The following is a 70,718-nucleotide window of genomic DNA, read 5'->3' as shown; positions in this document are numbered from 1 at the left end:
AGGCGTTCGCCAAGAGGTGTTGCCACAAGGCGCAGAGGAGGAAAGCGGCAGGTTGGTATATGTTTAGTATGTGAGCTATGTGGATTGTTTTTCATATATTTTGATACCACGTGCAGAAACCAAATGAATGATTGTATTATTGAAATGAGTCTTGTCACCCCCTTCCAATTTTAGGTGCTGGCAACACCTTCACCTGCCCGTGTGACCGTGTCCGCCTCCGGGCCCAGACCAGCGGTGCAGCAGGTTTGTCTTTGTATATATATATATTATGTGAGTTATCATTATGACAGATAGCAGGGAAATGGTTCTCCTGTTTTCTTTAGTAAAACCATGTTTTTGATTTTTTTTTTGTGTGTGTGTGTGTGTGTATGTGTGTGTCAGGTGGAGGCGACAGTCCAGGAGTCGGCCAGCGTGGTGCCAGGGGTGGTCGTCGGTCGGGAGGAGGTCGCTGCAGCGTTCCCCGCCGTCCTGGAGGTGCCACAGAAGAATTTTGATAACACATGCAGGATCCGAATGAATGAGTGCATTATTTAAATGAAGCTTTTGTCATCCCCCTTTTTTAGGTGCTGGCAAGACCTTCACCTGCCCGTGTGACCGTGTCCGCCTCCAGGCCCAGACCAGCGGTGCAGCAGGTTTGTCTTTGTTTAAATATAATATGTGAGTTATCATTATGTGAGGTAGCAGGGAAATGGTTCTCCGGTTTTCTTATTTAATAAAACCTTGTTATTGATTTTTGTGTCAGGTGGAGGCGACAGCCCAGGAGTCTGCCAGCGCGGTGCCGGGGGTGGTCGTCGGTCAGGAGGAGGTCACCACAGCGGGCCCTGCTGTCTTAGAGGAGCAACAGAAGATCGACAAAGCTAAGGCTGTTTTTGTTCCTTCTGTTTGTGTTCGTGATGTTCAGTTAGAGTCTAACGCTAATGCTGTGGCAACAGAGGCTAGCAGAGATAGCAGCAGGATTAGGCTAGCAAAAGTTGTGTGCGGATCGTTTCATCAGGGCGATGCGCGATTTGTGTATGGTGGAGTGCAGTGTATGGCTATAGCTTTGGTCAGCTTAGCCAAACACACGGTGAGCAGCACGTTCTTGTGGGACAGGGTGGATCTGGATCGCGCGTTGGTTGAAGGTGATGAGTTGTACACCAGTTTGCGTGACCTCAGCATCTTCAGCCATGTGTCTAATCTGCTGTCTGTGCCAGATTTGCCACAGCAGTTGGAATTAGACGGACAGGTATTTAGGTTCAGTTTTGGTGACACAGTGTTAGGCGAAATAGGCGTGACCGAAGGTGAATACATCGATTTCGGTGTGTTCACCAGCTTGTGGAATGGACTGGAGAGGATCTTCAGTCAATACACCACATGTCTTTTGACAATGTGTGGAAACACCACTGCCATCGTGCGTGAGGATGGACGGTTCGCTGTGGTCGACAGTCACTCACGCAGTCAGACTGGCATGTTACAGTCTAACGGTACAAGCGTGGTTCTGCATTTCACGTGTCTTGATGACCTGCACCACTACATCTGTCGTTTGGCTGACAGTCTCCGTTCGAGGGAGAAGCTCTTTGAGCTGTGTGGTGTTACGGTCAGCACAGGTCCAAGTCCAGCGCGGTCTGGTGTGTCTGTGGAGAGTCTCATCACTGAGATGAGTGCTGCTCCAGCACCAGAGTCTAGTGTGCTCACTGAGGCTGGGAGAAAAAGTGTGGTTTCTGCAGGCAGTTCTGCGTCCGAGTGTGGTCTCGGCGTAGCCGCAAGTCCGGCACTGTCTGGCATTTCTGTGTTGACTTTCTCCAGCGAGGTGAGCAGCGGTTCAGCGGCAGAACCAACAGTGACTGATGGCAGAAAGCGTGTCATTTCTTCCGACACTTGTATGTCGAAGAAATTCAAGAGCTTCGATGCTAGCGAGGTCAATTTTGACGTAGAGTTCATTAGTGAGGTGAGAAAGGAAGAGCTGGTCTTCCGTCCCCTCGGCGTAGATGTTTGCTGTGCTTTGTGTAGTAAGTTTAACGTTGACTGTGTGAAGGTTGGTAGTGCAGCATCCACAGAGGTGGGGTTGTTAGGTGTTCCATGTAGCAAAGAGAGGATTGTGGCTGATGGTAACTGCTTCTTCAGAGCCATCTCTCAGGCTGTGAGTGGTTCACAGAAGCACCATCGCAGGATCAGGCTAGCTGTGTGTAAAGAGTTAGAAAAGAATGCAGATAGGTATCAGAGTCTTTTGAGAAGTGAGTACTCCTCTGTGTTAGAGTACATTCAGCAGTCCAGGATGAGACGTGTCGGCAGTTGGGCCACAGAGGTGGAGATCCAGGCGACAGCGGATTGTTTAGGTGTTAGTGTGTATACTTTCTATGATGGACGCTGGTTTAAGTATAGCTGTAACAGTAAACTTTTGTCGGCACAGTGTATTTACATAGAGAATATCAGGGGACAGCATTTTGAGAATGTGATTTGTGTGTGTAAGCCTGGACTGCAGAGTTGTTACAGTTACTGTAAGGTTAGGGAAGTGTCAGGTTATAGCATAAGGTCAAGAAGGATGGATGTTGTGGTTGATAGTGATAACACAGCGGTTGGGTGTAGTAGTGTAGAAGGTTTTGTTGGTGTAGAGAATAGTGACAAGGTTGTGGAGGCTGCTAGTGAGGTAGTTTCAGGTAGGGAGTCTTTTAAGTCAAAGTATCTGAGGCGGAAAAAAGGGGCGCAGGAAAAGTTGGATATGTCACTTAGGGAGAAACGGCAGTTTAGGATTAGGAAGATATATAAAGAAAATGTGGTGTTCAGGGAGAAGGCAAAGTTGTGGAGTGTAGGGAATTATAGTAAGAATTTGCCCCACAGAGAGAGGGTTAAACAGATGAGTATTAGTAAATACAGAGAAAGCATTGAACATAGGGAGAGAGTGAAAGCCACAAGTTTGGTCAAATATAGGGACAGCATTGAGCATAGGGAGAGAGTTAAAGCCAGGAGTTTTGTCAAATATAGGGGTAGCATTGAGCACAGGGAGAGAGTTAAGGGCAGGGGTTTTGTCAAATATAGGGATAACATTGAGCACAGGGAGAGAGTTAGGGAGAGAGTTAAGGACAGGAGCTTTGTCAAATATAGGGACAGTATTGAACACAGGGAGAAACGTAGAGAAAGGATTAAGAGCAAATATCGTGGTAGTGTAGAGTACAAGCAGAGAGTGATTTCCAGTGTGAGGTTAGGAAGAAAGCAGAAGGTAGAGAAGTGTAAAGATTTTAGTTTTGTTATGGAGCAGTTTTTAGAAAAGGTCAGAGATGGACCAGATTTTGTGTGCTGTGTTTGTCACAGATTGTTTTTTAGATATCAAGTAGTGAGTTGTGCAAGGGAAGCTTATAGGCAAAGTTCAGCAACAGCTGCTATTGCAGATAAGTGTATAGGTAAGCATTATTTGCATATCTGTAATGAGGAGTGTGTTGTGCCATGTTCCTTGGTGTCATCGCGTGGTCAGCTGTGGATTTGTTTCACGTGTCATGGTAAGCTTAGTGCAGGTGAGATGCCGGCTGAATGCTGGGTTAATAACTTGGAGCTTGATCCCATTCCGTCTGAACTGGGATGTCTGAATAGTTTAGAGCAGCATTTGATAGCTTTGCATATTCCGTTTATGAAAATGTTGGCACTGCCTAAAGGTGGGCAGAATGGAGTACATGGACCGGTGACATGTGTTCCAGCCGACATTGTTCAGACAACGAATGTGTTGCCGCGTTCGAATATGGAAGGGTCTCTGCTTCAGGTTAAGCTGAAGCGGAAACTCACGTATAAAGGCTATTACGAGTACCAATTTGTGGATACGTTGCGTGTAAGACAGGCGCTAGAGTACTTAAAGAGGACAAATGTTCATTATAGGGATATAGAGTTTAATGAGGACTGGGTAAATGAGTTTGTTAGGCAGGAAGATAGGGAGAAGGAAGAGGCCGAGTCAGGCAGTGAGGGTGAGGCTGAGGTTAGGTCAGGTCAGGACAGAGGTCAGGGTGAAACTGGTGATGTACAGGAATCAGCAGACATAACACAGGATGAACTGTTACATGACAGACAACAGCACTGCATGTTTCAGGACACTTGTCTTATGCCTGTTGATATTGGTCAGGAAGCTTTAGATCAGTATTTTAAGGATATTTTGAACATTGCGCCTGCAGAAGGGAATAGTCCGGTAAGAATGCTTTCTGACCACACGAATGAGGCAAAGTGTTTCCCTGTGTTGTTCCCTGCGGGTGATAAGACCTTCCATGATGGACGGTCTCATCACTTGACGTTGTCGCGTTATCTTAATAACCGGATTATGCATGCCGACGGTCGTTTTGCGCGGAACGTCGAGTACATATTTTTTGCGCAGTACATGTCAGAGTTGGACAGGGTTGTGTCCAGTGTTTCCGTCGCTTTGCGTAAGGGCAAAGGAGGTCAGAGGCCTCAACGCATTACTGAGGACATGTTAACGGATGCGGACGCCTTGAAGCAGTTGTTGGCATGTGATGACGGGTTTAGGTTTCTTAAACCCATTAGAGGAACTCCGGCCTTCTGGCAGTCTGTTCAGAAGGATGTGATGGCTTGCGTGCGTCAGTTGGGTATTCCGACGTGGTTTTGTTCGTTTTCGTCTGCGGATATGCGCTGGCAGAATCTCCTGACCAGCATCCTGAAACAGGAAGGCAGATCGCAGACGGTAGAGGATTTGGAGTGGGCTGACAGGTGCGAGTTGCTGCGTCGTAATCCGGTCACCGCGGCGAGGATGTTTGACTACAGGTGGCATTGTTTTCTGAAAGAGGTTCTCATGTCTCCCTGTCAACCAATCGGCAAAATAATCGATTACTTTTATAGGGTAGAATATCAGCAAAGAGGCTCACCACATGTACACTGTTTGTTTTGGATCGAGGGTGCTCCCCAAATTGATAGAAACACAGATGAGGAGGTGGTAAAATTTATTGACCGTTACGTTACATGTGAGCTACCCTCAGATGATGACACACTATTGGACACGGTGTCATCTGTTCAAACGCATTCCAAACGACATTCAAAGTCGTGTAGAAAACACAAAACAATATGTCGTTTCAATTTCCCAAAACCTGTTTCTGCGCGGACATTCATTTGTAGAATGTTAGAATGCAAGTGTGATAAGAAAAAGACAGCGGAGACCGAACCTGGTTCAGAAAACAGGCCAGTCTGTAAGTGTTTTGAGGATAGGGATAAGATGCCAGAAAACGTTGCGCAGGCTATTCTAACAGCTGTTAAGAGAGCTGTAGAAAGTGATGTGCCTCCTGCTAGTGTAGAGGACTTGTTTTGTGCTTTAGGAATGAATCAGGAGATCTTTGAGCTGGCTTATAGGCGTTTAGAGAAGAGGCATAAGGTTGTGTATAGGAGAGGGGTGAACGAGGTTTGGGTTAATCAGTATAGTAAGCAGTTGTTGAAGTGCTGGAACGCTAACATGGACATTAGCTTTGTCACCGACGCCTACGCAGTAGTAATATACATACTATCGTATATTACGAAAGCAGAGAGAGAAATTGGCCTATTATTGACTAATGCCCAAAAAGAAGCCAAAACACAAGGGAATCTCTCTGCTAAAGAAGCCCTGCGGAAGCTGGGCAGTGTATATTTACACAACAGAGATGTTTGTGCGCAGGAGGCGGTGTATAGGCTAACGAACATGCACCTGAAAGAGTGTTCCAGGAAGGTCGTGTTTGTGCCGACAGGTAGCAGGATAGTTAGGATGAGTTTGCCCCTTAGTGTTTTGAGGCAGAAGGCAGCCTCCCGTGATCTTGGGGAGGATGAGATGTGGATGACAGGCATAGTGGATAGATATAAGAATAGGCCTAACAGCGATGTGTTTGCAAACATGTGTATGGCCACCTTTGCATCTGAGTATCGTGTTCTCACCAAAAATGAAAAGTCTAAGGACAGAATTCAATTGAACAATGATTTAGGATTTATTCTGAGGAGAACACGCACTCAGTTTGCAGTGGTGCGGTACATGCGTTTCAGTTTGGATAGACAGGAAGAGGCACATTTTCAGAGCCTGCTGCAGTTGTTTCTTCCTTATAGAACTGACTCAGACCTCAAACCTGAAGGCTTTGAGCTGTTTGAGCAGTTCTATAACGATGGCCAGGTGACGTTTAGCGACGGGTCTGTGCATTTGGTTCGCAATGTTGTCGGCGAGAATAGGGCCAGGTTTGAGGTCAATTGTCCTCATCTTGAGTTAGCTCAGGAGATAGCTGCGCAGAACAACGGGGTAGATGAAGATGTTTGGGGTGAGCTGTGTCCTGAACAGGAAGCGGAACGCCTTGAAGGTTTAGAGGAGAGGAGGCAGCAGCGGGAAGGTGAGATAGCTGAGGAACAGTTAGTTGAAGCGATGGAGAATGTTCCAGATTTGATTGTTGGTGGCAGACAGGTAGCACAGGTAGAGAGAAACAGGTCCATTTTGTCTAGAAGTGACGGTTTGGCGCTCATTAGGTCTCTGAATGAGACACAGCTGGCTGTTTTTTATAAGGTGAGACAGTGGTGTTTGCAGAAGGTGATGGGTAAAAACCCAGAGCCTCTGCGTGTATTTGTGACAGGTGGCGCAGGAACGGGGAAAAGTCATTTGATTAGGGCTATTGAGTATGAGGCAGGGAGGCTGCTGTCAACACTTTGTGAACAACCAGACGATATCTGTGTTTTGCTAACTGCTCCTACTGGCATAGCTGCATACAATTTAAATGCAGCAACAATTCATCACACATTGAGTATTGGCAAACAGGCTAGTTTACCTTACACCCCTCTGGGTGAAGATAAACTAAACTCTTTGCGAGCTAAATTGAGTCACCTCCAAATTTTAATTATTGATGAAATCAGTATGGTAGATCACAACGTGTTGGCTTATGTGCATGGTAGGTTGAGGCAGGTGAAGCAGACAGGCGACTTTTCCCCGTTCGGTAATGTTAGTGTGATAGCTGTCGGGGACTTCTATCAGTTGCCTCCTGTTAAAGGGAAGCCTCTGTATAGTAGTCCTGTTGGTGTGGACCTGTGGTGCAATTTCAGCATCGTGGAGCTGAAAAAGATAGTTAGGCAGAAGGATAGTGTTTTTGCTGAGCTGCTTAATAGGTTAAGAGTGCGTTCCAGGGCCACCCCAATGTTAGATAGCGATGTTGAAATGCTGAAGATGCGCGAGACCGGCGAGGTGAGCTCAGCCTTGCATATCTTTGCGACGAATAGGCAAGTAAGTGAGCACAACCTAAATTATCTGTTTGACTGTTGTCCTGATTATGTCACCATTGAAGCGCAAGACTTCGTGAATAACAGGACAACAGGGAATTTGGAACGGATGCCTGGGCATCACGGCGTTGCGGCGGACACGTCTTTACCAGAGACTCTGTGTTTAGCGAGGAACGCGCGAGTGATGTTATGTAAGAATGTGGATGTTGCGGACGGCCTGGTCAATGGAGCATGTGGCACGGTTACTCAGTTAGTTTTTGGAGAGGATTCCACGTTTCCTCTCACCGTGTATGTCAGATTTGATGATGAGAATATTGGTTCAGATAGGAGGAAAAAACGTGCACATGCAGCAGTAGAATGCCTGCAGTCTACTGCCATTGATCCCGAGACGGAAAGAGCCACTAAACGTGGCGGTGTGCGTCGTCAGTTTCCTCTGAGGTTAGCGTGGGCTTGCACTGTTCACAAAGTGCAAGGACTCACTGTAGATGAGGCGGTGGTGTCTTTGAAGAGGGTGTTTGCACCGGGGCAGGCATATGTAGCGCTGAGTCGTGTTAGGGCCTTGTCTGGACTGATCATCAGGGATTTTACAGAGAAGGTAATTTACTGCAAGGACGCCATAAAGGAGGCCTTGGATAGTATGCCTCCATTTTTGATTGAGCAGCCAAAGCCTTCATTAAATGCACACAGTTTCTCTGTGTATTTAATGAACGTTCAAAATTTAAGTCGCCACTTGGTAGATTTGGTGTCTTGCACGCAGCATTTACAGCTTAACTGTATTGCTGTGACAGAAACGTGGCTCACTGCACAGTCCTCATTAGACGGTGTCCAAATTGAAGGTTACACTTTCCACAGTCGTCCTCGAGGCTTGTGTTACAGCAGCAGTAACCCCAAATTGTTAGAGTTAAAGGACCTAGAACATGGTGGAGTTGGTTTGTATAGTGTAGACAATTTGGACTGTAACATTCTGCAGGTACCCGATTTGAATCTGGAGTGTTTGGTGTGCCTGTGCAACAAATTTAACATATTGTTGGCAGTAATATATCGTCCACCATGTTATCCAAATTCTTTATTCAAACAAAATCTGGGGAGGTTACTTGATTGGTTACATCCAATCAGTAACACAATTGTAATAATGGGGGATTTCAATGACAACATCTTAAAAACATCATCAATTTCCAAATTTATGGGTGAAAAAGGTTTTAGTCAGCATGTAACACAAGAGACTACAGAGAAGGGGACACTAATTGATCATGTTTATGTGAAAACAACACAGTATAATGTCGAATGTGCAGTGATGCCCACGTATTTTAGTGATCACGAAGGTGTTTTGTGTAGTTTTAGTGTTAACGATGATCAGGGGTTAGTCGTTGACTTCGAGGAGGTAGAGGGCCTCTTCGAGTCAGACGTAGATTTTGATGAGGATTAGGTTGTGTTTGGCAAAGGAGGCAAACAATGAATTCACACTACCGGTGTAAATTCTTTGTTTGATGAGTCAAACGGAGCTACATTGCAGTGTCCCGGTGCAAATGTTAGTGTTGTTTGTGTGTTGGTGTAGTGCAGGTTTATCTGTAGCTTTTTAAGAGGAAACTGACTTGTGGTGTGTTGTGTTGTTCATGGTGTGTACATTAGCTACCACTATGAATGTTGTCTTTGTGTAGAGCCTGTCCCACTTAAATTGTATAGATTGTGTTATTTATTTTTATAGATATTTATAGTATTTATATCATATTTATTGGGATTTTAGATTGTTATTTATTGTATTTATGAATAGTATTTATACTATGTATTTATTATTGCAATTTTAGATTATGAATTATGTGGAAGTGTCATGTATTTATTATATGGAATTGATTATGTTGAGATTTTAGATTAGGCAAATCATGTGTTCCAGGTGGAAGTTGTAGTTATGGAGAATCATGTGTAGGGACGTAATTCATGTAATCGTGTGTCACAGGTGTTAGTAATTATGAATGTGTTAGTCTCTGTTTGCCACGTGTTAGCTGTTTGACTATGTTCAAAAATTAAATGTATATCTGTTCAAAGTTGTATATAGTTCTGCATGTTTGAGTTCATGTCGCCTTCATGTGTACTGTCTGTATACAAGAGGTTCACTTTCAATATTTAAGTGCTCCTCTGGTGTGCATGAACTCAGAGCAAATCTGTTGTGGCACAACAAGGCACAGACTTCTCATTCTGTATGCCTGAGCTGCCAAAACAGGACAGTTAAATTAAAATAAATACATAAATAAATGTATGTATGTATGTATGTATGTGTATGTATAAATAAATAAATAAATAAATAAATAAATAAATAAATAAATAAATAGTAAATAAATAAAAACAACACAAAGAAACATTTGCCTTAGAATTTGTCTTTGTTTACTCTGAGGGGAACTTCCTGGTGGAAGATGCTCCTGTGGTGCAGCGTCCCCAGCCTCCGTACCCCCAAGTGATGGTGATGTGGCCTTGTACCAAGTGGGATCGTGAGACACAGACAGCACATGTGGTGTTTTTTATGATTACATTTATTTTCAGTAACTGACATATTCTCTGGACATAGATACATCTACATGTTGATGAAATTGTTTTGAAAAATAAATTATATATTGTTAAGCACAAAATGTTGTCTGTGATATGTTATAAATGAAGGTGGTTTCTATATGGTGTGGAAAAACAACCGTTGGTAGTAATTCGGTAGTAAGTAGTAATAGTAGTCCTGCTTTACTGTGTTACACAATATTTTATAACCACGTGAAGCGCTGTATGTATAAATTTTAATTGATAAACACAGTATATTAATGACATGGATGAAGACATGACTTGTAAACATGAGGAAATTATACAACATTGACTTTATTAAGAAGTAAGAGGTGACAAACAGAACTTCTAATCTATGACTGTAATATTCCCTCAGTGACATGTTACCCTTCCTGATGTTGATAGCTTTCTGTAATTACCTTCTGAATCTTTCAAAGGGACATCTGATTTATTCTTAAGGACTTGTATTGGAAATGTGTGAATGTGATCTAACCCTGCAGCTCACTCAGTTAGGTTTGAAGAAATGATAATGAAAATAACTTAAAGCTTTTAAGATCACCTTTGAAATGTTTTCATTTTGAAAATGTTGTACTTGACATTTGAGAGTTTGTACCATGATCCATGAAGCCTGGTCAATGGTATGACATCTTCAGCTTTTCAAAATAAAAGCCCCCAACTCTTTCACAATAAAAGCACAAAAAAACCTTAAAACTGGCCCCAACGGATGACTTGTCTGCACTTCGACACGCGCGCCATCTCCGACGTGCACAGGGGGGCGAGGGCCCGTCCAACGCTGCTTGCAGCTTTAATTTCTTATTATTATTATCTCGTGTCATTAGGCCTTAATTTGACCCCCTAAACATGCTCAAAAACTCACCAAATTCGGCACGCAGGCCAGGTCTGGTGAAAAATTGGATAAAATGGACAAACGGACCCCCTAAGTGCAAAAATGGGCTCGGTAGCGCCACCTAGGCACACAAAGGCAGCCGCTGTGGCCCACAGGAATGTGATAGAAACACCAAACCACTGCCGAAATGTAGGTCTCATCAAGCCCTACAATTCACGCGCTGACACCCCCCCTCTAAAACCAACAGGAAGTCTGCAATTTGCGTTGGAATGTTCACGTTCTTGCCCAAAGTTCCGCATTGAACAAAATCTATCTCCTCCTAGGCCGTAAATGTCAGCGGCTTGAAAACTTAATAGATGACAGAGGACACAGTGCTGAACAAAAGTTGCTAAAAACTCTGTCATTACTCGATTCGTTTGGATTTTATAAGCCCTCAAAGTCGGAGTGGCCAGAGCCAAAACCTCATTTTTTCCCATGGAGTTTGGTTGGCAGAGGCTGACACTTGGCACTAATTAGGCCCCTGCAGTCTAAAGTAAAAGTCTGACGGCTTTGAAAACTATGCAGATGGAAAGAGGACAAAAATTCCTACAAAAATATGTAGTTTTGATGTGGATTGGACCAAGTTTGTGGGAGCTGTGAAGAGTTTTCAAACATTTTTGACTCTGGTGTGCTCTGCTCTGCACTCTGCCTGGACATGTGACTCACTCTAGCTGCCTCAGGAATGCGCAATACACACTCATTGTAAGAGCTCAGAGGGAGCAGAAAACACTCTCAAACTAAAACTGCCATAACTCAAAAACGGTAAAAGATAGCAAAATCATGTAAATGGGAGATTTATAGATCCAAGTCTCGTGACTCGTTTAAACTTTGAATAAAGTCTGTCACTTAAACGGTGACCGAGCTGTGACACCTCAAAAAGGGATGGGTTTTCTGGATTTCTCCATTAGATTGAATGAGGATTTCTCTGTCTGCCTGCATTTTGGTGTGATCATGCCACAGCTGCCAGTACTCAAGTCAGTCACACACTAGGACATGCTAAGGGCGCCATCTGCTGGAGGGGCGCTACTAGTGGCCAGAGGGGCACCAGCAGCGAATGTACTACCAGTGGGTTTTTGTTGGCGTCGTGTGTGTGTCTGTGTGTGTGTTTGTGTGTGTGTGTGTGTGTGTGTGTGTGTGTGTGTGTGTGTGCACGTGTGTGTGTGTGTGTGTGTGTGCACGTGCGTATGTGTGTGTGTGTGTGTTTGTGTGAATGAGTGAGTGAGTGTGTGTGCCTGCATTTTGGTGTGATCATGCAGCAGCTGCCAGTAGTCCTGTCGGTCACACACTAGGACTTCCGCGGCCTTTCAAAATAAAAGCCCAAAACTCTTTCACAATAAAAGCACCGAAAAATACCCTTAAAACTGGAACACACGGACGAATTGTCTGCGCTTCGACACGCGCACCGTCCCCGACGTGCACGGGGGGGCGAGGGCCCGTCCAACGCTGCTTGCAGCTTTAATTCTTCTTTCTTTTGCTTGGCAGCTCCTTTCAGTTTTCCTCAGATAAAACAACATTTTGATGAAAATGTTTTGTTTGTTTGCAGTTTTTTAGTTTTCATCCAAGTCAGTTTCAAATCAAGAGCAGGGTGAAATGAAAGCAGAGACCATTTGTAAATACACACAAAAAGAAATAGGTTTTATTGGTTTATTAACATTACAGTATGGCTCAAATACTGTTACAGGATCACTTTTAAATGTCAGAGAGAGGATCGCAGGTAAGTCTCTCGGTTAATAAACCCTTAAAACCCATAAAATCCATTATTACCTTTAATTTTGCCTATGTCAGTTTTCTTTTTTGGAAGAATATTAAACTCTTTCTTAGTGGTTGTGAATGTTTATGCCATGACCTGGCTTTGCTTGTGAAACACAAAAAGCGTTTTAGTTTACACACATTAGGTAGTCAATATCCCATCATGCTCCATTCATTATGATCATTGTAACTTAAGCTTAAACCCATTCACATTTAAATGAAGGTATCTTGTTTTCATGGACATCTGATTCGTCTGATTTGACTTTGGTTACAATCATTTCTCAGATGAATAAAGGAGCGAACCCTGAGTTTGCATGTACTAGAGTCTCCCTTTTTATTGACTGATGGGGATTTTTTTCATCCTGAGATGATCAAGAACTGTCCTATTATCTTATAATACATTTGAGAAGGAAACTGATCAAATATGCAAAACTGGAAGTCCCTGTTGGAATATTAAAAAATAATTGCAGGAATGTTATAGTGAGTGCAATAACTACACAATAAACTCATGACTGAGAACCACAGACACAATGAAAGTCTCAGCAGAAATATTAGAGTGATTTGTCACTGAGGAGATTATTTTAAAAGACAATTATTGCTCAGTTTAAGAGCTGAATTTATTACACCAGTCCAGGACAGTCCAATCAATATCTGTGAGAACAAATAGCTCCTTCCCAAACTCAGAGGCGAAATTTGTCCTGTCGTCTGGCAAATGCAGAATTGCTCCATAAGCAGGGAATGAATTGTGAAAGATGGTCAAGATTAGTAGAGGGACTTAGAACTAACAAAATGATCATGGAAATTTAACTTTTTTAGGCAGAAAAACTTTAAGTCCTGCAGCACAACATATATCATTTTGCTATCTGTCATGACTATAAGTGACTTGACTTACTTGACTTAAGCTCTTTGCTCTTCTAGGGTGCATAGGCCATTGATGAACATCCTCGATCTCACTCGGTTGGTGGCGGTTCTCTCTAGATCCCCCCAGTTAAGCCCACTCCAGATCATTTCTGCCTGGACATCTCTCCTCCAGCTATTCCTAGGTCACCCTTTTTTTCTTGTTCCCTGTGGGTTCCATTTCAGGGCTTGTCGGGTGATGTTTGTGGCAGGTTTCCTAAGGGTGTGTCCTATCTAACTCCACTTTCGTCTCAGAATTTGCAGGTCTATGGGATCCTGGGCTGCTCTCCTCCACAGATCCACATTGCTTACTTTGTCTCTCCACCAGATGTTAAATATCCTTCTTAGGCAGGTGTTAATGAATGTCTGCAGCCTGTTTGTCATTTGTTCGGTTGTCCTCCATGCCTCTGATCCATACAGCAACACTTGCTTTACGTTGGTGTTGAATATGCGTAGTTTGGTGTTGGTGGAGATGTTTTTTGAGCTCCAGACCTTCCTGAGCATGTTTAAAACCACCCTTGCCTTATTGATCCGGCTTTTTATGTCGGCCTCTGCCCCTCCAGTGGTGTCCACCACATTGTCCAAGTCTGCGAACGTCTCCACCTCTTCGAGGGCATTGTTGTGCATGAGGATGGGGTTGCTGGATTTGGAGTGGATCTTCATGATCTGTGTCTTAGCTGTATCGGGTGTCAGTTCAAGTTTTGATGCAGCCTGTGAAAGTCTGTCTGTCTTTTCTTGTATCTGTTTTTGTGTGTGTGAAAGCAGAGTAGAGCATGACTATAAGTGGTATGAGTATTTTCTATAATATAAACATGAAGCACAAATCAAAGACATGTAGGAGTGACAGAGGAGTGTTTATTGAACAATTCCATAGATCTGCTCATCATTTTAACAACTCTCCCCATTGCCCGTGTCCACACACTAGGAATTTTTGGACATCTCGGACATTTTCAAATAATAAATAATATAAAAAATAGTCAACACACTTCAATTAAAGTAACATTGAGTATACAAAAATTCCTCTAACAGTTTGGCCAAGAACATAAATTACTGCCATTCAGTTTTGTGTCTGTTTTCTTTTCTTTTCTTTTCTTATATCTAACAAAATATAGTAGAATACTATCATATCATACTATGACTGGATATTCAGACCCACCCTTCACTACACAGAGGAATCTCCAGTGGTACTCCAGAGGTTCAGGGAACAGGTTTGAGGTGATAGTGTGTCAGATATTACAAAGACATAGTAGCAGGAACTGTCTCTTTGCCCTTGTTCTGGGTCGTGACAGGAAAGACAGGCTGAGAGGTGAGTGTGTGAGTGTGTGAAGTCGTGCAGTGTGAGCGTATACTACTGCTGTGCGGCCCTCGCTAGTCGACCACATCCTCACATTCACGTCGAAGGACACAACCAGGATTCAATCCCTCACTGTCCCTGCTCCTGACGTTCCTTCAGAGCCAGAATCGCTTTTCGATACAGATCTATCAGGAGACAGGGTCATCTTTTTAAAAAATGAGTCCAAAGTGCTATTGTATGTGAGACGGGGATGAAAGAAGTGGATGAGGCTCACCAAAGGTAGCAGACAGGTCAACAGGTTGGGTGTAAGCTGCAGGCACCTCCTCTGTATTGATCTTGTTCTTCCTTTTAACTTTCACCACTTTCTTCTTTTTGCCTTTATCCCCTTTAGCTAGACAGAAGACAAAGGAAACATTGAATTTCCATCCCTTAAACAAAAGTTAAAAGCTTATTCAGAACCCGTTGTAGATAAGCGTTGTACATTGTACAGTGACAATAAAGACATTCTATTCTATTCTATTCTATTCTATTCTATTCTAAGCTGTTAGTTGATACAGTTCATAACTACCTTTGGATGCCTTCTCTTCATTTTCAGGTGATTCTGGCACATCCAACGTCTCTTCTTTCACCTTTGCCTTGCGTTTCAGTTTGCCTCTTTTCGGGGTGATCAGCGCGCTGCTGGCTTTTTCTTTCTGTCCAGACTGCTCTTGCTCGCCGTCATTCCCTTCACCATCCTCCTCCTGGTCATTCTCTTCTTCTTGATCGTTATTCTTGATCTTAACCTGCTTCTTCTTCTTTCCTCTCAGCTTCTTTTTCAGCGTGTTCTCCTGTGAGGAAAACAACAGCCACATTTGAAGTGAGTTTGTACAGTCTAGTATAAATTCTTATTGCAGAGTTACAAAGAGCTTAACAGTCAAGACAAACAAAAGTCATGGAAACAGACACATCATGACATAAAATAATTTGTACACCGAGAGGTCTTGGAACAACATTACATGGTTGTTCAGTGACAGAGGTGGCTTATCACAGGACAAAAAACATTTTCTTAACCTTGTCCAAGATGTTTCGAATGGGTTGCAGTTTGCCTCCATTCTTGGTCTTTTTCTCCCTCTGCTGTGGTCGATGAACCTGGCGAAGCTCGGACTTGCTGGAATGTAATCTGAGGAGAGAAAATATTTTACATCACAGACCAGCATGCAGCCCACACTGGATCATACTTCATACCAAAACTGCTCTTGAACTACTTTCTGTGCTATATCCAAATCAAAGACAAATATGAGCTGTCTCTCTCTCTCTCTCTCACCGTTCCTCCTTGGTTTTCCTGCGTCCTTTCTCTGTTTTCCCAGGTTTTTCCCTCTCTTCTGGCGCCAGAGGTGTCTTGCTGTCGTGGGCCACGCGGGCACAGAGCTCAGGGTAATCCAGACACACAGCACGCAGCAACCAGCGGAGGCCCCGTAGAGTCTTCCTGTCTGACCAGCGTCGCAGGTCCATTAAGGCTGAGCAAGGCTCCTGAGAGGGAAGGAACCTCATCAATTCAAAATGGGCCTGTTTGTCTGATGTCTAAGCTATCTGCTTGCATTTCTATTATTCAGTACCTCTCACTCTGCCTGTTTGCTTGTCTAACTATCCACAGCCTGTCTCACTACCTGCTTGAGATGTCTGTCTAGCTAATAGCAGTGAATTTATGGGAAAATACTTACAATATGGCACAGAGAGCGGCTCTGGTTAACCAGCTTCTCCAAAGATAGAATCTCAATCAGCTCACTTCCCAGCAAAGCATTGATTTTGTCTTGTTTATTGGCCAACCTGAAGAAAAAATATTTTAAAAACGAAGAGAAAATTAATTAACATTGAATTTTAATTGTAATTTAAAATAATTGAATTAAAAACACTTCTCAAGATATATATGGACGATGATCAACAAAACAGGGAAAAAGTAGAAAAATGCAAGCATATTTGACTCAAACATTTTTAATTTAGGGTTACCCAGTGAGTAGTTACTTTGATATTGTGTCTCATCAGCCTCCAGAGAGCACTGTTTATTCTACATGACATTAAATCACAATTCTTACACTAGTATTGGCTTCCCTGCCACTCTTGATTGCTTCAGCAGGTCGGTCAGAAGCTCCTTGACCTCCTTCATCCTCTGCCTGTCGCTGGCGTCAACCACAAAAATTATCCCATGCGCTTCCCCATAGTGCTCCTTCCAGGTGGCCCGCCACTCCGGTGCCCCTCCGGTGTCCAGCAGGGTGACCAGGTAGTTCTCCACCCTCAGCTCGCTGCGGACACAGCCGTGCGTCGGTCCCGATTCCAGAGTATGGGCAACTGGAGCAGACGCAGTGAGACACAGATGCATTATTTGTTCTAAACAATAGGCACATTTGAAAATAAATTATATTTACGTGATCACTGTTGAATTACCTCTCATCATCCCCCTGATTGAGGATGTTTTCCCTGCTTTGTCAAGACCAACCATTAGGACTGTCACTTTCCTGCACAGAAGCACAAAATAAGATAAAATACAATATGAAAAATTTGAATTAAACCACTTTAAGCCACCTTTCATGTTTGCCCTACAGTAAATGGCATCAAAAGGCAACTGAAGAACTAAAAGAACTTCAAGAGCCAGAAATTATGTAATGTGACATCAATAAACTGTACACAACACACTCATATTTACTAACTGGACCAGTCTACTGTCACTTTATACCAGAGGAATAAGAGCTTTGTTTGTGCAAAGCGCTCACACACTGCCATTTATAGGAGATAGGTTCAATTCATCACTTCCTGTGGGCGGAGAAGTGTCCATACCCAATATCAGAATTTAATTTTGGGCAAATAGGCTGAATTTAGCGGGTCTCAATCCAGGAAGATGGGCCACTCCATTCTGTTGCCGCCCACTTTGTGATTTAAAATACTGTAATTTTTGCCTAATGAGGGTTTAATGCATGTTCATCACTGGTCCTACTATATCTGACTAATATGGCTATTTTCAGACGGTCATTGTTTAAACCATGTATTTGTTCTTGCCTGATTGGCTCCTGTATTTTGGAGACCCAGGTGCAGCAGTTGCTCATCAGGTTGAACATGTTTAGTTGAGGTGAACAAGGTGAGCACAATGGCCACCATTTTCTCTGGAACTGGTACCTGGCAACAGATGGTGAATCTTAGTATGGCACATGCACAGGCACACACACATAATACAAACACACACACTCTTCTGTGCGCAGACATGCATGCACACACAAAAAAGGGTCAATCTGTTAAGTCACTAGGGGTCATGGCCAGGTCCAAGACAAAGATGGTGTGTGTCTGTCTCCCAGGGGCTTAGGACACTTTTACAGATGGTCACTCCAGGCCGTGATTTCACTGCCAAATCTCTGCTTCTGCCTCTTTACACTCCAAAATTAGCTCCTTTACTGAATACCTAAGAATGAATGCTGGGGCCATAATCAATCAAAAATATATTTTCAAAAGTCTGAATTCAGAAACCAGGACCAATCAGGACCAGTACAATGGTGTCAGCTGCACCTCTAATATAAACATTTTAAATTTTCCCTTTGAAAGCACTATGTTGGGTGCATAAACTTGCTTAATAGATTAAACTTTAACAGGATTCATTATTTGCCTATTCCTGGGAACAGAAATTGAACAGCTTTGTTTTTTTTCCTGTTGCATTCTGCATTATTAATTTATTCCTGCAAGATCACTCTTGCGTTAGTCGTTGCTCCCTGCACCTTTTCCTGAGTATATAAATCTCAGTGACCAATCATGACATCATACAGTTGGCCTGGCATAATCTGATCATGCATGTGCACGGTACCAGCTTTCTGTCATGTGCAGGGGACAGTGAGTTGTCTGCTCAGGTCTAGTAATACACACTCAGCAGGTGTGCCTAAGGTGACAGCCGGGGCCATGCGCTAAAAAAAAACAAGCAGGTCTTCTAGCCTTTTGCCCACTGCATCTGCTCAGGTTCTTTAATCTGCTAAAGCCGATACTGAAGCAGTTAAGAACAGCCTGTTTTTATAGTGTTGTTCACAAGCTGACCTGATTTTGTTTTGACTGGAGAGGGCAGAGAGGCCATCACTTACACCTTGCATGTACCAGTATGAAGATTTCCCCTGTTAGAGAAAAGCATTTTGCACAGGCATCTAAAATTAAAGTGTTGAACATTAAGAGCAGTCGAATGTATTGGTTTCACATTCCACTCATGACACCAGCAGAAATTATTACTCTTACTACTGTGATTTTACAAACTTGCTCAGGAGACACTATGATACCCAACTATACCTTTTTGAATGTATAAGCAGGTTCAAATGGGAACATTTATTTAAATTCTGTATTTTCAATAAAATGTGTTTTTAGCAAGGCAAATTATGCATAAAAGTGATTTCTCTGTAAGCAAAAATCCGTCTACTCCTGATCCACATTATGATAACTGTTTACCAAGGTGTTTTTTGGCCATTATGATCCTACTATGAAAATTTGATATCAGCCCATGCCTAGTTCCCATTTATTGATGTTATACTTATAAGAAAGTGTGCATAAAATGACAAACAGGAATATAAAGATTGAAGGAGGCCCAGTAGATAAATGCAGAAGGTCGAGCATGCAACACAACTCTTTGGATGCAGCGGTAGCCATAGCCACGAGAAAAACCTGTTGATGTAAACAATGAACCTCTACAGAGAACAGAGAATATCTGATAATCTAGAAAAATTGCCTCATGGCCAAGTGACGATGTAAATTCAAACACACAATTAGCAAAGATGATATATACAACAATAAAATGCAGTGAGGTAATGAAAAAATGAGACAATGCATTTCAAGCCCAGTGGACAGCATGAATGTTATTCAGTCCCTCAAACTGGAGACTTTTACTTAGTTACATGTAACAAATGACAAACATTCACACTTTAATTCACCAAAGAAAACTTCAAAGAATACTTACAGAAGAATGTCTATGTCCATGCATTTGCTGGTGTGCAACTCTCTACTAACATCTTGTACCAAACAGCTACAAAACTAATCAGGCTCAAACTAAGCTCTTGGTCACCTCATGTGGGCGGTGCAATCTGGGAAACGTAGTAATAGCGTGTCAACCAATCCCACGGGCCTTTGGGGCAATTGCCATCCCCATTGGATGCCGTGCCCGTTTTTTTTTTTAACTGGAACAGATCAAGGTTCAAATAAAGAGCGAGCGGTAACTAAATGTGTCCCATGGTGTGATGTGTCACATGCGGTCATCTCCCATGCCTTTTTACGTCATGGCAACATCAGCTATGGCAACATCAGAGCACTTGCATGGATTTGAACTGCACATCTTCAGTCACACAGGAGAAAAATATCAATACTGCTCAGTTATTTTTAGTGATGGTCATGTCACAGTACAATGCACAGATTACAGGTTTAACTGAAACCAAATGACTATTTATAGCTATTGTCTGGCATACTGGACACTTATGGTACCCAGTGAAACACATTTTGATTGGATTAGATGGCGATAAGGGAAATATTTTGTAAATAACCATGTAAGCACTATCAGTTAGGCTAATGAAGCAAAAGAAAACAGGACATGCTTTTATTTCTGGTACAAAAAAAAGTGATTAGAGTGAAAACTTAGTTTTGCCATAACCACTAAAATTGTCTAGCACAATATACTGTGTAATAAATTAACAAGAAGGCCTACACCAGTGTTAAATTCAGCATTTTAAGTACTAAAATCTTATATAAATAATGGAGTCACTAGATAGACTTTAACTTTGCTTCATTTTCTCATATAGCCTTTAGTACCATAGGTTTTAATATTGACCACTAGATGGCCTCATAATCAGAGGATATATTCTCATGGCTAAGGGCTGCCACTGAAATATTACAGTATAATAGCTCAATGTTATGGTCCCAAGCAAATTCACATGACCAGGGCTGAATTTGGCACTACATTTAAATCACAGGTTACTCATAACTGAACAAATATATTTTTGAATGGCAACCTTTTTCACACACCAATCGACACTGCTAAGAATATCATATGATTATGTTTAAGTAAGAAAATCAAAACTGGACTTGAAGATAGTGTCACTGCAGCTGTAATGAAATAATTCCCTACCATACTGATAAAAGTGCAGTGACATCATTTGTTGGATATGGTGGGAAAAAAACACCCTGGACACCTGGCACCTCCCTTTGTGTGCTGATCTTATCTTATTAAGTCATTACACCGGTGACCAATCAGGCATGGTCCTCCTCTGCTGACTAGACTCATCTGAGACTGGCTAGAGCCCTGTGTCAGCTGTCTGACACACACATGAACACACTCTCACACACACGAGCACACATGGCAACAACAGCAGCAGCTCAATTTAGTAACCACACACCCTCATTTGCTCCAGTTCCCTACATTGCAAACATACCTCAGAGACACCTGACCACTGGGATAGAGTCAAACCCCTTTAAAATGTTGACATTACAGATATTTCAAAGCAAAGGTAGGGCAAACACAGTTTCTCAGTCTGATTTGAGGAGTGCGTGACCGAGACAGAAATGCACCCATATATTTGCTCTGTTTTGAAGAGCAGACTGCCCTTGCATTGATCTGACTGGATGGTGACGCTGTGCACTGGGCGCAGGCCAGGCGCTCTGTAAGGCTGACTTGTTGGATAATGACAGGACCTCAGTCTTCCACTTCCCCCATGGCTCCACAGAGTATACAGCCTCTGCAGTCTGAAGTCACTGACCCACACCACTGCTCCGCCAAACACATGCATTAGTAATGACAAGCCTTCAGTAGTTTGTGTAGACCCCCTGCACAATGAGAGCTCATTTCTCTGCCTTGGATGAGATCTGATTAGACAGGGAGGGACTGTGATGTTTGGGGTGAGCTCTGTGTCCTGTGATGAAACTGTGACACAGTTCAGAGAGAGGCGGCAGTTCAGTTTACAGACACACTTGGAAAAACAACGCTTTGTTATTTTTATGTTCTTGTAATCTCACTGAAGGGCAAAAGGCATGAGTGTTAAATTTAGCTTTGTGGACATTTGTAATCACTCTGCCACACAGGAAAATAAAGCTCTTTCACGGAAGGAAGTTCTGTAATGACAATTTCCAGGAAGGAAATTTACATGGGAAGCAGCTTGTTGTCATTTACTTTGAAACGGCAGGTCATATTGAAATTAGGCTCTGTTATGGTTAATTGTTGGCTTTTTCATGGTCTTGCACTGGAAATATCAAACAGGCAACACCAGATGGTCCTCTGCCCATGGACATTGATAATCCTTGTTTGCACAGTAGTTGAGCAAATACAAAACTGGTTTTGTTGTACTGGATCACAAATGTGGCACCTTTATTTTGTAATAAACATATAGCCTTTGCAAAGATTGATTTATGTAAAAATGAATCAGAATATTGTGTCAGTTTTTTATTTTATTTTATTTATTTATTTATTTATTTTTATAGCTGACTGACTTCGTATATGTGTCTCCTGCACCTGTTCATGTTGCTGCATCTCTCCCAGGCCACCAGGCAGGTCGCTGGCAGGCCACTATAGCATGGCCAAGTGTGCCCTACTGGTGGAAACTAAAAATGGAAACAGAGAGCAGCAGAGATCTCTCTGTGCTTGCCATCTACAGAGTTTCTATTTGCATAGGAAAAGCAGTATATAATGCCTACAGCTATTACTTGTTGCAAATACTGTCATTGCCAAGAGCTATAGGCTATTCTTACTGCAAGTAGTCAATAGAGAAAAAATCATCATGAACCAGTTAAACATGTAAGTAATGGCCCTTTTCCATTAGTATCTACTCGGCTCGACTCGGCTCGACTCTACTCGCCTCGACACGGTTTAGGTGGTTTTCCATTACAATTGAGTAGCACCGCGCCGTGGGTGGAGTCGCCGGCGCACCGTCCAGCTCCCTCTGGATTCTTTGGGCCGCCACAAAGCTCAGAAAAGTCTCCACGTCTTTATTTGACCGCGGCAGCGGTTTGCTTGCCATTTTCCGACTTTGACAACTTCACTGACGATCAATGCGCACGGCCGCTGTTGCCGTTTTTTTTTTTTTTTTTAAATGTCGGGTTTTGTTTTCGTGCGGGAGTCGCTCTCGTCACTCCCTGTCCAATCAGTTGCCTGCACGGCGTTTACGTCACATTTTCAGCTCGACTCAGCTCGACTCAGCTCGCTTGGAACCCCGGCTGAGTAGGTGCTAAAATGGGACCTGCTAGCAGGTACTACGACCTAATGGAAAAGCTCTTAAACCGAGTAGAGTCGAGCCGAGTCGAGCTGAGTAGGTACTAGTGGAAAAGGGGCATAAGTTTGTTGCAAGTTTAATGTAAGTTTACAGTGGGTGCCTGTTTACCACCATTCATCTTTTTACCCCCGATTTAATTAACATAGCTATTTTATATGGACAGAGAAGCCTATGGGATAGTTCAACCTAATTATATTTAATTGTTTACTAGTGTATTGAAATATTTACCCTCAAGGATCTGGTGGGTATTAAAGCAGGATCAGCACATAACTTTAAAAAGGTGTTTACCAGCAATAACCAATATGCATGATTGAATCCTAATCCTATTCTTATCTCTCAGCTGTCAGTAGGATATAAAATAAGTTTTTTCGCAGTGATCTGGCAAACTCCTGCCTCCTGGAATCCCCCCCAGGTATTCAAAGAGAGGTTAAGCGCCGTGTGTATGACATCATACCAGTAATAGTTAAGCTACCATAGGAAAACAGTTTCACTTCCTGTGAAGACTTTCAAAATAAAATAAAATACTAATAGCTACTAAGAGAAAACCTCATACAAAGTGCCAAACTGGTATCTCGAGCGCCTCTTCTCTAATTGTATATTTAACTCTCCTCTTTTGTTTTTATTTCCTTTTTTCATTTTGGCTCTGGTTTTATTCTGATTATTTATTGTGTTTATTTATTGCTCTTATTTTATTTTTATACTCTGATTTTTTTCACCATGCAAAATTGTACAATGCAAATTTAAGCACAATGTAACATTGTTTAGAAAAGTGCTACATTCTATATGGCATTACTAACGTTATCCTTGTCATGGACACTGTGCAAGACACCATATTCTAGGACTGGGATGATTTGCTTATCTCTCAGTTCAATACTCATGTCAAGTATCAAAAAATGGTCTCACTACAATGAAATGGCTACTCTGGGGGCTAACATCATCACACATGAATAAAATTGGATTCACTGAATTTGCAAGAGTCTCAGCTTTACAGCCAAACCCAATTTATGCAATGTCAAGACTTTTTAGGCCCCAGTCTGCACAAATTCATCATTTTAGAATAGGTCAAAATAACAAATTTGTACTGCATGCAAAAACAAAACAAAACAAAACAAAACAAAACAAAACAAAACAAAAAAAAAACAAACAAACAAAAAAACAATGCATGGTTTGTGGCCCAAATTGCATGGGATTAACATAAACTGGGCATGTCTGCAAAGGGGAAACCTGCGAGTACCCAGAAACCCCATTTTAATCCATCACACATGAATAAAATTGGATTCACTGAATTTGCAAGAGTCTCAGCTTTACAGCCAAACCCAATTTATGCAATGTCAAGACTTTTTAGGCCCCAGTCTGCACAAATTCATCATTTTAGAATAGGTCAAAATAACAAATTCGTACTACATGCAAAAACAAAACAAAAAAAACAAAACAAACAAACAAACAAAAAAAATGCATGGTTTGTGGCCCAAATTGCATAGGATTAACATAAACTGGGCATGTCTGCAAAGGGGAAACCTGCGAGTACCCAGAAACCCCATTTTAATCCAGATAACTTGAGATCAGAGGTCAATGCACTGCTTTAAAAATGACCATGCCAGTTTTTCCCTCACCAAAATTTTGCATAACTTTGGAGCACTATTTTAGTCTCCTTGCCGACAGCCTTGCAGTGGTTCCCAAACCAGTCCTCAACGCCCCCCCTGTCCTGCAGGTTTTTGTTCCAGCTCTACTCTTGCATACCTGACCCAGTTAAGGCCCATGCACCTTCATGCAAGCCCTGCTCAGGTAGATCTGTTTTAACCAATCAGCACGAAGCCTTTAAATGGATCAGGTTGCGTTGGGAACCACTATCTAGCAATGCATGATTGGTACCAACAGATGTATTTAGTTTCTACTTTGAGTTTGCTTACCGGGCTAACAGATCCACGGAGGATGCCGTGGCCACAACTCTCCACGCTGCACTGTCCCACCTGGAGCAGCAGGGGAGCTACGCACGGCTGCTCTTTGTGGACTATAGCTCGGCGTTTAACACCATCCTCCCCCACAGACTGATGACCAAGCTGCTGGACCTCGGGCTTCCACTCTCCACCTGCTCTTGGATCATCAGCTTCCTGACGGGCCGCACACAGAGGGTGAGAGTGGGCCCCCACACATCCTCGGCACTCAGCCTCAGCACTGGCTCCCCACAGGGCTGCGTGCTGAGCCCCCTTCTCTACACCCTCTACACCTACGACTGCACCCCCTCCCACGAGAGCAACGCCATCGTCAAGTTCGCCGATGACACTACAGTGGTGGGGCTCATCTCGGGGGGGGACGAGTCGGCCTACAGGGACGAGGTGGAGCAGCTGTCTGTGTGGTGCAGGGAGAACAACCTGCTCCTCAACACAACCAAAACCAAGGAGCTAATCATTGATTTCAGGAGGAACAGAACGGACATGTTACCACTAACCATTAACGGGGACTGTGTGGAGAGGGTGGCAGACTTCCGCTTCCTGGGAGTTCACATCGAGGAGGGCCTGACCTGGGGTGTGAACTCCACAGAGCTGCTGAAAAAGGCCCAGCAGAGACTCTACTTCCTGAGGGTGCTCAGGAAAAATAATATCACCCAGAGACTGTTGGTGTCCTTTTATCGCTGCTCCATTGAGAGCATACTAACTTATTGTATCTGTGTTTGGTACAGCAGCAGCACAGCGGCCCAGAAGAAGGCCCTCCAGAGGGTCATCAACTCAGCCCAAAAGATCATCGGCTGCACCCTTCCCACACTGGAGGAACTGCACAGTTCCCGCTGCCTCAAAAAGGCTCAGAATATTATTAAAGACATTTTCCATCCTGGTCACAACCTGTTTGAGCTGCTGCCATCAGGCAGGCGGTACAGAAGCATCAAAGCCAGGACAAACAGGCTGAAAAACAGCTTCTACCCCACTGCAGTAAATGCACTCAATGCTGCTAAGGGACAGTGCAATTAATTTGTGAATTTGTGCCTGTGCGTTTTTACTGTTTACTGTTTTTTAAATTCTATTTATTATGTGTTTTGTTTGTTTGTCCTTTTTTACAATTTTGTTTCTGTTTTAATGTTGAATGAATGTTTACCATTAGGGATCGCACTTTTAATTTCGTTGTACATTGTACAGTGACAATAAAGACAATAAAAAAAAAAAAAAAAAAAATATGATACCAACTTCTCTAAATTGATCAAGTGATTTAAAAAAAAAAATGGCCCAAAAAAACAGAATCTCGGTGCTAAAGTGAATCGATTTTTCCACCCCACCACACTCAGCCCACACAAATTTCGTACTTTTATTGTGGCGGCTAAATGATAGTTTCCGGTTTTGCGCGGTGTGTCTCCGTCCCCGGGAGCCTTGACGCAGCCGCTGTTTTGACTCTGCGCTCGGACCCCACAGCAGTCAGGGAGTCGCTGTGATACAAACCACCGACGGGACGAGCATGTCGGGACCCACCTGCCTCTCACAGCCTGTTTTGGGACCCCACCGCCGGGAGCCGCGCTCGGTGTCTCTGCTGTGACGAACAATGGATCCATTCAAACCTTTCCAGTGCGACTTTCGACCGTAATCATCCGGATAGATATCATGACTGCACGGCGTTGCAGCGCTCAACTTTGCCGATTCAACACAGCGACGGTGAGGCGTTAGTTTACAAACCCATACCACCGCGGCCACACGGGGTGGTAACGCCACGTATGACGATATCTGGGAGTAAAACATTTGGGGGATGACTTGGCTCTCTGTCACAGGAGCTATGTGCACCACGGAGGGTTTTCTGTGTGTGTAATTAGCGATGATTAACTCGATGCCAAGAGAGTAACGCTAGCTTGTCAACGGGAAACGGCGCAGCACGGAGAAATACTGAGTTTGTCTACAATAATGTGTGTGTGACGGCTTCCACGACATAAATCCGACGAGAGGGGCCGCGTTTGTTTAAGACAGAGGTTATACTCGCTTTCTTTAATTTCTGCACTTTTCGACCGAGTGGCCATGGAGGAGGAGAGGGAGATCTCCGACATGGAGCAATCCCAGCCGGACTCTGCCACGGTGGAAAACGGAGTCATGCTGGTGGTCAATCACAGTCACATCAGGCCCCCCTTCAGCGTCGTCCTGGCCACGGTGCTGTACTGTGCCGAGTTTGTCTGCGCCTTGGTGCTCTGCAGAAAGTACCACGACACCGGCGATACCATCTGGATGAGCTTCACCATTGTTTTCGTACTGGTGCCGGCTGTGCTGATCCAGTTGACGCTGACTTTCATTCATAGAGACTTGGGAAGAGACCGGCCTCTGGTCCTCTTCCTGCACCTGCTGCTCCTTGGCCCTCTTATTAGGTAGGTAGTGGTGGTGGGATAAGGGCGTAGCAGCCATTGGGGATTTTTGGGGGGGTGTGGCATGACGACTTCCCCCCGTCCTCCTCACTTCTGATACCTCCCCCCCTGTCAGTCTCACTTCATTCCACCTATTAACTCTCATGGTCAAAGAGAGAGCTAGAGATTAAAGAAATAGAGAAGATCCACTGACACAGATGACTTATATTTACTCCTTTTACTCTGTATTTAGTCTGTGATCCTGTTTTGTGTAATAATGGGGTCATGATAATAAGCAAGGCTCAGGTCAGGGAGCAGGCAGCGACAACAGTGGACTCAGCAAGGCTTGTACTGCTGACTAAGGCAGTATCTGTAGTAGGCCTGGACGACATTAACAGTCAGGTGATTTATCAATATCATGATGAGACTAGATAGAGTCTGGGATCTTGGGGTACTGTAATAAAATATGGCATAAGCATGATCTCCTGTTTTTTTTTTAAAGCAACTTATTAGACTTTTCCAGCTGATCAGTTGTTCCCTCAACCTGCTTGGTCATCATATCCACATTAATCATATATCCACTAATGAGTCTTTATGAGCGCACCAGTCATCATCCTCCCACTATTGTCACAATGTCAATACCAAGATATTTGGTAAAATATGGTGTGATAATGGATTTTGTCCATATTGCCCAGCCCAGGTCTATAGGTGATGCTGAATTTATCTCTGCCCCTGCAATTTCACAACTATTCTTATTGTTATTATTATTTTTTATTTTTATTATTATTATTATTATTATTTTTTTTTTTTTTTAAAGAAAATGCTTTGTTTGACAGGCACAGTGGAGAGAGGCAGGAAAGGCAGGGCACAGAGCAGAGATGACATGCAGCAAAGGGCCTTGGCCAGAAACTAACCCATCCCAAACTAACCCCTTCCCTCTGTGGGATGGGGTGCACACTGTACCAAGTGAAGCACCAAGTAGAGAGAGCCCTCCCAACACCCCCACCCACCCTCTTAATTTCGATTTTAAGTGATATTATTACTTTAGACATTCCTACGATTTCTTTGCACACCCTGCTCTGTCAGTGATGGCTAGCAGCATGGCAGGTGCTTTATTATTTCTGCAGTTATTTACCTTTGCCTTAATGGGTGGAGCCGTGGATTTGAAAAGTAGGTTTTATAGGTAGGCAGTGTGCTCTTAGCAGCCTTCTTACCTCCCGATAACAAAACGTTTGTAAAAGGTGAATAATTAAACAACCCACACAATAAAAGTCACATAGCCTAATTGTCTTACTCCTGAAACCACCCCCCCATACACACACATCGCACACACTTTTGAAATAATGGCTATGCCCCTGTGGACTAACTACCTGTGCAAAGCATCTTGCTAAAAGAGATAGTTCTCCCTTCAATCTGACTGTTGGTTTAAAATTATTAGGAGTCAACAGTTACTTTAAAGTAGTGGTGTCAGTCTGTGGCTTAACAGAGGCTAAATTCAGTTCATGATTCACTATTGGGCGATTCGATTTTAAGAATATTTTTTCGCATTGTTTTGAGCAAATCAGTTTGATTTGCATTTATAAGCCAAATTTCAGTGAACGATTCGATTCAGAACTTTGAACTCAATTTGTATATCCATTAAATCAACGAGCAGTACTTTAAGTCTATCCTTTCTCTTCTAAAAAGTGGGGGGAAAAAATCAGAAAATGGAGTTACTTAAATATTCAAAAAATACACTGCCAAAAACATTTGCAGTTTTAGTATTGTTACATCAACACAGTTTTTCGATAAATAGTTGTGACTAAATTGATTCAAAATATTTCATACTAAACAATGCTATCTTTGATGCAGCTGAAATGTCAGAATTTCTAAGCGATGTAATGAATGACGCAATACACCTGCTATTTTAGAGGCTTTCTGCATGTTATTCCAGGCAATGCAGTAGGAGCATATACTCTGCTCTTAGTTTTTTGTGGGTAGACATGTGAATTACATTTGAACAGCTGTGATCTCATCCTCTTACCACAGACCTGTTGTGACTTTTTTGCAGAGCAGGTTTTCTGGCCTAGAAACATCCTTCATCCTGTGACTCTTCCCACGCACTCACATGACTTGAGTGTTATGGTACCCAAATGCTTGTGTGGTGTAGACGTTTTGGATAGCTAATCAGGCCTGGAGCGAGGCACACTCGGTCTGGCTGACTCACAAGCACACAGGTCAAAGGGTATTGAAGTGTTAAGGCTTCAGACACTACAACCATCTGGTTGGAAAGATTACCAGAGGTGTTGTACTTTTTTGCTTATTCTTGCAGGTCACTTTTTTTGGAAACTGGAATAGGTAACTAGATCCTAAACATGAGCAGCAAGTAAGCATTTTTGTAAAGGATGGGTCAGTAAATTAACTAACTTTTATAGAAAGATTTTTACAGAATTAAACCGGAAGAAGGCACTACTTACTGTAATGCACTAAAAATGCTGTCAGCTCCTTCCTCTGTTGCCAGCGTCGGTTGATGATCTCAGCTAGGAGACCTGTTTTGCAAACGGTGACTCACAAAGGATTAAGCAGCAAGACGTAGGCGGAGGCTTGTCCTTAATTGTGGAATTGAAATCAACGGCGTCTTGATAGTCCCTCTGAACTTTGATTTGTCAACAGAGAGCCCTTGGGTGCTGTGCAGAATCTACTGTATCATATTACAGTTAATTGAAGGGTGTGGCCTTTTGCAGTGCAAGATATTCAGCATTGTGTTCAGTTCTGCATGGATTCCTTGCCATAGGAAAATTGGCTTGCTGTAGAGTGTTGCTAATAGGCATAGAAATAGCATTCCTTGTTATGGCACAGATTTTTGCATAGCTTGTAGGTCAAAAGTGACAGTCTGCAATTTTTTAAAATCCTGTCAGATATACAACCACTCTAGGGCTGCAGGAGAGCCCAAGCAGTCCTTTGTAATGGCATTCAACTAAAGAGAAAACATGTTATTTTCAAAACAGAGGTAGTCATTTTAATTTGTGTAGAGTCATTGTGTCATGTAGAAATGCAGAAACAACCCAGTGTCTTTTCAGCATACTGTAGTCATATGACCCTTAATCATATTTGCTTTACCTGTTAGTATAAATGCTTTGATGGCCAACAGCCCAAGTCAGCACATCATATCACAGTAACATTTAGTATTTAGTATTTACCTTCAGCCAAGACCACTCTGCCAGTGGAGGAGGGCTCTGCAGTTCCCACTGTAACTGGACCAAGGTCAGCATTTGTTTCTGCCACTGTTCTATAATTACACACTGGAGAGGCTTGATGTCTATGGGTGTCATCCCCTCCCCTGAGAAGAAGCCACATATGTCATAGGCTGCCCGCAGCTCTGAACAGTGTTTCATACTGTAGTGAGAGTGTCAACAGGGTGTAAATATGTCAGTCAGCAATGAGCAGCATGAGCACTCAGTTTGTATTGGAGTATCTGCATTAGTGATGTTTGCTATACTGATTTTTTTTTTCTTGGCATTGATTTTACTCTGTTGACAGAGCTGCTGGAATTGCACTCAGAGACATGTTGATATCAGCCTGAGCATCACAGACAGGTGATTATATCCTCAAGAAGGCCAGACAGAGCCTGTTTTTACTTAGGAAGCAGAAAGGACCTGGTGTTAGAGAAATCTCGGAGATCTGGAAATGGTTCATATTAATATGATTTTTAAAAAGCATCATCAGTACCAGTGTCTTTGGTGAACCTGAACACTGTCTGTGACTGTTAGTCCTGCTAAAAGCTAAGCAGCCAAAAGCAAAAGTGGCTGTATAACACGGCTGTAGAGAGAAATGCTGTGACACTGGTTTATGGTTCAGTGCTCCCCTCCCATGCTGTTTTGGGTTCTTCCCTCGGTCAATGATTTAGATGAGCCAAGACCCGGAATAGCTTTGACAAAAGGCAGTTGTCTGTCACAGTGAGCCTTAGCAACCCGTTTGTCTGAATATTAGTGTAAATGAGTTTTTGAATGTCATGTATGATATCATTATTCATCACACTGAGCTATAACATTTCTAATATGGTTGTAAATGTGCCAAAGCTGAGGCTAGAAAGCAAATTCTAACATTGGTTGTACAATGCATTTTATTCTGCTCTGTTTACTTCTGTGCTATTTCAGTTTTTATGCTACTCTGCTCTCTAGTGTGCTGCTGTAATCAAATCACCTCTGCTCCCTTGGTTGGGTGGGCGTTTTTCTGTCTAGCTGAAGAATGATGTCATTGTTGATCTTGTGCTGTGGCTGCACAGTCACATATTGCACGTCTTCTATCAGCTTGGGAAGTTGATGCTGGACGTGTGGACTCTCAATTTAAACTTACTGCATTAAGTTAACATTCTGCATGCTAGCTCTGCAAGATCCCTTTTGCATGTATTGGAGCCCATCTGAAAATGTTCTGTGCAGCATGCCATCCACATAGTTGATATGGAATCTGTTTTTAGAGAGTCAGGCTATCTGCTACAGGGTGGACCTTGTCATGACTTGTCTCCTTGAGAATATGATCCTACTGCAAAGTAGGGATAGACTAGCTACATAATTACTGTCAGCATGGCCTAGTCTCAGCATGCATGCAAAGCTGAAACCACAGTTACAAATGACAGTCGCTTTGTGCTTTGCAAACACTTGCTTTGCCTTGTCCTCATGGGGCAATACCCATGAAAGCAGGTAGCTGTTTACCAAAAACAGGATGATTGCTAAAGAGCTGTTGAAAGAATTTCCTGAATGCTCTGCTGTCCTTTTGTTTATACAATTTCAGTATTACTGATGTGTCACAGGGGCACCGGAGTTTCTTTCCGCTTTTTAAGGCTGTTCCTCTTGGTACATGTGGTTTGTGTTTCCACACACTATACCAGCATGCTAACACAGCAAGGGAGCAGATTGCATGGTTAGACTGTGGTTGTAGCCTGTGTTTCCTTTAATAAGTCCATAAGATGCTGCTGTGGAAACTAAGCGTATTGAATATGTGGGCTAATGCTCTCATCAGTCATGCTGTTTCCCCTGTCCTAAGTGAATTCAAGTCTGCCTCTGAGTCGCATACAGAAGCCTAAATGGTTGTTGGCTGGAGTACCCTACTCCCATACTGCAGTTTCACTCCATTGTGCTGCCAAGTTTCCTGGGAAAGGTTGTTAGTAAATCATGTTTTTGTGGCTCCTCTCTACTGCAGACCTTGTATAGTAAAAGTTAGAATGGATGGCTTACATCTGCGTCTCTACTTTGTAAATACCATGTACAGTACATACATGTGTTCAGAGATAAGGTTTCCAGATGACAAGGTTCATCATCTCTGTTTCGGTTCAAAGAGTTCACTGGAAGAAGGAAATACTGAATGCGATATGGTATCTTCATAGTAAGAGGAGAGTATGTGTAATTCGCCACCTAATAGCAGCTGAAACAACAGTGACTGTAAATGGACTAAGTTCAGCAGGGTCTGATAGCACATAGCTTAACCGTGGGGAAGTAAATACACGAGGGAGCCCTCTCTGTCCAAAGTTGGAGACGTTGGAGCAAAAGATAACATTCCACCATCGTGCTGTGAGATTTACTGTTGGAGTGAGAATCCTCAGAGTGCTGGGCTGTGTCTTGAACACAGCTGTTGAAGACACAACCCATGGATTATGGATTAAAGTCATTTCACAGATCTTTCAGGGAAATTCAATAAAAGCAATGTGTTGCTCACAAATGAAAACCTCACAACACCAGTTTTGGTCATTTTTCTGTTTCAGTTTAAACGCCTGTGTGGTCGTGAATGGTTGAGCAGGTTTGGTCACCTTAAGTGCCCTGAAATCCAACCTGAATACACTGAATAATTTGCAAAAATGCAAATCCAACCCTGTTTTGTTTTTTTCAGATCCTACAATTGTGCTTGCTTAGAGATTTAAAGGTGTCCAATATTAGCAACACTTACAAAGTACCTTCCTTTACACATGATGGTGAACATGTTTATAGTCTTTATGAATGGTGCTGGTGTGCATATGCCAGTGAACAATGAAAGCATTCACCTTGCAAACGCAAAGGGAACCACACCCTGAGACTTTCAGTTGCATTTATTCAGGGCTCAGGAGCAGACACTGTAGTGTCTGTCTTCTGACTGCCCTCTGGTGGAGCTACAACTCTGTGTTAGTGTTTGATTCATGGTTTTAAAGAAAGGTTCTCAGGTCTTCACATGGCAAAATTTTTAGGATTTGTTGTATTTTTAATGAACCTTAGCACCATGATAAGTAACTACATATATTTCAATTGGCTCCTGGGTTGAAAACTGGCTCTTGGGCTAAAAACTAAACTGGCAGTAAATATACACTCACAAGATGAATTGATATTTATGTTAAGTGTGTAGATTCTATTGTATTTTTTCCTTACCTTATCATACCAAATTCACATTTATGTAAATAGTGCATAAAAGTGATAGTGGCCCATAGTGTTGTGATTTAAACATAATATTGCACTGCCCTCTGTTGGTTTGAACATATTACACCACCCTCACTGTCTCTCTCTCTCTCTCTCTCTTTGTCTCTCTCTGTCTCTCTCTTTCTCAGGTGTTTTGAGGCACTGGTGGTCTATTTCAAAGCAGGTAGAAAGGAGGAGCCTTACGTTACCATTTCGAGGAAGATTAGCCTGAAGAAGGGGCAGGGGATACCTACGGAGTGGGAGATTGGCCACTCAGAGCGCAAGCTGGCTGCTCACAGGAACGCCTTTAAACGCACCGCAGTGATCCAGGCCTTTCTGGGCTCCACGCCTCAGCTCACGCTACAGCTGTATGCCACCATCCAGGAGAAATATGTGTTCAGCAATAGATGTAAGACACCGTGGAGGGAAGGGGATTCATGCCAGGATTGGACAGTTATGGGCTAAAAGATGATGAAAGTTTTGCTTTGAAGCTGCTGATCATTGTGTTGATATTGTCTTTAAATCTGATCATTTCCATGCCAATAATGACAAACTGGTGGAGGTGAGACCAAGTCATTATTAAGTCACAAGTCCTTAACAAGTGAGAATGCACTCTTTACCGGTCTTGATATAATAATTAATTTTACCTCTATCTGCTCCCTGCATATGTAGATTATTACACAGAGTCCATTAGTTCACCCAAACTACCAGTCTAGCTTAACTGTTAATCAATTTGTTAATAAAAAAAAAAAAAAAATAGATATTGGACAGACAAAGCACCTCTGCATTTATTTTATTACAAAGAGTGGCAGGCACTGGAATGACTATTTAATTCATAGATAGATAGACATACTTGATTGATCCTAGATTTGGAAATTCTCATTTTATTTGTCAGTACTTTATCTTTTTTTACTTGCTCCTCAACTGACTTCTCCCCTCTCTCTTTACACACACACATACACACACTCCTCTCACTAACCTGCACATTAGTGCCTCTGTCCCTCCCACCTTCCCTCTCAGTAGTTAATGAAGGTTATGTCGAAGGTAACGTTTTAGGCTACTGCTGACCATTGATCAATAACAGATACTGAACCTAACGTTAGACATAGTTGATCGTTGACTGACCTGATAAGATTTAAGCTTCAGCAGACTATAGCTGGAGTATAAACTGCCAATGTAAATTCAAGTAATACTTGCTATGAGAGGTCACAAGTAACCCCCTTAGCTTTCCTTACACCACTTGGGAGCTTGCAAGCACGGGTTAATTGCATATTTTTTAATCTGCAAGGTCTGGGAAGGTCTTTCTGTGTCAAAAGGCTAAAGTCCAAGTAAAGTCTCGAGTCACTGATGTTCAGGACGAAGTTGGGTAGCAAGTCTTTCTTGAGTTTGTCAAGTCACGACTGAAGTTATCAAAGTTGTGACTTGAGTCCAAGTCATGTGACTCTCAGCACTGCACACAGAATTTTATTATTTCCAGGGTGGAAATAGCTCTGAAATGGCATTTAGACCATGAGACTTTAAATCTTTTCATTGAAAACCAAACTCATGAAATTCTTTACAGGGTTAGTAGCTCTTTAAGACAGGGTGGTCCACTCCATGGGTTTATGTTACTGTCATCCTTAATAAAGACATATTACAAAGGTTATTGAGCAATTAAGTCAATAAATAAAATGTGCAAATTAAACCCAATTTCATTGTTGGTTTTACAGACTGTTTTTATGTAGCTGTGGTCAGGGAGGAGACCAGTGTATCTGCTGAACTGCAGCTGGTTAAGTGTAAAAGAGTGATACTTTTCTTGAAACTGGAAGAAAATGGTGCTTGAAAGTTTAGATTTTTTCCATATTTCTCTGCCGGGTTTGGCCTTTTGTTGGGTTTTAGAATACTATTTCCATTTTTACCGGACTAAAATGAAATAAAAATGGAACAATATTATAATTTTAATACACTGTTGTCTTGAAATATTATGGCATTATAATATTGTAAGGAGTTCTCTGTGCTCACTGTGAGGCGTTTTCAAATGCAGTGGCAATGTGTCTCCTACTATTGATATTCATGGAGGTTTTAAAAAGTGGCTTCCATCTGTGTTTGCAGTAATTCTGATGATCATCACCCTGATCTCCATCACATATGGCGCTCTGGTCTGCAGCGTTCTGGCCATCCAGATCAGATATGACGACTACAAGGTGCGGTTGCGCCCGGCAGCCTACTTCTGCATGATCGTGTGGAGAGGGCTGGAGATAGCCACCCGCGTCACTGCTCTTGTCCTCTTCAGCACGGCACTCACCTACTATGTGATCCCTGTCGGCCTGGGTAACCTGCTGTTCTTCTTCTTCCTCCCCTGGGGTGAGTTCTGGGCCAAGAAGGGCTCGCTGCCCGAGAACATTGAAAAAAACTTCTCCAAGCTGGGCACCACGGTGGTGCTGTGCATGTTCACCCTCCTCTACGCCTGCATCAACATCTTCTGCTGGTCGGCGGTGCAGCTGGACCTCACCCATCGAGAACTCATAGAAAAGAAGCAGCGCTGGGACCGCCTGGCTACCTATTACTGTGGCCGCTTTGTTGAAAATTTCCTCCTCATCACACTGTGGTACTTCTACAAATCAGACTTCTATGAATATGTGTGTGCCCCGCTGCTTGTGGTCCAGCTGCTGATCTGTTACAGCCTGGCCGTGCTCTTTATGCTGCTCTTCTACCAGTTCTGCCACCCCTGCAGACGCCTCTTCAGGTACAATGTCCACGACTGCCTGCACTGTGTCTGCTGCCGAAAGGGGAAGGAAAGAGACAGGAGGCGGCGGGGGGAGCTGCCGCCCTCCTACTCCACTGCCGCTACCATGGTGCTGGTGCCAGAGGAGCAGCTGGAACTGCAGGACACCCAAAATTCACAACAACCCCCTGACATCACCAGTCAGCTGGGTGAGCGGGAGACAGCCATTATTGATGATACTACGGATGCAGCCTGAGGTGGACTTTGTGGGAATTGTGTGACTTTTTTTTTTTTTTTTTTTACATAGTTGCCTCATGAACTGTAAAGTTCCCAAATGCACACTGGGAGAGATGGGAGGGACACAAAGGTGCTTCCACTGCACTACAAAGGACAGGGTTAGCACAGAAATTAAGAGTTATTTGGGCTATTGGAAGAACAAATGTGCACGCAGTGACCCTTTATGTGAATAAGCAAACCCTTGTGTTCGAGGAGAAGCCATTTTTTTCTCAAGCTTGTTACAAAAAAATTCACGGTGTCTTTACTGAGGATGTCACATACACTTATGGCACCAGGAGGTCCCAGTATACCAAAGAATGTAGCATGTTGAGATATGCAGTGATGCACAAAGGCTGCCTTGAGAGAGCAGCAGTGGGTCAGGTAGACTGAGCCAGGTGTGTGGGAAACGTGCCAAGTGTCTCCGACCCTAAAGACTGCCCGGGACATCCCCAGTTTACTTTCTCTCAGGATGTTCACGTGTTACCCTTTTTCACATTGCTCACAGCACTGCAAATATATCTGCACCAGGTAAACTGGAGGTGCAACATAAGGGCAAGAAACGGTCAGATGAAGCATTTCTCTTCTTCCTCATACCCAACCGCTCCCACTGCACCGTTCTGTGATGAATGCCTTTTTATTCACTGATAAGGTTGCCTTGGTTTTCCTGTTTTGCTGTTTGCAAAAAGTGCTCAAATGTCTGTAAAATGATTCTGCTGCATAAGATGACAGAAGAGTCTTAGGGAATGCCATTTGTGAACCAAGAATTTGTGCAAAATTTATCATTACATTTGACGATCCATTAACCAGACTGACACTGCTACTGACACACAGCTCCTAAAATACTGAGATGTATTTACTCTTTGCTCTCGTTTTTTTATGTGTTGCCTTGATTCTATGCATCAGTGCCTTGACTACTACTTTACTTGAAACTTAAATAAAATAATAATCTAACGTTACATATGCATTTTGTCCACTTTTATTTTTTAGTTTCTATTTTTCTTTTCTTTCTTTTTTCTTTTTTCTTTCTATTTTTTTTTTCTTTTTTTTTTTTCGAATATTAAGATATTATGAAGCCTTCTGGGTTTTCCTTCGTTCAGTTCCTGTTGTGGGTCATTAAGTCAGACGTACTTCCTCGTTCCATCCAACCTTTTCTTACCTTGGCATTTCGCAAGACCGGAATGTTGACATTCTGCCCTATAAAAGAGTCACTCTCCAAGACTTGCGGAGAAACACAACATCAGCATTACCGGATGTGAACTGGACTTCCTTGTGCCTCATTATCTGAGCACTTACCTAATGGGAGGAGTTTGAACAGGAGTCTATAAAAAGTGCAGGTAGGCTGAGGATGCTGTGAGCAGCTCGCTGTAGATCACACGTCCTCAATATGGGCAACTGGATTATCAACCAAGGACTTACAGCCTTCATCCTGGTGAGTTCACTGTTGATCTGTACATAGTAGAGACTTAACTGACCCAAAATAGTGCACACTTTACGCGCAATCCACAGTGTCCAAAATGTCATTTCCCTAACGATTACATCTTAAACTGGTGTGTTTGGACGAAGATAACACGCGCTGCTTTTGTGATGAAAACATGATCCTGTCTGGTCTCGCAGGTGGTATGGATGGGCATCAACATATTTCTTTTCGTCTGGTTCTACTTCTTCTACGATTTGGGGGATCAGTTTTTCTACACACGTCATCTTTTAGGGGTGAGTAAGTGACCCAGGTGAAGTTTACGCACTAACTTGGCGATGCAGCCAAAGAGTCATGTCAGTGAGTGCATAGTGGATCATCTTCACCAATCTAAAGATAGATCCAGAATATGAATGATGACCCCTGTGTGTTCTCAACAGATACCTGGGGTAAATCTCACCCTATGTGTTGTATATATTTTGTTTTCCAGTCTGCCTTGGCCTGGGCCAGGGCTCCTGCAGCCGTGCTCAACTTCAACTGCATGCTGATCCTCCTGCCAGTGTGCAGGAACCTGCTGTCTCTGCTGCGCGGCTCCTTCATGGTGAGATGCTCTGGAACGAGCTGAGCGCTCCAGTTCAGCGGGAGAGTCATTATCTGTTACATCACGGCTTCTGTCACGGAAACTTTAGGCTCTAATTGCTTTGAATCAGCGAGGGCTAAATGAGTTTGAACAAAGTCTTGTCTCTCTCTCTCCCTTTTCAGTGCTGTGGCCGAACTATGAGGAAACAGCTGGACAAAAATCTAAGTTTCCACAAGCTGGTGGCCTACATGATTGGCCTGATGACAGGTACATCCAACATCCCTTTCTCTCTGCATTCTTTTTCTTTCTCTCTCCATTCTTTTTCTTTCTTTCTTTCTTTCTTTCTTTCTTTCTTTATGTACCTCTGAAAGAATATGAACAAATCAGTCATATCCTCATGAAGATAATAAATATCTGGTAATATTCATGATAATAATAAAAAAAAAATTCACATGCAGTTCCATCAATGGGCTAAAAAGCTTGTGTTTCACAAAATATCATGGTTGGATTTTGGTTGGATTTTAGGAGTGAGTAAGGCAAAAGGAATCCTAAGTTAAATATTAACTTCGGGTGTTTCGGAAATTTCTAGGGAAAATTTAACTTCCTCGTGTGGTTATCTATCTATACAATAAAACAGGAAGGCGTGTAAATATTTTATATCCTTTTATATCTTGCAGAGATTAAGAACAAACAAAAATTATTAGATTTCCTTTTTTTTCTCATTGTTCAAGAAACCTTTGCACCATTGTAAATCCATAAGTAAGGAGATAGTTACTCAAATATTTGTGTTTTTTAAAACACAAAAGTAAAAAATTGACAAATGAGTATCCCTGCGCTAACAAGGCATATTTCTGGGTAGTAATAAACAACCAAACCTCCAAAATCATCACTTTAGACGTCTCCTGTCTTTGTTTTGCATGGCAGCTGTTCACATGATCGCCCATTTGCTCAACGTGGAGTGGTACAACAACAGCAGGCGAGGCGTGTATGACGGACTGAGCACGGCACTGTCCAACCTGGAGGACGCAGGAAACACCACCTACCTGAACCCGATCCGCAGCACGGACGTTGTAAGTTGGCCTCTGCATGAGTGCATGTTCACTGTGGGGCTGTTTGATCAGGGGCCAGATTTATGAAATGTAAAGACATAAGAGGACAGCTTAGAAAGTTCTCAAGATGGTTATTAAGTGGAATTCCTCAGTATTTTCTTATTAATAGCACTAATTTCTTACAAATTTCAAACACAAACACTGGTTGCTGTTATTTGGCTTTGTCATATTTTTAACAGATATGGCATGAGATTCAGGAACTATATCTCTAATTCTTGATTTTTTTAAAAAAATGTATGAAATTAGAGGTTTAGCTTTTCACTGTAGGAACTGGTGAAAGGCTGTCTTAAAGTTAAGAAAAATATCGAGCAAATCTGAGAGCTTTTATTTCAGGAACACCATTTTTACTGCATTTTTCTGAGGAAAAAACGGAGGAAGAAAGTTAAGAAATATATGTAAGAATTTATTTTTAAGAATATACGTTTTTCTTATTTCTTAAGACTAAAGGAAAAAACTGCACTTGAGATTTTTTTTAAGGTTTCATGAATCCCAAACAAAAAACAAGAGAGTCTTTATGCCCACATCTTCAGACACACCAAAGTTCGACACACAGCTCCTAATCTTCTGTCTTGTTTTTGTGAGGAAGATGAAGCTCAAGCTGTTCCTCTGTTCGGGCTCTTGTGTCTCAGGATGCGCAGCAGACTCCAACCTACTTTGTCTTCACCACCATCGCTGGTCTCACAGGGGTCATCATCACACTGGCCCTCATCCTCATCATCACCTCCTCCATGGAGGTGATCAGGCGCAGCTACTTTGAGGTCTTCTGGTACACGCACCATCTCTTCATCATCTTCTTTGCCGGCCTGGTGTTTCACGGAGCGGGGTAAGAAAAAAGGTTTAAGCCTTGTTTTATGTGAGTGCAACATGATTACTCTCACCAATATGTTTCACTCATGTGTCGTGTGGCCCGTTTACAGGCGCATTGTGCGGAGTCAGCAGACCACAGATCCTCCACATAATTTCACCTTCTGTAAAGACCGATTTGAAGAATGGGGACGTATTCCTGAGTGCCCCGTTCCTCAGTTTGCTGGAGGGTTTCCGCAGGTTAGTCCACTTGATTTTCAAGAATCTGCCATTAGCACTTTAAGTCATTCAGGCCTCTCAGTTCTTCTTTTTTGTATTTTTGTAGCTATTTTGTATTCTGCACAACATAAATATTCTAAAACTTGTTTACTACTGCTACCACTGCTGCTATTTTTTTTTTTTTCCAAGGGTGGCAAAGTCATTTTACATTTTGAGTGGTCATTTTGGCTTATTGGTTAGGATTAGGTTAGGATTATGGCTAACACTAGGGAAAGGAAAACTAGGGAAAAAATATCTCTATCACTGTTACTAAGAAAAGTTACTCTACAAAAGCTGTCATCCTGTAGACTGTGAAGTCATTCGACCAGTAATCATTGTTTTCCATCCTCATTTAGACCTGGATGTGGGTGATCGGTCCCATGATTCTGTATGTGTTTGAGCGCCTGCTGCGTTTCATTCGCTACACGCAGAAAGTCACGTACAGGAAGGTGAGTTTGGATAATGGCTCAACTGTTTGGCTCAACCTCTTGACACAATCTCACATCTCACTCCCACACCCTTCGCTTTCAGATCGTAATTCGACCGTCCAAGGTGCTGGAACTGCAGCTGGTGAAGAGCGGTTTCAAAATGGAGGTGGGCCAGTACGTCTTCCTCAACTGTCCCGCCATCTCCCAGCTGGAGTGGCACCCCTTCACCATGACCTCTGCCCCGGAGGAGGACTTCTTCAGTGTTCACATCCGCTCGGCAGGGGACTGGACACAGAAACTCATCAACATGGTGGAGGAGCTACCGGAGGGGGCGCAGGGACCCAAGTGAGTACTTCCTCTAATACATGTTTTACAGTATTGAACTGCTGTGCATTCATGTTGTGCTGGCCCGCATAGTTACTGTTCACACTGCAATATGCAGCCGCCAGGGTTGGATATGAATTGTTGACATGTTTTGCCCCATTAATCTGACTTTAAAGGACATTTTGTTTATGATTTATTGACTTAATGAACTACATAATACATTCATGTTGCATTCTTACGTGGTATGTTGCATATACACAACATCGCATCTTTCTCCCCTGCTGGAAACTTGTGGCAGGCTTTAAAGAAGAGGATGTTTGTGTCTCTTATTGCTCCATCTTTTCTTGCCCACATCACACTGGAAAGAATCTGTAGTTTTAGGCTCCTGTAAGTGGCCCACGAGGGGACAGTAGCTGTATTAGTGCAATGGCTTTAAAAGTCAACAAATAAAATTTAAGGGTGGAATGCACAGCTAGGTACTCCCAGCTGTCATGGGTGGTTTTTTTTGCCCCCCTCAGTCATGATTACACAGATATTTTATAAACCTTAAAGAGAATTCCCCCCGAGCCCTAATTTATTTGAGATCTGGGCAGGTGCTGATTGTGACTTTAACTCAGTGTAGATGTTAACCAAAAAAAAAAGGCAAAACAAGAATAAAAAAACAAGCTGACTCTGTGCATAATAAAATTATTCACTGCTCTCCCCAAGGATGGGTGTGGATGGTCCCTTTGGCACGGCCAGTGAGGATGTATTTGACTATGAAGTCAGCATGCTGGTTGGTGCTGGCATCGGAGTCACTCCCTTTGCCTCCATCCTCAAGTCCATCTGGTACAAATTCAAAGACTCCAACCCTAAGCTACGCACCAGAAAGGTAACAGCCGGTAACAGCCATTTTTTGACTCACTAGGCTCACTAACCAGTCTGCTTTTGTACACAAACACTCCTATCTATTTTTGTGCTGACAGCTGCTATGTGGCATTTGACTGAGACAAAACCTCTTATTGTGTTGTGAGAAAACACACAATGTGATTTCTTAATACATAATAAGCCATTAGCTGTATGGCCTGTTCTGGTATAACAAGACTATTGTTTAAAATGCTTTCTTTTTCTTCCTGGTTGCAGATCTATTTCTATTGGCTGTGCCGGGAAACCCACGCCTTTGAGTGGTTTGCGGATCTCCTGCAGGTGCTGGAGAGGGAGATGGAGGAGAGAGGCATGGGGGATTTCCTGACCTACAAGCTCTATCTGACTGGCTGGGATCAAAGCCATGTGTGTGAATGAACCAACACTCACCCACCTCAGTGCGTTCATTTACACTCCACCTAGTTTGAGTTCGGTTTCTCTGACTCAGCCATGTTTTTGCCTCTTCACAGACTGCTCATGTGATGGTTCATTTTGATGCGGACACAGATGTGGTGACTGGTCTCAAGCAGAAGACCCATTATGGCAGACCCAACTGGGACAAGGAGTTTGAACAAGTCCGCAAAGAGAACCCCACGTGAGTGTTTTGATTGTTTGCATTCATTCAGTTGGAGAAAAAATTTTGGTTGAGTATTTAAGAATATTATATAGAATGTTCTCAATGGAAATCTATAACAGTTCAGATTTTGTTCCTTGTCTCTCTCAGGTCTGTGGTGGGAACCTTCCTGTGTGGCCCTGCTGCCTTAGCAAAGGTCTTGGAGAAGAAATGTGCCAAATATTCAGACGTAGATCCTCGCAAGACCAAATTCTACTTCAACAAGGAGAACTTCTGAGCAGCAGAACAAGAGAAAATGCACGTCAGCCTCTGGAAGAACAAGTTGGCCCCTTTACGCTTTTTTCCACTGGAAAAATTTCTTTTAACGTGAGCAGGATGAAGACAATTGGTGATGGCAAAGGTTGAAAATATTATTTCAGGTTTTACAATCAAGTTTCCATCCTCAAGATGTCAAAACAAGATGTGTCAGTGTGATAAGGTGACAAGGAAACAAGACAAAGTGTAGCCAACCAGTCATGTAATACAGTGGCTGTTTGTCATCCTCTGAAGATCATGTCTGGATGAGAAATCACTGTCGCAATTCTGTTAAAACAGAAAATGGTGTCGTATCCACATCCCTTTTTATTCCCTTGTATATAATTCCTAACCCCATTTCAATAAAATTACCAAAACAACCAGTGTCACAGTTTTTTATTGACAAACAAAATATCCAGGCATAAAATGAAATTATTTAGCTTTTGGGGGGTAAAGAATGAACACCCACGACATGGCAGCTCTGGCCTTTATCTGTTTAGCTTTCACAAATGTCATCCTCACTTATTTTCCCATCCACAAGCATCAACTTCACCATTCCATATAAAATAAAAACAGACATTATGGTACAAAATGATCTACAAAATATTCTTAACTATTATGAGGAGGTGTCTTCGAACCTGTTCGGACTGATGGTGACAGGATGAGGGCTGAGGTCAGGTGGTTTCCCAGTCCTGAAAATCAAAATGGGATGTGTAAGAAAATCCAGGAAGACAGTGTCTGGTGTCAGAATAAACAAAATGTTTCCACATCAGTTGATACGTTCTCAGTCACGGTGGGAATTGGAGTAATGTTAACAAAACAAAACAAAACAAAAGCTCCACCTCTGCCTACCTTCAGCCTTTGTGTGTCCAGTGAGATCCTCAAGGCGCCCCTGCAGTTTTCTGAATCTGCTCTTTGAGGATGAGGATGCTCTGCCTCTGTTCTGGAGGCAGCATGGCAATCTGTTCTGGGGTGAGCTGCAGTACCTGCATGATCAGGGCAGCCTGCCAGGGAAAAAAAGACACATTAACCATGTTACACAAAAAGGTATGTAAACACTTCAAGAAATCTGTTGATGTTTTTTTTTTTCCCTAAAGGTAAAACTTATTCATAGTGGCTTGAAAATAGTGAGTGAACAGGCAGATTTCAGTGTCTTACTATACTGACAGGCAGAGCAGCTGTTTTGGAGGACATACGTACTGTAAGACCTTTTGGTTAGAGGATGACATCTCCTACTACTTACCAACACATCCTCACAGCCTGTTCTCTTTGTGGTAACCTACAATTAAGTCTGAATGAATTCTCACTGGAGGCCTCATTTTACAATCCTTTATGAATTCTTTCACAACTAATTTTAGCCACTCAACATCTCAAAGCGAAGAGGTTTTTCCAGTTTGTTACAACACAGTGGTAACAGACCTGCTAACCTTAAGAAAAACAAGCACACCCATGTGTGCATCCATGTGTTTGTGTGCACACGTGTTACTGTTGGAGACACAGTACATAACAGATTTGCTCTTTTCATTTTCATAAGTGATATAAAAATATGATAATAAAATATTGACAATTAAAAAAAAAAAAAACAGACTGCTGCGTTTGTGTATATTACAGTGGTAACTTGTACTTCTATGTCGAATTGCGAAGCCACTAAACAGCTGGTACGTGTTACGAAGGGTCACCCACCTTCTCCTGGTCCTGTGTGGAAACCTGGCTCTGCCCGGGGCTGAAGCCGCCTCCCGACTGTGGAACAGCAGAAATACCAGGGCCCTGGTGGACAGACAAACACAGTTTGTTTTCAGTGTTTGGTATGGGTGTATCAATTGTCTGATGACAAACAGATGTAGGGCTGGGCAACATATCTAGTTTGATATCATGATAACAATATAATATTGATATCATCTGGGATTTTTGATATTATAATTTCGTGATATGGCATAAGTGCTGTTTTGTCCTGGTTTTTAAGGCTGCATTACAATAAAGAGATGCAGTTATCTGAACTTATTAGACCGTTCTAGCTGTTCTATTAGTTTCCTCTACCTGCTTGGTCATCATGTCCTTATTACTAGGATAGATTGTTTGTAAAAAATGTCATTGTGTTAATAGCTTACGAGAGCACCAATCGTCATCCTGACAATACTGATAGAGGTATTTGGTCAAAAATATTATAATATGTGATTTTGTCCATCTAGCCCCATCCTAACCATGGCCATGTGGAAGTTGGGAGCACATTTTGAGTGAAAACAGATTCAAAAGTCAGTCAAACTCATGAGTACTGACTCCTCTAGGACGGTGTCTTCCAACCTACAGTATGAGCCTGGACGAAGATATTCTGAGTGGGGTGTCAAATCATGTAACATAACATGCAGCTTTTGAATAAAAATATTTTTAAGCATAAAATACAAAAATGAATTTCATGGGATTTTTATGTTTAAATGTAAATATTATTTTTATTTAAAAACAGAGTTATCATTGTATTTAAATGTCAAACTGCTATTTGTGGCAATCCAATTGGTCTGGAGGTTATTTCAGGCTCCTGCCACTATCTGCACTTCTTTTTTATTAACAACTTAACATCTTCATTGCTCCATCAATAAGTAGGTGTCCAAGTGTCAGTGTTGCAGTGAATTACTGGATGTGTTTAATTTCTCGCAGTACAGGAAAAAAGAGCCTCAAACTCCTGATTCTGATTTATGCATGTGCTCCACAGAACAAAAACAGGAGCAGCTTGCATTCGTATACGTAATTCCATAACACAGAGGAAGGTTGACAGATGCTAACAGGCAACCATTTTAACAAAAATGGAAAAAAAAAAAAGAGAATAGAACTGAAGATTTAAGATTTGTCTTGGTGTTTTTGCAATGGAAGTGAAACTGAGGGCGAGGCAGCCATTACCGGTCTTGCAGGTGGAGGAGCGTTGGGACCGATGTTGTGGGGAACCGGGCCTTGCATACCTCCCGCTATGGGAACCCTCTGCCCAGACACTGGCCCACGAGCATCCATAGCCCGGGGGTCACGGCCTGTAGACATTAACCAAAAGCAGAGTGAGTCAGTGTGCACAGCAGAGCAAAGCCAGAGCAGAGCCATCAATGTCCTTTTAAATGATTGCTACTGGGAAATCTGACCACTCAGGTTTACATAAACACAGAGAGGATTGTTGACTATATACTACTTAATTGTAATAGTATATATCACTGTCAAATGTAAAACCATTTCCATGCTTGTTGAGGTTAGCCTTGTTAGCCTCTCAAAACAATGTGGTAGCTATAATATGATCAGAAAGGAAAGAGCAAGACACACCATATACTGACGAGGTGGCCAGCCGACCAGTATGATACCTGGAAAGGAGGAAGTCAATACATCCTCCAGCTCCAATGTGTTTTATAAAAAAGGGCCAATGTCTCTGTCTCCTTCAGGGTCAGTAGGCTCCTGACGCTGAAGACGACAGTTCTCTGTTGAAACGTCAGTCCTTTTTAATAAAATGCATCATAACTAGAGTGTGTGTCAACTCCCTCCTTTCTGATTGTAGGAATAATATATAGGAATAAGAAACTAGGAAAGAATTAATGTGAGGAAAGGGGAAAGCATTTATATCTCAAAGCACAGAGTCACAGTGAGTGTATTCTTATGTTGTACACACTTTGTGCTCATTGTGACACACACATTCTGTATGTGTCATCTGGGAAAACAGCTCAGTGCAGTTTGGAAATCAAGACTAGTAGTAATCAAGTTCTTGAAACAAAATATCACCTTAAACCTAATGCTAGGACAAAGGGCCTTTGTTTTGTATTGTTGCCATGCGTAGGATGGAGGAGAAAAGACCAACTTTGTGCAATAGCACTCTGAACAAGCACGCTCATATTTAAAGTTTAGACCCTTAAATTTTGAAGCACTAGTGGCACAACTACCTCTGGTTTCCATTGGGGGTCCCCGAGGCTCCATCATTGGGGGCCCTCTAGGGTCTCCCATCATGTTTCTTGGCTCACCCATGGGTGGGCCTCTCATGTCATGAGGAGGTCCTCTCATATCCGGAGGGGGTCCAGTTCCCATTTGGCCCATATGTACAGGTGGGGCTGGGTGGGGTGGTGGAGCACCCATGTAGCCTCGGCTAGATTTACACAATTAGATATACACACATAAACAATTACATATGGTTCTAGACTTGTAGCAAGTACAATTAAACTGGCAACTGAAAAACAATATATCAACATATTTTCCCCATTTCACACAAGTAGCAATTGCCTGTGTTAATGACTGTGCCTTCAAAGTAAACACAACTGTTCCATTGTTAAGGTCCTATAATCCAGGTGCATGTCTTACCTAGGCTCTATGACTTCTCCAGTGACAGATAGGAGGGTTCCTCCTCGGGGATCATTGGGACCATCTCCCAGCAGGCCTCTGGGGGGGATACCACCTGGTCCTGAGAGGGAAAAGCAATATATTCAATCACAGAAACACAGTTTTTTCCCCACTTTGTGACCAGGAAAAACTTCAAGCATTAATCTATAATAAAAATGGGCTGTAACTTTTTTGGTCAAAGGTATCTGGGTAAGGCCACTGGTACATGGAAAAATTCACAAACCACACAAGACCATAAAAGGTGAGTATTTACTCAAGATAGATATCTCAGAATAACCACAAATGGGCAGGGTAGATTAATTTAAAAAAAAAAAAAAAAAAAAAAAGTAGAGTGAGCACAGCAGACTGCTACAGCCCAGTATCAAAGTATGGAGGCAGAGATTAGGAAGATGGCTGGAAGAACATGACAGGGAACACTACACACATCAGGGATGTGATTACAAATGCAAAACAGCAGGAAAGACTAGGAAAATTGAATTAAATCACATCCCAGACACACACAGAAAAACTGACTGGCAATATATATTTGCCTACTTTTGTCTTGTACATCTGGTGATATTTGGACATATCATCAAGGAAGATGGCATGCATTTCAGAGAAAATGTCAAGAGCAACAGGTGTGTCAGCATTTTCCAGTATAATTAGTGTCTATAGGACTACTTGCTTTCTATTAAAAGAAACATGAAAACCTCATATCACCTACCTCTATATTACCTACTTATATATACACAACCAAGCTGTTAGTGCACAACATTATGAAAATATTTTAACAGTGCTGTGGTAAATGAGGGCGTAGTCCCTGCCATGGCATGGTATGCATGCACTGAAGTAAAAATACCGCTCAATACTGTTAATTTATTTGACATGTGACATAGTATCTGCCTAATGTTTCACTACGTAACAGGCTGAATATGACAGTCTTAAATTGATTTTTTTGCTCACCAAGGTTAACTTGTGGATAAAAACTGCACATTATATAATAGTTAAAAGGACGTATAAAGTAAAGTCTCTCTCAGGCACAGTTTTCGGATTGATAATTACCTAGAATAACTGTGGCTCATTTAGCATATCTGTAGCATGCAATGGGTAGAGAATAATGTAAACTGAGGTAAGCATTTAGCCTTTGGAAAAAAATGCGGTCTTAAAACGACAACTTGATTTAGACTATAACCGAATTTTACCACAGCCTACTTTAGAAGTGACTGTAGCTTCTATAACCTTTAAGAAATGTGTGACATTAAATTTTACCACAGGTTATTTTAGGATTGAATGTAACGTCTTAACCTTTGGGAAATGTGCTACCTCTGAAAATACACATTCATCAAAATTCTATAAATGGAAATGCAAATGATAATACCCTGAAACCAAAAAAAAAAAAAAAAAAAAAAAAAAAGTGGGGAATGATCAGCAGCCCTGAGTGAAGGAGTTCTGGTATCTCTGTGTCTTATTCAAAAGTGAGGGTGAAAGGATTTGACCATGAGGTGCAGTTGGGAGGGGCGGGGCGACTCAGAGATGAGTTCCTCTGCAATGAGAGAAGGCAGACGAGGTGGTTCAGCCACCCGATAAAGATATCTCTACATGACTCCCTTTGGAGGCTAATGCACCATCGACTGGGATGAGACCCCAGGCCTCACCGATGATACATTAGACTGATTACATCTCCCAGGACCAGAAGCTACAGGGACTCTCCCTGGAGCGGCTGGAGGTGGGGGGGTGTACATCTGGACTAGTCTGCTTTGCCGGCTGTCATTATGAATATCAGTCAGACAAAATGTGCAAGAAAATGGATGACTGATGATGCAAAGGCTAGTGGATTTTTCTATATCTCTGCCAGCTAACGCAATGGCAAGATGCTTAATTTGAACACAGGAAAACAACATTCCTTTTTCACAGTTGACATTTGACCTGCAAATACAAAACATAACCAACTAACAAACAGATAGACAGACAGAATGGGGCAAAAACATAACCCCTGTCCAGCTCTAATGGCAGGGATAAAGCCTCCAATCAGTGAAATCAAAACAATTGTGCCCCTGCAATAATTGAAAAAGACAATTCCATGTGTAATAAATAAAACAATAAACTGGATGATGGAACAGGGTGATATCTGCACTGAAATAATCTATCAGGTGGGACAGGAGGGGTAAGATTGTTGCAACATAATCGTTTCTAGACATTGTGTAGATATCAAGAACTGATTATTCAATAAATCTTCAAAAAAAAAAATTTTTTTTTCTCATTTGGCATTACTGACACCTAAGTCTACCCTATTACAGTTGAGGCTTTAGAAATATTTTAGCATCTGACGCTATACTAGCTTCTAAAGGGAGACAAAGTAGAGCAAAGAGTGCAGCTGTTTTTATAGCACATCTCTATTGTACATGTATGCTGAAGTAATATTGTTTGTAGGTAGTTAATGAGGCAGTATAATAGGCACCTAGATCTTAGCAGTGACACAGCATGCCAGTAAAGATTGGGTGGAGTGCATTGTTATGTGTTCTGCAAATGCCATGGCCTTGAATTAACGAATCATGAGTGAGAGAATGTGTGCACTTTATCACCATTTACAAATAGTATTTTGGGGCTGATTTGCAGCACCTTATACAGTGACACTTTTTGGGAACATGATGGACCTCTCATAATGAAAACTGCAGTATTTCAAGCTCCAATCTCATGGACTTTTTAATCTCCTTTTTCTTTTATATTGAGGACTTCCATCATGCTTAATTTACTGTTGGTTTCTTTTGTGTTTCTCTCCATTTTGGCCAATTTTCAACTTCCTTTATTACTTTTCTAGGTCATTGCTGGACTGTGCAGCATGTTGTTGTCCTACAATCCTAGCTGCTGGCCCACATACAAAGAATCTACCAACCAAACTGACGGCACAACAGAGAGGGAAGACAGTGAGGTCAAAGGCGAGTGGAAAAAAAGAAGATTTAAGGTTTAACTTCGATCTACTATCAGAGGGAGCCTGATATTGCTCACAAACAAGATGGATGGGCTCTCTGCCTTGAACAGGACTTCATCGGAATATTGGCCACCCAGCCTAATCGGTTTCACAGAGAAACAGAAACAAGGAAAACAATGGACTCCTTGATCGTACTGAGGGTCTTTCAGCTGTAGCAAGCCGAGCCAGGATTTTTTTTAATGGTAAAGGCTAATGTCTGTCATCCAGATATTTAAGCGCTGTGGGAGTTCTCACACTCAAACTGTTGTCCTTTATATGTGTACAGCATTTGATTTCACTTAGAGCTGGGTGATATGAATAAAAAAAAAAAAAAAAAAAACAATGTCAAGGTATCTTTGACCCAATACCACAATACTGATACGGTGACAATACTGAAGGGGTGACTGTTCAGATTTTTGATAGTCATTAGTGATTCAATAGTACCAGTAGACAATCATTAATAAAATGGATAGGAAGACCAAGCAGATAGAGGCAAATAACACAACAGCTAGAACAGTCTATTAACCTCAGAGAATTGCATCCTTTTACTGTAATGCAACCTTTAAAAACCAAGAAAAGCACACACTTCTTTCATATCTTGATAATACAATATCCTAAATCTCAAGACAATACCTAGTGTCTTATCACAGTGTTTATATAATAGATATGTCACCCGGTTCTAATGTCATTCACTCAACTTTGATGTGATCACACACCTAACATTACAGCTCCTTCACTGCTGTCTCTGCAGACTTCAACCGTGTCTCCTTTTCACACACCCTGACCGACTTCAAACAATATTTGAAATGTAAATCGAGGGAGAATAAGACCTCGGACTTGTGTATGCCAGTGTTCAGGGCACACACACACACAGGCACCGTAAAAGTGAGCTCAGGGGCGAACTGCTCTTGAGGAGGCTCAGATCGTTTCATGTATACAACAGGCGACTCTACAGGCCCCATCATGCAGCGGTGGCCTGTGCACTCTTCCTTGTAGCGGTGTGATGGCGAGACAAACAAAGTGGGCTCGCTCTGTTGTAAGGCTGAGTGTCGACACCCTGGAGGCAGTGGGGAGGGTGACGATTAAACTCCATCTTAAATAACACTTCCTACCCCCTCTATGGGCTGAAGAGGCCAAAGAGTACTTTCAAGCCTCCACCTCAGTGCCCCGAGGCGCAAATAACAAAAGAACACTTAAAATGCTCTTTTGTGCTTAGAGCCATCAGACTGTAATGCTTTCCACCCTAATGACCCTAGCCTTAGCCAATTAGGAAGAGTGACTGTGTTGTCCATATGATCTTGTCTTAATTATTTTTATGCTCTGGACTAACCTATACGTCATTTGCTTGGACACTTTTGCATTTCTATATAAGTTTCTTTGCATTCTCTACATACCAGTCATATTCCACATGATAATATGGATGTTAGCGACATGTAGTGGTAGTAAAACACAGAAACAACAATAATCTTCAAATGTTTGGCACAATTAGATTTTTATGTGCGCATTTTATGTACCTCACCAGGGCTGCACATATCAAAAGCAGTAGGCTCCACATTTCTGTGATATACTATCTATTGTAAACTGAATACACCTGAGAAATATTACTTTTTCCAAACACATATCTTCAGCCTACACCCTTCCTGTACAACTGTGGCACCTAATGCAGACTTATAAATTAAATATGAGGATGACAATTCAGCACAACATCTATCTTTGCTTCAAATTCAGCTTTTTAAATTCCTATATTCGTATTCACTGTTACGTTTTACATGCGGACTTACAGACTTTATATTTGCGCTTGTTTTATAGTGCATATATTTTGTATTTTTGATGGTTTGTGTTGTACTTATTTCACTATACTGTACTATGAAACCCACACTCATCTGAACTATCTAATGTGTTTTGATGCATTCACATGCGGGTGAGAAGCTCAGCTATCCAGGACTGCAAACAACAACTGCAGTCATGCCCTATTTGGTTGCAAATGTCAAACCCAGATAACAAATTATAAACAGACATGAGTATCATGAAAGAGAAGAGGTGCATTTGGCTGTTTTTGGCTTTTAAAAATGTTCTCATATTTAGTCTGGCAAACTAGCATGCAACAAATGCCCAATGTTTTGGATGCACCATTATTTTTCTGTCGCATCCATCAAACACACAGAACAGAATGTGGATCTCTGCCGGACAACAGTCTACGGCTAAGTCAGGTACAAATGTTAGCCAGAGCAAATTTCAAAGAAGACTTATAATTTGATCATTTGAATTTTTAAAAATAGAAAAATTACATCTAATAAATAAGTATAACATGTTCATAGTAATGTATGTAATAATGTAGTAATGTAATGTATAGTAATGTATCCATGCAATGTAGAAAAGGGGCAAAAACATTGGTATGGTCCATTATTGCCATTTGCAAGGCTATTTTCTGTTTTCTGGGCAAAACCAGTAAATGGACCAAGAGTGCTATTCTTCTGTTATAGTATATTGCATTTTGAAAGAAACAGGCTCAAATATAGCATAAACTTCATATTCCTGCGGAAGATTGGTGGAAGACAAAATTTACCGTGATGGAAACTGTGGTAAAGTCATACCAGTAATATAGTATTGGCATCTGGCCCAACCTTGTATTTGCTCACATGCAGCCTACGTGAAAACAGATCCAGGAAACAGATAGTGCCACCTACCATGACATGGCACGTTTTCCTGTAATTATAGATACGTTTCACCAGAGATCATATTCTTTACACAAACAGGCTTGAGTAATAGCTCTGACGTCTGAAAATGTAATGGTAAGAGGGTCATATTTGATAATGGCTGACATGCAACTCAGCTGCAGCACACTATGGCTAAACCTTAAAAATGCAGTGGTTGGGCAATGACCAGTCATAACAGTCTCATGATCTGTCTAGAGAGCTGAGGGAGTATGGGTGATACCTTGAGGCCGCTCGATAGCAGCCTGCCCAGACGATCCTGTGGGAGAGTGCTGAAGGTTTCCTGAGCAAGCATTAAAGTGAAAAGAAATAGAGACACAGGACTCAGAGAGTAAAGCAGCACTTTAAGAGCATTTTAAGCATGCTCATGAGATTCTTCCCCTCTCACATAAACACAACAGGGTGAAATGTGGTGAATACATGAGGAATCTTTTAGAAACCTAACCTTGGTAGATGCACTGTGTAAAGACATTGATGTGCACAGAGACAGACACACTGAGGCACTTAAATGTCAAACATCCAAGCTGTATTTCCAAACCGTCTCTACCCCACCGAGCACGATGACACTCCATCCTGAGTGTGACTCAGGCAGCTCCGCTGTTTGCAAGGCTATGGTGACCCCTAGTGACCACAATGAGCCATGACATGCAACGTGCTGACAACATGAGCCAAGGCCATTTACAATTAAACAAAAAACTTGACAAGACAATAATCTCTTAAAAAGAGCGCATACAGCAAATTGGATACTACTCTTTAAAAAAACAAACAAACAAACAAACAAACAAAAAAACGTTTCTCATTTATCTTTAAAAAATGCATTTTTCCGGAATTTGCTTAAGAAACTGGGGAGGTCAGAGGCTATGCTTCCCAAATCCTGTGGCAAATACAGCAGATGCCACCCTGAAGGAAGTCCATAGGAGAATTTGCTGAGCGAAAACATTGGCTTTATACCAAGCATTTCAATAGTAGGTATACATCTTTATCTACCAGATATTATTAATACTAACTACATTATTAAATATTTTCCTGTATCCAGGTACACCTACAGTACAGGCCAAAAGTTTGGACACACCTTCTCATTCAATGCGTTTTGTTTATTTTCATGACTATTTACATTGTAGATTCTCACTGAAGGAATCAAAACTATGAATGAACACATGTGGAGTTATGTACTTAAAAAAAGGTGAAATAACTGAAAACATGTTTTATATTCTAGTTTCTTCAAAATAGCCACCCTTTGCTCTGATTACTGCTTTGCACACTCTTGGCATTCTCGAGCTTCAAGAGGTAGTCACCTGAAATGGTTTTCACTTCACAGGTGTGCCTTATCAGGGTTAATTAGTGGAATTTCTTGCTTTATCAATGGGGTTGGGACCATCAGTTGTGTTGTGCAGAAGTCAGGTTACCACACAGCCGACAGCCCTATTGGACAACTGTTAAAATTCATATTATGGCATCAACCAATCAGCTAACTAAAGAAAAACGAGTGGCCATCATTACTTTAAGAAATGAAGGTCAGTCAGTCCGGAAAATTGCAAAAACTTTAAATGTGTCCCCAAGTGGAGTCGCAAAAACCATCAAGCGCTACAACGAAACTGGCACACATGAGGACCGACCCAGGAAAGGAAGACCAAGAGTCACCTCTGCTTCTGAGGACAAGTTCATCCGAGTCACCAGCCTCAGAAATCGCAAGTTAACAGCAGCTCAGATCAGAGACCAGATAAATGCCACACAGAGTTCTAGCAGCAGACCCATCTCTAGAACAACTGTTAAGAGGAGACTGCGCCAATCAGGCCTTCATGGTCAAATAGCTGCTAGGAAACCACTGCTAAGGAGAGGCAACAAGCAGAAGAGATTTGTTTGGGCCAAGAAACACAAGGAATGGACATTAGACCAGTGGAAATCTGTGCTTTGGTCTGATGAGTCCAAATTTGAGATCTTTGGTTCCAACCGCCGTGTCTTTGTGAGACGCAGAAAAGGTGAACGGATGGATTCCACATGCCTGGTTCCCACTGTGAAGCATGGAGGAGGAGGTGTGATGGTGTGGGGGTGTTTTGCTGGTGACACTGTTGGGGATTTATTCAAAATTGAAGGCACACTGAACCAGCATGGCTACCACAGCATCCTGCAGCGACATGCCATCCCATCCGCTTTGCGTTTAGTTGGACGATCATTTATTTTTCAACAGGACAATGACCCTAAACACACCTCCAGGCTGTGTAAGGGCTATTTGACCAAGAAGGAGAGTGATGGAGTGCTGCGGCAGATGACCTGGCCTCCACAGTCATCGGACCTGAACCCAATCGAGATGGTTTGGGGTGAGCTGGACCGCAGAGTGAAGGCAAAGGGGCCAACAAGTGCTAAACACCTCTGGGAACTCCTTCAAGACTGTTGGAAAACCATTTCAGGTGACTACCTCTTGAAGCTCATCGAGAGAATGCCAAGAGTGTGCAAAGCAGTAATCAGAGCAAAGGGAGGCTATTTTGAAGAAACTAGAATATAAAACATGTTTTCAGTTATTTCACCTTTTTTTGTTAAGTACAGAACTCCACGTGTTCATTCATAGTTTTGATTCCTTCAGTTAGAATCTACAATGTAAATAGTCATGAAAATAAAGAAAACGCATTGAATGAGAAGGTGTGTCCAAACTTTTGGCCTGTACTGTATATGGCAGAAAGTTGACTTATTTTAATAAAATTACTACATTTAAGATTTAGCATGAGTCGCTAAATCTTAAATGATTTTTTTTTTGTATGACGCATTTGATAAACCGTTTTGCGACAAGAACTGTATAAATAGTTTATTATAATCTTCTTACAACAAATTAAAATCACCCACATTAAAATCTAGTTTTTGTCTTTGTTAACCAGCTAACTTGTTAGTGAGCTAACTTAATGAAGCTGATGTTAATGTTTACATACAACCACAAGCCATCCCTAATGGTAGCAATTAGCTACATAACATTATTGTTGTGCCAAACGGATGAGTTAACAACAAAACAGAGATGCTCACCTGGCTAGATACTTAAGGTTAACATATAAACACAGTACTGACCAATCAGGTAAGTGGTAAGTGACCAGTCTCTGGTAAGAAACAGCAGGGAGCATAGCAATATCTATTCATAGTATTCTGTCTCATCACCACACCACCATGTTGGTAGCGACATAACAGGTGACTGTAATAAATAAACAGGTGATTATAATCAAAGGACAGCCACAGTCAGTGAGCAGTGTATTGGCAGGAAAGGCGTGTTACATTATGGGAATACTATATATTTCATGTTTGAAAATGCTGTCAGCTAATCTGAGTCATTCCTGTCTGGGAGCAAAGGACTTCCATCATCACTGCCAAAGGCTGCAAAAGGCCTCCAAAAAAAAAAAAAACAACTTAGGGAATTATACCCTAAGAGGAGATCAAACGCGCAACTCTTTAGTTTCATAAATCACTCAAAGCTGTCTGTGCTATTTTTCATGTTTATGATCTTATGTATGTTTTTCCTGTGAGTTGAAATGCAGTTTCAAGATGTCTGATAACCCTGAATGTGTATAAAAGGAAATATCCACCCACAGATGCTTTAATCTGCCTGTATCGACAATTTTGGGTGTCAACTGCATTCAAGGAGCTATCGAGTGATGATGTATAGTAAGTTAATGTTTGTTTTACAACTTGCCCTCCACTGGCCCTGTCTCCTGAAAAGGTCAAAGGTTCAAGGCACTCTTAAGCCACATGCTTCATTTAAAGTTGCCTTTACTGAAGGGGAAAATTTAAAAACGACTGAGTAGCAGCAGCAGCAGCAGCAACATGTTTCTTATCTACTCTTCAGTTAGTAATTCTTGTTTTCCAAAATGACTCTTGGCTCCAGACAACAGGTGGAGCTTGTTGCTTCCAATTAAAAAGGTGGGCATGCAGACATAAATATAGAAAAATAATCTGTCTACCAACACGCTCCTATTCTTTATTTTCTGAATTGCTGACTCCAATATCTGTTGTCTGCCTGTCTGTCTGAGCGTGTGCCATACTTTGACATAACTGAAGACAGAAAGAATAAACACTTAAACAATAATGAGAAAACAAAACTATACACAATGAGATGTTGATCGTCTGCTCAACATGCAGATGAGGAATTTAAATTAAATGTAAAGGACCAGTTGTATCTCACACATTCCTGACTTAGCTGGTTTGGCTTGTGATGTGAGCATGCATGTGGTCTGGTGATTACCTGGAGGTCCAACAGGTCCCTGTCCAGGCATGGGTCCTGGTACACCTCCCATGGTGGGGGGCTGCATCATCTGCGGCGCTCCATTGACATGCATTCCAGGCTGATCAGAAATCAAAATTAATACACAGAAAAACCTCAAAGATTACTTGGAATGTGGATCCAAGATTAAGTTTTTACAAAATTAATAATACTTAGTTTTAAAATCCTAAAACAACAAAATACCTTACACTATTCCAAACATGCTGGATTAACAAGTATTTTTCACCCAGCAGCAACATGAGAGAGATTGTGCTGTGCTTACCACAGGCTGTGGCTGAGACACTGGGGCATTGGGCTGAGCAGGAGGTGGATTGCTCGCTGGTGCTCCAGCACCCTGACTGCTGGGAATCAGAGGCTGAACCGTAGTCTGACGATGGAGCATTTTCTGCAGAACAACAGACACAGTGGTATAAAGTAGCTGGTCTTCAGTGTTTTAGTTGGTTCATAAGCACGGGCTAGCATTCAACGTTTTTTTAAATGTAGGCCTAACCAAAGAAATAACAATGTCATGGGGCAAAATAAACAGTGTCTATACTATTGAAGCTAAATTAAGTCTGTACTGACTGCAATAAATGCATCAAGTAAGGCTCAAGTAAGGCTTGACTGAGCTCATCAGTTGCAGTTCAGCACTTCTCACCAGGGCAATCTCAGGGTCAACAATCCTCATGACCACTTGGGCCTGCAGCAGAGCATAGGCCAGCTGAGGGTTCTGCAGCAGCATGTTCCTTGCCTCCTGGGGACTGTTTTGCACACACAGCTGAAGAGAGAAATCAGAAATTAAATAAAAGGAATCCACACTATTGACATTCTTAACAAACAGCAAGTGAGGAGTCAAACATGAATAATTAAATAGATAAATACATGAATAAAAAAGGTCCTATTCTTTCTACAGAGAAATGGAAAGCCTGGTATATGAAGACATGTTTATACTCTGTGGGATTGTACCTCATGGCAGGTTGTAATATCAGTGCACAACAGGTGAGAAATACAAGGCGCACTGATAGTATCTGTAGTGCCGGGAATAACCTCGGTTCAGTATACGAAGCAGCCTTGAAACAGACACTTAAATGACACCAGCTTTGGCACAGTGCAAGAGTTTTCCAGTGGGAGGAAAATGTCTGCAGTGTGGTGATTCTTTGGCTCAATTAAGCATACCGCCAGCTGTGCTGAGGTTTCTGTGGCATGGTTGGGAATGAGCCTGTTCAGTGTAGCCTTTCGCATTGGCGAGAGGAGCTGAGCCTGCTGCATCAAGCCGTCAAATTGAAAGTAAGGTGATTCAAATTTGTCATGGTCCTTTTTGAGGCATAAAGAATTAAGTAACGGTGCTATAAATACATGCTGTAAACAGGACCGCTTGAGAATAATGATTCAGTTTTGATTTACCACAGATTCTCCCTGAAACACATTTTCTTGTTTTTCCTTTTGGTACTTTGTGTTGCTCAGTGGTTGCACTGTGCACTACATATTTGTTTGAAAGCTGTTTTTTCTTTTGTAATTATTTTTTATGCAATTCTGCTTCATCTAATAATAACAGCATACATAGACAGGAAAGGCAGGGGAGAGCAAGGGCACAACAAGCAGCAAAAGGTCCAGGCCGGATTTGAACCCAGTCTGCTGCAGTAAGGACCCGGCCCCGATATGTGGTGCATGCTCCACCAGGTGAGACTCCAGGGCACCACGTTAAAAAGTTTTGATGCAATGTTCTGTTTTATTTTAGCAAAGCAGACTGACCTCAACATGCTGAAATGCTGTTGTCTGTGAATGCAAGAGGCTATATTCTCTATGTTCTTTTAATAGTCTATTTCACACTTTCTGATTATTTTCCATTTTTACTTGGTTGGTATACATTGAGATACAATGGCTAATATATCATTTGATCAAATGAATAGATTCATTTAATGTTTGAACTTGTTCCTGAGGTCATTTTAAAATACTACTTGGCACAAAAGACTATTGACCATTAGATAGATAGATAGATAGATAGATAGATAGATATACTTTATTGATCCCAACCAGGGAAATTCTGGAATTACGTTACAGTTATATGAAAGTTGGAATACATGAAAATTGACTAAAAGTGTTGTGTTAAGGCTGATTTTTTTTTTTTTTACTGTAGCTGCATTTGCATTTGCACTCTTTCCCACTAGCAAGTGCAACTCCAAGCACTAGAGGAAGGGTGAGACTGTGAGTGAACAGCAGAGGCAAACCAACACACCTTCATCTGTTTCATGAGTTCAAACATCTGCTCTGGAGGCAAACTGGCCACTGCTCTGCTGATGGACTCCGGAGCCTCATCCGGCTGGACATTTTCTCCGTAAGGCGACTCAATAATGGGTGCGCCTGTTCCCAAGCCTGTACGAGACAAAGGAAATATTAATCTACAATTATCAACCAAATCTGACTTTACACTTTAATACAATAACTTCAAATTAACATGATGCTCAGAGCCCAAAAACACTTACTTTTGAGCTCCTCCTTGTTCTTCTCGCTGGCTGCGTTGTCGACACGGAGAGCCCTGCCACTGAACTCTCTCCCATTCAGGTTCCGCATGGCACTGAGGGCTGTCTCCTGGTCCTGGTATTCACAAAAGCCATATCCCTTTGGCTTTCCTGTTTCCCTGTCATACACTAACCTGGAAGCAAGCAGACAAACGGTAATCACGCTTTTTCTTGCAAGAAAATAACTGTGGTAGATGAACTATTTCATATTACAATGGCTTAACAGTAAGCATTTTTAGTAATGAGTTGAGCCAATCAAAACAAATTAGTAGTGTGCATAAACTTTTCATTGACTCTGGCACACTGATAAGCTCTAGCCTTGAATGTCTAGAACATCATAAGATTTATATCTCAAACATTATAACACAATAGAAATGAGGTTAGCACTGTTTCAGGATACCAGAGAGACATGCAAGCATATGGGAACACCAGATGTATTAGCCTTGTACTCACCTGAAGCTGACAACAAGCCCGACTTCAGAAAAAATGTCTTTCAGCTGTTCTTCTGTGGCCTCATACGGGATATTTCCCACTAAAATAGTAATGACATATGGGCATGGAATCAATAAAATCTAATTTCACATTTAAAACGATATCATTAAGCTCTGCTGGCCAGCTATTTTAAAGTTACCGTTGATGGTTACATTGCCTCGTTGCCTGCCTAGTGACACAATAACATTAGCCGGGCTAGCAATGTTAGCAAGCTTTCTTGTACGATTTTGTTTCAGCCGTTCGTTTATCGACATCACTGCACCTAGTGAGTAAATCTGTATCTCAGCAAGTAATATTAACTTTAACATACTCACCAAAGACTGAGCGTAATGAACGATCAACTGCTGGATCTCTACTCGCAGCGGCAGCAACCGCTGCTGCTAGGTTCGCCATTTTGGGGACAGATTAAAAGGTAACACGAGGAAGTAGCGTTAACGGTAGGTATTAATATCCGCTGTCGGAGGGCCGTATTCAAATACTTCCAATATAGATCACCTTTACTAATCCATTTGCAGTATTAAAAAATAAATCGAGAAAAATAAATAGGTGACTTTAATTAACAGTGAGCAAAATATTTATTAAACTGCAGACTGCCGGTGGTGGTAAACTCGTAAAAATAACGTCAAATGAATAGAGATCACAGATACAGTCGCAAGTATCGATACGAACGATAGATGGCGCTGTTGGCTGCGGTTAACGACTTGTACCGCCTTTGCATATGACAAGCTAAACACGTGAAAACTGTACTAAAAACACGAGGAAACAGTAAAGGTGCCCGATGAACTCTAGAAGGCCTTGTTTAATAGGGGATTTGGTGAGTAGCTGTTTAGTGACGAGCTTTTGTCGAATGAACATAATTTTAGCTAGCAGTAAAATAAAACAACTTTACCCTTTTCACCATTTAACTGGGTGCAATCTTTCGTTAGCCAAATGTTAGCTAGAGACAAGAGACAGGGCATGGATTGCCATTGGAAACCATGTGTGGAGATTATGAAGAAGATGCTATACTAACTTAACTATGCAGTGTTTATCTCATTATTATCATTGTATTGCAGCACTGATGTTTATTTGTCTGTATTTAACTCAGTAGGGCTGAGACGATATGCTTATCTCCCAGTTTGATGCCATCACGATACTTTGGTGCCGATTCGATATGCATCGCGATTCTTAGGTATTGCGATTCTACAAGTATTGAGATTTGATATTACGATTTATTGAGATTTTAGTTTTTTGAAAAATCCTTTACTTTGTGAACGTAAAGTGAAAAGTTTCATGAAGCTAGGATTTTCTTCACAATGGGTTGTTTTATACAGGGATCTCAAGTTCCAGAAGAATCTCACCACAGTGAAATGGCTACCATGGGGGCTAACATCATCACACATGAATCAAATGTGGCTCATTGAATCCACAAGAGTCTCAGCTTTCCATTCAAACCCACTTTATGTAACTCCAAAACTGTTTAGGCCCCAGTATGCAGAAATACACCATTTCAGAATGGGCCAAAATAACACATTTGTACTGTATGAATAAACTGCATGGCTTTTGCCCCAGACTGAATTGGATTAGCATAAGGTGGGCATGTCTGCAAAGGGGAGACCCCTGGGTACCCTTAAAACCAATTTTAGTCCAGATATCTTGAGGTCCCTTGCCACAATTTAGCTGAACTTTGGAACGATAGTCCCCTTGCCAACAACCAAGCATGACATGATTTCTTAGGTTGTTTAATTTCATGTGATGCCAATATATATATATATATATATATATATTAAATTGATTTGGTAATTAAAAAATGATTACAAATCATGAAAAGTGATACTTAAGTGATACTTAAGTGAATTGATTTATTCTCCAGCCCTATAACTCAGTAGTTGTATCCCCCTGCCAAGGATCTATATATGTTTTCGCCAGTTTGTCAGCAGTGTATCTCAAAACTTGTTACTGATTTCCATGAAATGTGTTGGGTGGACAGATAGTCCTTGGACCATGACACAGTTGATTTTGCTGGAGATCACTTGACAATAATCATTTTTAGTCAGAATTGTGAAATTGACAAGAGACAGACAATTGATTCCAAATCCTGGCTGTGTTTATAGTGTCAAGAAATTAATTTCACTCATATTTCTAAGGGGCCAGAACGATGTCTTTCAGTGTAACAGCTATTTGGTGAATTGTTGTGCCAGGTTGGTGTTCTCTGAGTGCCTTCTGTATCCAGCAGTGAATTTATTTAGTTCCTGGTCAGGCACTCAAAAACTGTGCTTGTTTGTTATGTTGATGTTCAGTATCTCATTCAAGTAACAACAATCTTTACCCTGACCAGTATAAATAGCTTTGTTGCACATTTTTAATACTATCCGTTGCAAAAATAGTCAAGATTATCATTTTAGGATTCATTTTGTTGCTAAGTTAAATACTAGAAGCATTGATGAGAATCAGCCATCACAGACAACAGAAAAAAGTGTAAAATTAAGGACTTAAAGCGATATAAACAACAGTAAAATTTGCCAGATTTCCACTGAAAGTTAAAAGATTTTTTTTCAACAAATTACTGGATTATATCTAAAGAAATAATATTTGGAAATGCAATCAGCACAAGCTGTAGTAGTAGGTCTGAGACTGGCTTTACATGGTGCAACTGAACTGCAACCTCAGGTCCGTATAGCCTATGTTGTGCTGGCGTTTCATCCAACGAAAACCGTGAATTGGGTTTGCATCATCATTTGGGATGTTTCTTATGGGTTAGGCGGCATAGCAACGGTGAAAGTTTAATTTGCTGGCCTCATCTAATTTCACGGAAGCTGCACCGTTGTGAAGCTAAAAGTGAAATGACCACCAGTTCTAGTGCTAGAGGGTAATTATTACTACAAAACATTACATATGCATGTTAATAATTACAGAGCAGTTTATTATGGTGTGTGTGAACCGCCTGGGTGTGAGAAGAGGAAAACGCATGGTTCCACTGGGGCTCGAACCCAGGACCTTCTGCGTGTAAAGCAGACGTGATAACCGCTACACTATGGAACCACTTGGTCCGCTATTTGTAACACTGCGGTTTATAAAGCTCTCTCAGTGTGGAAAAATTGTGACGATCCAAGCTTCTCGCGTTTCTGTATAACACCACCGCTATCACTCGATAGATTCGGCTCGACCGTGATGTTAAATTCATGTCTGTAGGATGTTACAAAATGCGACAAACTGATTGTTCGTCCAGGCACAGCAGTGGCTCCCTGTATTTACCACCCATCACCGCAGCCTGCAGGTTTCGTGTCGTCCTACGAGATATCTGTCAGTCAACTTCATTTTTTCCCCATTTAGCGCAATTTATGGGCCTGGTTATGAGAAATGATCCCTGTTAGTCTCAGTTTCAGCGTCCTCTGGGGACGGTGTGTTTCTGCCGCTGATCCAATGAACAGCCACTGACTCAGCCGGTCGTCCAGATATGAACTCTGGAGAAATGCTCGTGTGTCGAGTCGGATAGCTCGCCTCAAACACCTAACACCTTACTGGTAGAAATTGACTCAATACTGACATAGTTGTGCTGACTGACTAACATAGTATCTTCTGCCTCTGTGCCAGCATAAAGTAGGCTAGTTGTTAAAATTTATAATCGTATGATTATTTTAAATAATAAAAAACAGGAGTCCTTACCATCTGTTAAATTGGTAATAATGACATGTCATTTCCCATGTGCACAGACACCCAGACAGAGGTAGTGTTATGCACCTGACCAGCTTAGACTGCCTCACCTTTTTACTCAATGGGTCCGGCTGCTCATGTTGGAGCCAAAAAGCCAGCTTTTAAGGCATTAAATCAATGCTGTCTTCGTGTCAACGAGGTCACATTGACAATTATACATTATAAATGAGAATGCTGTCAAGGGCTAGACATATTTTACACATAAAATGGACAAATGAAAGTAATGACCCCTGACCGTATTTTAAAATTTACCTTATAGCCTGCACACATACCATATAAACTGCTTAACACTACACACAATAAATACCATGATAAAGCAATGGCTGTGTGCACATCATGGTGTTTACCAACAAAATAATGAGTTTTGATTGTGTTTAACTTTTTTTTCCCCCAACTGATATACAGCATGCCTCACAGGCCTAAATGTGACACATCCCTGGCTTTGTGTAACATTTAGTCAAACAAGATAACATTTCTTAGAGTAATGAATTCCTTCACCATGTTTGTACATGTTTCATGTAACATTTGCAGGCCACAATATGACACATCAGCAACAGCTGTTAAGTCTCTTGCCATAACATAATTAAGACTTTTATGTGACCTACAGAATTTGCACCAGCCAGACACTGGACACCTTTTATTTAATGCAAGTTTACAAAATGGAGAGAACATGTTGTTGATTTGTTGTGCGAAATGGCCAAAATCAAACATCACAATATTTTTGAGTGAATACCTTGATATTGATACTGTGTCAATATTGTAGGGATAACCATTGGTGCTTTCATATTTACATAGATGACATTTTCTGATAATCATTAGTAATGTACATATGATAAGCAAGCGGGCAAAGGGAAATAATAGAACACCTAAAACAGTCAAATAACCTCAAAAATTACATCCTTTTACTGAAACGCAGCCTTTATAATCAGGAAGAGACAACACTTATGCCATAATCACGATATTTCAATATCTAAAACCCCAGAAAATATCCAGTCTCATGTCGCGATATCGATATAATATCAATATATTGCCTATCCTTATCTCTTCGCACAGGCTGGCTCTCCCAGCTTGTACTATCATGTCTTGGATGAAAAGGTGTAAACTCAGTCATCCCAGTAGAATAAAGCATGGCCCTCAGAGTGCTGCTGCACTGTGAATCTATCATTTCATCTGCAAGTATTCTGGTATGCTCTTCACATCAAATGCAAATGGATCTGTTAAGACTTCAAAACTGAATTTCTAAGCCTCAGAGTCACAGTTCTACTGCTAAATTCTGCTTTGAGAATGTTCAGGCTGCTTTCCCGCTCTCAGGAAAGCAGTAGTGTTGAGAGTGTGTGTCACTGACTTAACAGCCACAAAGTGAGCATCTATTCAGCTTCTTTCCAGAGTCTCTCCAAAGTCTCTCCAAATGTTCATACCTCCATATCTCAGTTTTTCTGATGCCGTGGGGTTTCAAATTAGTTATGCCAGGTCTACTCTCTGAAAACTAACATGGTCTTATGGCAAACAAGGCATCAAGTTGTTTTTCTTTCAAAAGAATTACTCCTTCTCCCATCTCTGGTGAAATTATCTGCCCTCAGAAATATCCTTCCTTATATAGCCATTTTCAGCTACCTATCGGGCTTCCTTGCTAGGCGCCGGTAAGTCAAGGGCAGTAAGGCTGCTTGAAAACATGGGGGTGAAGGCTGCATCTGTTTATCATGTGGTGCACAATGGTGCACCTTGAGAGGCAACTGGGACTTGTATTCCCACTGATCCTGGCACCAACATAGCAGACCAGAATAAATTGACAAGGCAGATCCAAATGAGAACTGGACCAAAATTCATGATGGCTCAGATTCCTCCCATGGGCATTGAATTTGACATATGTGCACATAAAGATAACTACACATAACTATAACTATGTTACATGTTAAAAAAAAGTTAATCTGTTAATGTAAAAGAACTTTTGTGTCAGCAGTGTTAAACTACAATGTGAATATGCTAATGAAAATCATGTTAAATTTGTTTTTATATACTGTGCTCAGCTCAATTTTTTTTTTTTTCTACAGTTTTAAGTGACATGAGAAGATGACTCTCTGTTGTTCAAGATAATGTCTTTGGTGATTGTGATATTTTCTAAACAAATACTTTAGTTTGGAAAAATAAATCAAAATATTGTTATTTATTGATCCAAGCAAAACTCTGATCTATCTGTTTTTCAGGAATTATAGTCTAAGTCAACTCATGTCCACTCTAATAAAATTTGGGATTTTTCCATTAAATCAGTGTCTATCTAGTGTGCCAAAGTAATGTGACTATTCAGTAATGAATATGGCAACAAATTTGTTGCTGCGGGTCCCGTTCCAATAAGAACGGACAAAAAGTATCATCAAAGCACATGCTCTGAATGGAGGCTAAAACTTCACATCACCATTTATCAAATGGTGACTTTGATGTGTTTGTTATATCATGATCAGTATCCCAATCCTTCTGTGTGACCAAAATGATTTGCAGACACAAAATAAATTCTTTAAATTTTATAATTATATCAGAAAAGAAAAAAAAATACAATCCACTGAATGCAAAATGAAGGTAGGCTGACAGCTTGGCCCAAAACTGATTATTCATCTGGTAAAGTCCACTGGCATTATAGCTTTGCCCAAAGGTGTGACAGGAAATTTGTGTCAGACTAGTCTCTCCACTGGACATAACTTGTACCTCCCTTTAAACAACATTTTTTGGCTTACTTTCCATGAAATGATGCTTGTGCTAGTCTAACAGGCAACACAGTTTAGTGTTAGCCGCTCTGCAGCCTGTGGTGGTTTTGATGGCCCTCTGGTGATGCCAGTAACACTGTCGACCCTGCAGAGAAACTGGCCTGACAGAGCCTCTGCAGCCAATTGCCATTGGCACAGATGAAGCATGCCACCCCTATCAGTGGCACTCATCTGCCAAGTCCTCCTTATTGGCCATCTTACTCTCATTGACCTCTTCTATCTGATCCTCCCAGAGAACAGCTCAAGCATGATCACCTGCCTTTATGTTTCAGACAGTAGCACAACACCTGGCCTACGTGTTGTCTTTGCAATGATAGGGCTTTGTCTCTCCAGGTCAACCTTCAGGTAACCTTGCACTGTCCTTTTGGGTTCAAAGGCATTTTGATGGAAGCAGTGCCCTCCCCCAGTGAACAAAGGGACTTGTCCTGAGTAACGCTTCAGTATCTGGTGTCTGCCAAAGCCTTCAGCATGTTGAGGTGCTTTTGATTGTGTCCCTCCTCTGAAACTTTTGGGCAGCAGCTGAGGAAGTGTTTCAACTTTTCTCTCTTGAACCACAGTGGGCATAATAGAGGCTCAACCTTACTCCCAGCAGAGGAGCTTGGAAAGACATTGTAGACTGAATCACAAACGTGATGCACTGAGGCATAGCCTGCCACAGCTCAGACCCCAGAGATCCTCTGGTCGGTCCACTCCCTGCTCCCATCTCATCCTGATACTTTCCTGCTGCATGCCCATCATCCTACTGGCACACAACTCCCCCCACCCTGCTCACACTTCCTCCTGGACCAAATGGTGTCAGCTCTTGAGTCGCCATCCATGGGACGTTGCCATGCTGGTAAATCCAGGCCTTCAACTTGCCTAGCAGCTCTGATTTGCTCCCTGCTAGAAGCCACGTCTGAAGCTCTTAACAAATTGCCAGGATGGCCTGTCTTTCAGTGTCCAGCCCAAACATCAGGTTTCCCGGTAGAGGCTGGTGCACACTCGATGATTTTCTGATCATCTGAGTCTGCCTTTAAAAATGTGGGACACCAGAGACATAATGACAGATTTAACAGATTTTGAATATTGTAATTGTAAGAATGCACACACCAGATGATTCAGTCAAGACACAGCACCACACACTGGGAGTTTATACGAACAATTTCAGAGTGGTGATTCCAGAGACTTGGGATCGCACACAAACTCACGTGACTTCATGTGACTTAATATAATAAAGTATAATATCTTCTGATACAGGCTCTACAAAAACATTTGTTCATTTCTCTCGACCACACATGATGTAGACCACAGTTAATAGTTACATACTAAACTTTTGCAGCTATTGTAATTTGCCTTAGCATTCACATTTTAAATCACCTGATTCATCCGAATCCAAGGCAGTTTCTGCTGAACTCTTTTCCTTGTCTGTGCTGTTGTGGTATGTCTTGCACGAGACAGCACTCGCACTGTTGCCATAATTCCATAATTCTGTCTGGTTGGTGACACTTCCTGGTTTATATTTATGGTCAGCTCAATCTCATTGGCTATTGGGGTTAACAGCTCAGGTTTCAATGACTGTTCCTTTCACAATACAGGACAGTAGTCATAAATATCAAACACATTTGATATTTAGGGTTCAGACCTAGGATTCGGATTAAATCAGGAACACCCCCACGATTTTCAGGAGGATCAAAACGGACCCAAAATCTGCTCAAGCATCCTCTAATCTGAGTGCATCTTAAGAAGTTTTTCTTCAACAGATGGAGTGGCTTTTAGGAAAGAAGCAAAAAAATTGAGGCAGTTTCCCCCCCTTTGTCACCATAAACTTGAATTTTCTGGCTTGATGCAGATCTGTTTCTGTCTTATTAGACTTGTGCTTGTGTTTGGTGTTTTAAAAACATTCAGTGCTGCAGGTTTGTGTCATGTTGCCAAGAGAACAAACAAGGGCTATTTAGATCTGTAAACTGTGCTGTGTTTTTATACCAAACCTCTGTGCATGTTAGCGATGAGCCAGAACAGTCAGAACAGTCGACTAATCGGTCAGCAGCCAACAAGGCTTATTGATTTTTCCCCCCACTGAGATTTGTTTAATAAGATGCTACAGCTTATGTGTTTTTGTGTTTGTGATGACACCAAAGCATCCTGATGCCAAAAAACATATATAAAGGCTGTTGAAATATGCCATAATAATGTTTCATCATTCATCTGAAATATCAGTTATCACAGAGATTGTAAAATTGACCAATGCAGCAGGTCTGTGTTCATCATGAACACAAAGGCAGAAACAGACCAGAAAGATCCTGTCTTTTCCATTTTAACCATTCTCATAGTTTAAGAGGAAACTGATTATACATTTATTGTTAAGATGCCAAGAAAGTTTCTTTTTTTAATTCTCAAACCTACCCAGAATGCAGCCTATAGGCTTTTGAGAGCAGCTATTCAACTAATCACTTGTACTATCCACCAACAGCTAACCTTGAAAAAATGGACTTTCTCACATCTTTACAGTCTATGATTCAGTAGTGGAATCACAATCTAATGGTCCACAACCTTGTTAAAGGCACTCTCCTCCTGTGTACGGGCCAGACGGTGTTGCTTAGTGACCTGAGTAGCAGAAATTGAGCTGTATCAGTGAAAAAGAAAAGTATTATATAATTATGTAATATAATTTTGAGTACTAATTATGTAGAAGGTTTGTAAAACATTTAAGGTTCAATATAACCATCCCCCCAGGTTTCGTTTTTCTGAGCCAATTGGCATATCTAACATCAGGTGGAGACATTTACCTTATCTCATGAGTATATTATGTGTGATTTAGCATGTGTGGTCCCGATTGAAATCAAATCCATCACTGTGGCAGTGTTAGTGCCCTGCTCTGCCCCCTGAGCCACACAGGGCCACAGATGAGTTCACTTGTGACATGGCAGAAGAAGTGCCTTTGAAATTGTGATGTTAGGGCAATTTTTCACTTTCAGCTTAAAAGGTGAGCACCTCTAGTTGTCTTATCAACATAACTGAGTCACTGTAGATGGATTTGATGATACCCCATGGCATAATCAAAATCAGTTTCACGGTTTTCTTTATAATGATGTTAAATATACCAACAAGCATCATTGCTAAATCTGTGATGAGTCTTTGCGATAAATAAATAAATAAACAAATAAATAAATAAGTACAATCTGTCGAGAGAGATTGTTTACCGGACTCCATCAAAGCCGCTTGCAATTAACGATTGCAGCCCATCGAGTCCCGATCTGTTTGTTATTCACCTGTAGGGCTTTACCCGGCGCTAGGACCCAGGGTGCGCGATTTTCATCTCCAGCTGCTGCAGACTGAAAACTGGCAATAAGGGAAGATCGCGAGGACAAGCCAAAATTGCATACTGTATTCAGTCTATTTCAAAATCACATCCCTGGCCCCGCACGGAAACCTCACGGTAGAGAACAATAGCTTGTTGCGCTGTGTGCAGGCTTTGTGACTGTAGACAGTTTGGAGCGCAAGGTAAGACGGTGCAATACCATGCGATTACTAATAACAAAGGCGTTACGGGCGAGCAGGGGGCATTAAAGGGGGCATTGCACAACGCCATTGAGGGCAAGTAAACTCTGCCAAACTTTGACCTGGATATGTGTATTTTTCAAGTTTTCGATGTCTTGCAGAAGCTACGGTAGTTGGGTGATGTCTGGCTGTATCCCACGGCGTTATGTAGAATCGTGTCACATGTATGGAGACCTAAGTTCTACCTCGAGATGACATACATGATATTGCAGTCGGCAGTATCCAAACGCTGACACGGTGAATGTGAAGTGATGCAATTTCAATTTTTGTACGCAAATAATTCAACATCATCTGACGGCGCAT

At 41.8% G+C, this 70,718-nt stretch overlaps 5 protein-coding genes and 1 non-coding gene across 9 annotated transcripts in view; 3 read left to right on the top strand and 3 right to left on the bottom strand.

Annotated features, from left to right (window-relative positions):
- Window positions 1-9,910, top strand: part of LOC115366994 (uncharacterized) — a 14,137-nt gene extending 4,227 nt beyond the window's left edge. The window contains exons 9-13 of the mRNA XM_030062687.1: window positions 1-51; window positions 175-243; window positions 382-474; window positions 564-632; window positions 743-9,910. The exon at window positions 1-51 is cut by the window's left edge and continues 12 nt beyond it. Coding sequence (XP_029918547.1) covers window positions 1-51; window positions 175-243; window positions 382-474; window positions 564-632; window positions 743-8,605 — 8,145 coding nt within the window. The 3' untranslated portion in view covers window positions 8,606-9,910. The remainder of the gene's footprint in view (window positions 52-174; window positions 244-381; window positions 475-563; window positions 633-742) is intronic.
- A 4,172-nt stretch (window positions 9,911-14,082) lies between these two features.
- arl13a (ADP-ribosylation factor-like 13A) lies at window positions 14,083-19,588 on the bottom strand. Of its 4 annotated transcripts, XR_003928879.1 has the most exons (12): window positions 19,495-19,588; window positions 18,591-18,664; window positions 17,574-17,690; window positions 16,965-17,035; window positions 16,616-16,868; window positions 16,244-16,349; window positions 15,847-16,052; window positions 15,594-15,702; window positions 15,112-15,370; window positions 14,818-14,934; window positions 14,353-14,728; window positions 14,083-14,318 (listed from the first exon to the last, which is right to left on the bottom strand). XR_003928879.1 is itself a non-coding variant. In XM_030062690.1 (11 exons), exons 1-11 carry the CDS (start codon window positions 19,516-19,518, stop codon window positions 14,673-14,675), a joined length of 1,392 nt encoding a protein of 463 aa, XP_029918550.1. In that variant the 5' UTR covers window positions 19,519-19,588; the 3' UTR covers window positions 14,083-14,672. The 4 variants fall into 4 exon arrangements, 2 of the variants coding, with proteins under 2 accessions (XP_029918550.1, XP_029918551.1); XR_003928880.1 differs by lacking the exon at window positions 18,591-18,664 and having other exon boundaries at window positions 19,495-19,568; XM_030062690.1 differs by having other exon boundaries at window positions 14,083-14,728.
- A 6,560-nt stretch (window positions 19,589-26,148) lies between these two features.
- xkrx (XK related X-linked) lies at window positions 26,149-37,429 on the top strand. The gene is made up of 3 exons (XM_030062689.1): window positions 26,149-27,119; window positions 33,643-33,902; window positions 35,585-37,429. The coding sequence occupies exons 1-3, from the start codon at window positions 26,779-26,781 to the stop codon at window positions 36,451-36,453; spliced, it is 1,470 nt and encodes a 489-aa protein (XP_029918549.1). The 5' UTR covers window positions 26,149-26,778; the 3' UTR covers window positions 36,454-37,429.
- Window positions 37,430-37,742: 313 nt separating this feature from the next.
- Window positions 37,743-43,543, top strand: nox1 (NADPH oxidase 1). Its single transcript, XM_030061936.1, has 13 exons — window positions 37,743-37,902; window positions 38,088-38,183; window positions 38,378-38,488; window positions 38,650-38,734; window positions 39,392-39,537; window positions 40,206-40,399; window positions 40,494-40,620; window positions 40,995-41,087; window positions 41,170-41,411; window positions 42,099-42,261; window positions 42,513-42,659; window positions 42,764-42,888; window positions 43,018-43,543. The coding sequence occupies exons 1-13, from the start codon at window positions 37,858-37,860 to the stop codon at window positions 43,142-43,144; spliced, it is 1,701 nt and encodes a 566-aa protein (XP_029917796.1). The 5' UTR covers window positions 37,743-37,857; the 3' UTR covers window positions 43,145-43,543.
- On the bottom strand, window positions 43,541-60,880 carry cstf2 (cleavage stimulation factor, 3' pre-RNA, subunit 2). The gene is made up of 13 exons (XM_030061938.1): window positions 60,741-60,880; window positions 60,388-60,466; window positions 59,899-60,068; window positions 59,652-59,788; window positions 58,074-58,193; window positions 57,699-57,821; window positions 57,398-57,497; window positions 47,479-47,578; window positions 47,067-47,266; window positions 46,054-46,178; window positions 44,845-44,928; window positions 44,014-44,165; window positions 43,541-43,853 (listed from the first exon to the last, which is right to left on the bottom strand). Exons 1-12 carry the CDS (start codon window positions 60,817-60,819, stop codon window positions 44,043-44,045), a joined length of 1,440 nt encoding a protein of 479 aa, XP_029917798.1. The 5' UTR covers window positions 60,820-60,880; the 3' UTR covers window positions 43,541-43,853; window positions 44,014-44,042.
- Window positions 60,881-63,374: 2,494 nt separating this feature from the next.
- Window positions 63,375-63,447, bottom strand: trnav-uac (transfer RNA valine (anticodon UAC)). The gene has a single exon. It is a non-coding gene; the product is annotated as a tRNA-Val (tRNA).
- Window positions 63,448-70,718: the final 7,271 nt, after the last annotated feature.

Source organism: Myripristis murdjan, chromosome 10, assembly GCF_902150065.1.
Source record: "Myripristis murdjan chromosome 10, fMyrMur1.1, whole genome shotgun sequence".
In the NCBI taxonomy this organism is placed as follows: Eukaryota; Metazoa; Chordata; class Actinopteri; order Holocentriformes; family Holocentridae; genus Myripristis; species Myripristis murdjan.
This window is presented reverse-complemented; position numbering and strand designations above follow the sequence as displayed.

Coding starts and splice junctions, on each gene's coding strand:
- nox1 (XM_030061936.1), top strand. CDS start 37,858: ATGGGCAACTGGATTATCAACCAAGGACTTACAGCCTTCATCCTG. Junction 42,660..42,763: donor CTGGCTGGGATCAAAGCCAT/GTGTGTGAATGA, acceptor GCCTCTTCACAG/ACTGCTCATGTGATGGTTCA. Junction 42,889..43,017: donor GTCCGCAAAGAGAACCCCAC/GTGAGTGTTTTG, acceptor TGTCTCTCTCAG/GTCTGTGGTGGGAACCTTCC.
- cstf2 (XM_030061938.1), bottom strand. CDS start 60,819: ATGGCGAACCTAGCAGCAGCGGTTGCTGCCGCTGCGAGTAGAGATCCA. Junction 47,267..47,478: donor GGAGAAGTCATAGAGCCTAG/GTAAGACATGCA, acceptor GTGTAAATCTAG/CCGAGGCTACATGGGTGCTC. Junction 46,179..47,066: donor ACCCCCAATGGAAACCAGAG/GTAGTTGTGCCA, acceptor TAATGTCTACAG/GCCGTGACCCCCGGGCTATG.
- xkrx (XM_030062689.1), top strand. CDS start 26,779: ATGGAGGAGGAGAGGGAGATCTCCGACATGGAGCAATCCCAGCCGGAC. Junction 27,120..33,642: donor CTCCTTGGCCCTCTTATTAG/GTAGGTAGTGGT, acceptor TCTCTTTCTCAG/GTGTTTTGAGGCACTGGTGG. Junction 33,903..35,584: donor ATATGTGTTCAGCAATAGAT/GTAAGACACCGT, acceptor CTGTGTTTGCAG/TAATTCTGATGATCATCACC.
- arl13a (XM_030062690.1), bottom strand. CDS start 19,518: ATGCATGGACATAGACATTCTTCT. Junction 14,935..15,111: donor TGAAGAGAAGGCATCCAAAG/GTAGTTATGAAC, acceptor TCTTCTGTCTAG/CTAAAGGGGATAAAGGCAAA. Junction 14,729..14,817: donor TGACCTGTCTGCTACCTTTG/GTGAGCCTCATC, acceptor GTCTCCTGATAG/ATCTGTATCGAAAAGCGATT.